Below are 72,089 nucleotides of genomic sequence, written 5' to 3'. Positions count from 1 at the left end.
AGAAGGAGCATAATGGGTAGAATATCATATCTCAACAGCAACTAACACATGGCAAAAGTAATAGAAGAAGGAGTAACTCTAGAAGGTTGTTCAGTCAAGGTCGTTCCATCTTACATGGATGGGTATCAGCTTGAAGCATATAAGAAAATAGATACTAATAATCTCGATGACAATGTGTACAGAAACTCCATATACTGCTCTTTAATGACCTTCTGGGATGGAACGTATGGTGCTGAGGCATTTACAAAGATTGTAAGAATCAAACAAGATAATAAGATAAAGTATACACTCAATGAGGAAGTTATACAGCGACTAAGAAGAGACAACTTGCACTTGTACTCTTGCAAGTACTCAAAAATGCTAGACATAATAGAAAGCAACAAAGACATGCTAGCATTTGTATTTTGTGAGGAAGTTAAAGGAACTGGATTGATCATGATGAGTTGTATATTCGAACTCTTTGGATACCAACTATACGATGGTGAAAATATAGATGAGATCGAGAAGGGTTTGCGATACACGTTGTATTCAGGAGATACAGTTGCTTGCTCCAACCCAGAAAAGAGACTAGATGGATTTAGATCCCCAAAGAACAAGTATGGAGAATATGTCAAGATATTACTTGGTAGCAGAATCAGTGGAGAGAGTGTAAGCTTGACCAATGTAAGACAAGTGCATATTGTTACTCCTCATTGGAATAAGTCAACAATAGTACGAGCGATTGGAAGAGCAGTAAGGAGTCGATCACATGACCTTTTGAAGGCTGAAGAAAGGTCAATACATGTTTAAAGATACGTAGCTCTTGCAGGTAAGAGCAACAAGTACGTACCATCTGTAAGCATAGACATGTATAAATACTTAATCTCAGAAGAGAAGTCAAAGCGTATAGAAGATGTAGAGAACGTTATAAGAAGTTGCTGCATTGATTATTATTTAAATGTTGATACTACAACAGTAAGAAGTGGATTTGGTGATGATATATCAACATATCTCTTATGGTACTGTAATGATATAGAAGCTTCTGTACGAGAGATCGTCACTAGATCAACAGAAGCTCTCTTGATAGGTGCTATAAGTACATTATTAAGCACCAAAAAAAGTGTTTTAAAGGCTTTAATTGGAAAAGGTATTAGTCTCAACAATGGAACAAGAATTAAAGAGATAAAAGGTATGGTATACATAGATTCTATTACTGCTTCGAATAGGAATACACATCTATCAAGTTTCAAACAACATGTTAATGTAAGTGTTAATTACTTTATGAAAGTAATATATGAAGACAAGAGAGATCTTATATATGTTGTGTCATCAATGACAATGTCATAGAAGGTGCATTTACTTGAGTCAGTAATACTAAGTGGTAATAGGAATGCTAGTTTGTTCTTTGAGAATTCCTTTGATTGTATCAATAACAAGTACTATCACATACTGTCGTATAGAATTGCGGAAGATAATTACTCATACTCTCTATCTTCAGAATCCTTTAAAGCATGCACGAAAACGAGGGTGTTAGATGGTACTTGGACAACAGTAAGCGCAGAAGATGAGCTTGATATAATACAGAAGATAATATCAAAGTCAAAGCGCTCTAGAGAGATAATGGAAACAAAGCATAAGATATATGCCATATTCTCTAATGGAGATAATAGGTTTAGAATACGTAACTCTTTATCTGAGAATAAAGAAAGATCGCTTAAGGATTTAAGAAGTATCAATAGAGGTAGATGCATAGACTCACATAGCGGATCTATGATGATGGACATATTACTGTACTTGCTTACATACAAGACTAAACAAGAAAGTATTATGGATATCATAGGACCTATGTTCTATAATTTCTCAGATCAAGAAAATCTTATAAGTACCAAAAAGATGCATACCACAAAAGCATTTATAGATTCAAAGTATGATAGTCTGCTATTACTTCCTTACAACGTAAAGCAGAAATTATATGGATGGATAATCATAAGAACCAAAAAGGAGCTTGCAGATATCATGATTAAAATCTTAACAGAGAATGATATGTATATAATCAACTAATAAATAATACGACCTTGTAGTGTACATTAATAACATCAACCAGTCATGGCCTCTAAAAAAAGAGTTATATATGATTTGAACCCTTTGAATATAATGTTCACACCTGTGACAGATGCATTCCAATCTTCTGGGTCAAAAGGAAAGTCCGCAATTCCATCTGCTGGAAAAAGAGTTGGTATCTCATACAAAGCAGAAAATGGAATAGAGTATCCCTTGATACTAGCACCAAAAGGGTGTATGTTCTATTCATTTGGAATACAAGATGATTCTTTTTCAGGATCTAGCAATAAAGGAAGCAAGAGTATGTGTATTAGCATAGGTGTAGAAGATGGTAAAGATACCAATGAAAATGCATTTTGTGCTAATGTGCATGCAATATACGATCGCTGTAAAGAATATATCATGAAGCATCCCAAGGATGTTGGTATCAAAGTGTCAAAGGATACAATAGATGATATGTTCAAACATCCATTAAAGGAATTTACAAAGGATGGTATCACAACAATGCAAATGTATGCAAAGCTTATTGTAAGTAACAAAGATTCAAAAGTATGGACTACCTTCTATGACACAAAACAGAACAAGGTGGATTCTAAGTCCCTAGAAGGAACTCATTGTCGAGTGTATCCTGCTTTGCTATTTGATTCGTTGTACTTCTGGTCTGGTAGTAGAGCTTCACTACAGTGTAAACTCTCAGAAGCTGTGGTGGAGTTAGTAGACAGAGCTACTCCATCGTTGGATATGAGTTTGTTGAAGATAAAGGATGAGAAAGAGAACATATAAAAAAACATTTTTTTTAAGCATTACTATAGGTGCAAATTCTTACGGTCAACAACTGTAGTGCTCATCACATAACTAGTACATACTGTTTCTTATAGTGTACAAAGCATATGACGGCTACACGATAAGAAAAAAAAAATATACGCTCCTTTTCTGATTTTTTTTAGCAATACCTTCTCACAGCTACAGAACATACTTATAAACTTATCAACTACTTGTGCATATGCGTTGAATACCACTCTGCAACAATGAAATCCAAAGGAAAAGTCATCCTCTTCGGAAAGACTGGTAGCGGTAAGTCCACTATTGCTAATGCTCTTGTAACAGGAAACGAAGGAGATCAGGTGTTTGGAGTCAGTGCAGGATTCAGAGGATGTACCTCATCATTACAGACAGCTAGCGGAAGAGGATGGGAAGTAGTTGACACCATTGGACTCGGAGAATCCACAACTGGTACTGTTTCCTCTGAAGATGTGGAAAACATGATACTTGAGTTCCTGAAAAATGTAAAGAACAACTACTCACACATCATATATGTTAAATCTGGGGCTGAAAGATTTACCATTATGGATGAGAAGATATGGGCAGCCTTTACAAGCGTATTCGAAGGCGCAGAGGAATCGTTTATCGTACTTATTACACATAAGAATCAAAGATGGCTCAACACTCAATGGGATGATGGCAGTCTGCCTAAGTGGATTCGAGACCTTGGTAAGAACAGAGTCTTTATTACGAGTCTCCCGCCAGTGGATGAGGATGAGGAGACAGAGAAGGAGTACAAGATCATCAGAGATGAGTCCCTAGCAACACTTGAAATCGAACTGGAGAGGTCGTTCGCTGAGCGAGAATATAAATACTCTAGTCCTACTATTAATCAAATGAACGAGTCACAGTTGCGATAGATGGCTCGAAGGATACTTGCGCGTATTGGAGATGCAGTGCAAGAGCTGCTAGAAGCTGCTTCTGACGTTCCAGGACTCCGGAACTATGCAAACACACTAAGGCTGTTTTTGCGTATGTTCACAAAAGTCGGATAGTAGTAACAATAAAAAAAAAAGAACACAAGCTTCTGTGACTATGTTTGTGTTCTTTTTTTTTATTGCAAAAGTAGAACGAAGTCCTCGTCCATCTTATCTCTTCCTCTTGCTTTCGATGTAACATATCTCGTAGGCCGTTCAACGTATCTCTGAAAGATATCTATCAACCATTCTGAGATCTCTGTTTGTATCCAAGCACCAACTCTTGCAGTACTTGTGTCTTTTATATAACTAAGCCTATCATGTGACAGGTTATTTATGTGACATCGCCCATCTGTGACTCTCATGTTAGCAAGCTCTTCTTCTAATCTCTCTAGTGATTTGTTTGCCTTCTTTTTGCGCAGTGCAACCAGATTCTCAGACTTATCTTGGTCATCAGAGGGTGATTCAAAATTTACATAGATGAATTTTTTGCATCCTTCAAATCCCTTGGCCAAATGGTCTATGTCTTCCTGCGCAAAGTTATTTTTCTGACCAGTAACAACAATACAGAAATTTTCTTTTGCATGCGAGAAGACACGTCTGAAAAGAGCCCAAACGGATTCATCATAGCGATCCAGTCTAGTATGTTGAAGTACGTAGATGTAATACGAGTGTATTCCACCAACCTTTGACACAAACGTTTTTAATTTTTCAACTGCTTCGTCAGTAGGTATTGTTCTACCTCGAGCTTCTCCGAAACCGGGAGTATCAGTGACAAACCAACCTCTACCTTGGCCTCGTCGAACACCTACAGTCACACCCTTTGCACTTGCTCCATGCTTGAACTCCTCCGAAGGAATATCAAGGCTTCCTTTGGTCAGCATGTGCGCAACGCTTGACTTACCAGCTCCTGTTCTCCCAAACAACATCACTCTTTCACCAGACCAAACATTGAACGGTTGCAGCACCCTTCCATTCGTATCTACGTCTATTTTTGTACTTATCAAAAACGTTCCTGCCCCATCTACTGCAGAAAGAACAGATAGTACACTATCTGATGGAGTAATTCCTCGAATCTTCCTGCCAAAGCAATTTTGTAGATCAGGGTGCGTAATTGTAGCACTTTCAATGACGACAATAATTTGTTGTCTATAATCTCCAAACACTGTATACATTGTCACTAGTTGTCTGCTTGTAACAATATTTCCACCTAGAGCCCACACGACCTTGACTTTGTATCCGTCGAGTCTTCTCAGTGAATTTGCCGACGCCCACCTCCTGAGCTCAGGCAATCCTGTTTCTAACAAGGAAAGATATTCGGTATCTACAACAGAATAATCTCTTGTAGCACCTAGGGTATCCCTCAGACGATTAGCAATAACAGACTTGTAGCCATCGTGTCCAACGATGACGATAATGCCTTTATTATCTTCCTTAGCCTTTCTGATTTGTTCGAAAGTAGAGCAGGGCTGAAGGATGCTCGTACTGGCCATGACAATAGGTCTATGTTGATAAACAAGGAAAAGATATAGGCACAATAAGTGTAGTTTGATTAGCGTGTAATCGTAGATAAAAAACGTATTTTTCTATCAATAATTTTGTATCAGGTAAAGAATGATACGTAGTAGATTTTGCTTGTCTAGGACTTGTTACTTAGCTCATGAGCTTGACTTTGACACTCACAGAGTAGTACTCTAGGTCTATCAAAAATCTCACGCATCTTAGATTGTAAGCAACTAACGGTATTGCTTACAACCCCATCAAGGAATCCTTTTGATATATCGTGTTTACCTACTAAGTATTTAAATTTGTTAGATCTTTGTTTGGTACTACCTTCTAGTCTAAAGCATTGTAAGCTTTTATAAACTCCCATATCTATGAATTCACCAAAGTGTGTAGCACTACGTACAGCATAAGCAACTGCTAGACACTGTTGCGATGAGACAAAGTACAAGTTCGAGACAACAACATGAAAAGATACTTTCGTGTTGCTACTATCAATGCTTTGGTACACAAGAACATCTATTCTTTCTCTTAATACTTTCTCTAGAATAGAAGTTATGTGTTCTATAAAGATATTTGTTTCTATGTTCCACTTATCAGCAGGACAATCTATGTCAAGTCTGAACTTTTGAGGACCTTCTCTTATGACTTCTGAGAACTTCCTCTCACTAGGAAGTAGTCTCTTGTACCATAATAAGAAGTATTCTCAGCTTTCAAAAAAAGCAAAGTACCTTCTATCATCATCATCTACTCGTTGAACTATACATCTGTCCTTGTCCGTTAAGATATTACTTAACGGAGCTGTTTTTATTGTGTTGTAGAACATCTTTCCTTTATACATCTTGCTCATCTTGACAAGTGCTTGATGTTGCAATGCATAGGCAATAATGTCTAGCAACCGCGGAAGTGATATCCTTTCAGTTGCATTCGTACATGATACTGCAGCGCCAGCATGATGGCATCAATCTTTGTAAAGCTTTTTGGGCTTTCCCAAGGTCAATTTAAAGATCCAATGTTACATTTTCTCGACGCCTACAATGGAAAGTATATTGTAGAAGACGTGCACAGAATGTGCGTAGCCTTTAAAACATCACAAGAGAGTACCTATGCGTACTTCTTCCCAACAATACCTACAGACTATAAGCTGATATCTTCGTTAACAACTATTACTTCCAATGGCTCTAGTGTCGTATTCTCAACCGACGAATCTTGTATTGTTGAGGAAGCAGTGTTCTGTTTTCCCTGTGATGATGTTGATGATGCTGTACAATATCTTGGTCTAAGCTGTAATAAGAGCAAGCACTACAGCACGATGGTAGAAGCTTGTTCTACATGGACTATAGAACTTGAAGAGAGAGGTAAGAAAGATATTTAAGTTGAGACCTTGTGTCATGAGTATAAAATTCACTCCTCAATCCAAATTACAAGATGACATCAATTAAGAATTGCTTGTAATTGGTGGTATAAAGTAGAAGTAATAAGAAGAAGAACAAAAGAAGTCCAACACAAAAACAAGTGAAACAAGTACAAAATATTCACTATAAAACTAGTTATAGTTTATTCACTGAGTTTTCACCTAGTAAATAGAAGAAATAATATTTTAGTGGAACTAAGGACCGAATAAATAATAATTCGGGTCTTTTTGATCAATAAGATCCTTATTTTTTTGATAAAACTCAAATATGCCTATGTTGTTTAGCTAGACCCTTATTCATTTATGCAAATAAAGAATATAGTATTTTTCCTTTTATAAGATGTATTGTTCATACTTTATATTCCTTACATTTATTCTTAGATGTTTTTGTTGGAAATAGTTCATTGTTTAATGTTTCTAACTGTAAAGAGTTGTTATCAATTATTTCTTTGATATAATAAGGTCCTAATCAGAGACTATCAAATTTTCCGGGAAAATCCATTCTCCTTGCATCTTGTAATAACACTAGCATCCCTAGTTGTAAGTCCTTCTTTTTGTCATTTTTTTTTTATCAAAAGTATTTTTTATTTTTTATTTTTTATTTTCTATATATTGAGCTTTGGTCCTTTGAATTTCATCAAGGTCCTTCAATTGTTCTAATCTATTCTTTAAAGATTCTTAAATTGTTAACCTATCATTTATTACTATCTTTAAAAAATTGATTTCAAATTCTATTGATAGTATAGCTTCTATTCTATACACTAAGGAAAATAGAATGACTTTGGTTGTGACCTTGTAGATTGTCTGGTAAGCTCACAAAGCTACTAATAATTTTGTATGTGAATCCCTCTTTGAATCTTATATTGGCTTTCTTAGGATATTAACTAAAATTTTGTTCACTCTTTTTGTATGACAATTAGTTTGTAGATGGTAGAGAGTAGTCATATGATTGTTGATATTAAATCTATTAATCATCTCCTCTATCACATTTTTCAAGAAGTGTATTCCTTGATTACTAATCAAAATTTTGGAACAACCAAATTGAGTAATGATTTATTCATACATAAAATTAGCCGCATGGATAGCATCATTAATTTTGATAATTCTTGCTTCAACTTACTTTGTTAAATATTTTGTAGTTACCACTATGTTTTTTATCTCTCTTGAAGAATTAGGATGAATTTCTCTTATATAATCAATCTCCTATTTTTTAAAGGGAATTAAAGATAAAGATATGTAGACAAAAAGTACTATATGAAAATCATTTTTTGCATAATATTGATAAGCATCACATCTTTTAGCATAATCATGCACATCTTGGAATATGGTAGGCCAGTAATACCTAACTTTTATTATCTTTTGAGCTATCAATCTACTCAAGAAGTAGCCTTTACATGCACTATTATGGCATGCCATTAATATGGCTAGGACTTCACCAAACACTACACATTGTTTGAGTAGACCATCTACTCTTTGATGATATAATTGTTTCTCTATAATAACAAAATGAGTGTTAATAATTATAATCTTATGTTGTTCATATTTGGCCAATCTTTTTGAAAACTGATTAAAATTTAAAAAATTTGTAATATAGTTATATCAAATAAGATGGGTGGAAATGATATAAAAGAATTTATCTATTAAGTTTTCATCAATAGGAGTAGGGCTTAATTCTCCTTTTAACATCAAAAGATAATCAGCTTGGTCATGTAATTTTCTAACTTTGTATTCAATCTTGTAGTAAAATTCTCTTAATAATAATATCCATCGAGCTATACGACCATTCAAATTTTCTTTATTGAGTAGGTATTTGATGGCCATATGGTCAACAAAAAACACCACAAAATTTAATAAAAAGTAATATTGGAATTTCTTCACAGAAAAGACCATGCTTAAGCATTCTCTTTTTGTGATACTATAATTTTGTTTTTTCGCATTTAAATTTTTGCTAGCAAATACAATAGGATAATTTTTATGTTCACATTCTATTGATTGATATAATACACTACCTATTGCCATGGATGAAGCATCATAATAGATATGAAAGAAAATATTCTAATTATGTAGTTTTAAAATATGATATGAGCTTACTGTCGTTTTTATTCAATCAAATACACCTTGATATTCTTTTTTTCTATTCAAACTTAACCAACTTACTTTTGAGGTTGATAATGGATAAAGTTTTTGTAGCATAATTGATAATTAATTTCCAATATCATCCAAGATATTATAAGATCCTTTCTACCTCCTTAACATTTATAAGAGATGTTGAAGATCAATAAGATCTTGTATAGTTGCTACTACATAGAGTTAAATCATAATAAATTACTAATAATAAAAAGATAACAAAAGATTAAAAGATATTAGTATGGTGGTGGCTAACTTAAGATGAATCTAGGATTTAATTGGATGTAAAAAAGAAAGATGAAAATAATTAAGTTCATCTACAATTGATGTAAATTCTAGCTATAAGTAAAGAATGTTGGAAATGAAGGTCATCTTATTCCATACTTCATTTTGTGTAAAACCTTACTGATGTTAAGTATTGTGGTTTCTAACTTCTCTTTCTTCAATAGGTTATAGATCCACTTATCTTTTCTTGTGAGTTTTTTTGAAGTTATATAAAGTCTTTGTTATTGTGTGGAATAGATCATATTGTTGTTGCTGATGTTAGGGTTTTAAAACTCCAAACTTTTAGATTCAGATCTAGATTTAGATCTTTGTTTGCTCTTACTTGTTATTAAGTACATTTTGGATTTAGGATTTGATTTGTTTCCTATAGTGATGTTATAAAATACTAGTATTGTATTTTTTTTATTGATTAAGATCTTTAGTGGACTAACTTTATAGTTTTATGTGTTAAAAGAATTTAAGGTGCTTAAAAGACCTCTTATAGTACTTAGAGGTGATTTATGAGCATAATAGTGGAGTTCTTCCAAGTTACTCATCTCATACTCTTTTTCTAATTTTATCTTCAACTAATTCAACTTCTTCATGGTGTTACTTAATATGATCAAATCATCAACATAGACGATGGCAATCAATATGAATTCATTTGATTGCATCACATACAAAGAATGATCAACCTTACTTCTTACAAATCCCTCATTCAAAAAGAATGTATCAATAGTTTGGTACCATATCCTTGATGATTGTTTTAATCCATATAAAGATTTTTTCAACTTACAAACAAGGTGTTGTTTGCCATCTTCAACAAATCCTTAAGGTTGATCTATATAGATGTCTTCTTTCAACTTTCCATTCAAAAAAGCCATCTTCATATCTATTTGATGCATCTCCAAGTCCATTGCTGCCCCAATTGCTACAATGATTCTAATGGTGGTGAATTTGGCCATTGGAGCAAATATCTCATTGAAATCAATACCAACAACTTGTGAGTAGCCTTTGGCAACTAATCTTTCCTTGTATCTTACAACATTATCCACTACATTTCTTTTAGTTCTAATTATCCACTTACAACCAATCAAAGATTAATTTGGAGGAAGTTGAATCAATTCTCATGTTCCATTCTTGATAAGAGATTTTTATTCATCTTCCAAGGCCTTCTCTCACTTCATTACATCTATAGACTTCATTGCATCACACAAATTCAATGGATGGATAAGAAGTGCAACATTGGCATATTCTTTATGTACTTGAGGAAAGATGTGGTTCTTCTACCATTCATCAAGTTGTTTTCTATGTCTAAAAGATATCTCCTTTCATTTGAAGAAGATTCATCTTGTTACTTTCCATGCTTGCTTCTTAGCTTCTTCTTTCTTAAACCTTGTCTTTTGTCACTCAAAGACTGATATTCTTCATCATCATCATCATGATCTTCAATATCTTGAACATCTTCATTGCTGATCCTAGAAATTATAGAGGCCTCATTCTTCATTTCTTTATCTTCATTCACACCATCTTCATTGTCATCATTTTCTTCTTTCTTTGTTGTAATTGAAGATGTATCTACAAATACACTATTATTCTCACTTGGATAAATCTCCAAGTCCTCACAAGCACTCTTATGTTCTAAAAATTCTACATCAGGACTTTTGATGATCTTCTTGATATTCAAAACCATTAGCATATATGCCTTAGTATCTTCACAATATCCAAAAAACATATATTTTATACCTTTTGCATTAAATTTGGACCTCATACAATCTCATACTTTTGCATAGGCAATGCATCTAAAAGTCTTCATATATAAAAATACAAGGTTTTCTCCCACTCCAAGCTTCTTCGAGAGTTTTTGATGTAAGTACACTTGTAGGCCACATATTCTTTGTATACACTGCTATTACTATGGCTTCCACATAATATTCAAATCCAAGATTTTGAGCATGTAGCATACTCCTTGCCATCTTTACAATGATATGATTTGTTCTTTCAGCAACTTCATTTTGTAGTAGAGTATATAGACTAGAGATTTGTCTTGCAATGCCTTGAATCTTCAAAAATTCATCAAAATGCTTTGATATGTACTCAGCTCCATTGTTTGTATGCAACACCTTGATCTTGCAATCACATTACTTTTCAATAAGTGCCTTAAACTCCTTGAATCTAGTATAGCACTCACTTTTGCATTTGATGATATAAATCTACATCTTCATTGAAAAATCATCAATGAATGTGACAAAATACTATACTCCACCTATTGATGGTGTCTTCATAGGTCCACAAACATTCAAATCTACAATCTCCAACAACTTATTGATATGTGTTGCTACTCAACTTGGAGATAAGGCCCTTTGTTGTTTGTCTTAAATATAATCTTCACAAGCAAGTGTATTGGCATTGTAGCTAAATTGACCAAGATTCATGCCACTTACCATGGATTGGAGTTCTTTCATGTTCTTGGCATTCAAATGACCAAGGCATTGATGCCAAATGCCAAACTTAACTTGATCAAGTGAAAACTTAATAAATGCAGCCACTTCAACTCAAATTACCATCTTGCACTTGATCAAATAAAAGTTGCCATTTCTAAAGCCCTTGGTAATATCATCTCCATCCAATGTCTTTATAAAGTATCCATTCTTATCAAATTATACTTTACAACCATACGAAACTAATTTACTCATCGAAAGGAGGTTTTTCTTCAACTTGGATATATACAAGACATCCTTCAATCTGATCCTCCTCGTTTTTTCTCTCAAAATAATATCTATTGCAATGGATTCTATTCTAATAGCTTGTACCATGCCATTGTCTCTCATAAAGAAATTTATTACTAAAATTTCTTTATAAGTGTCAAATGAACACTGGTATAGTATCATGTGCTTAATGGTACCTAAGTTAACAATCCACTTGGATATAGCAGCCATAGAGGTGCCTTCACTTGCCATGATTGCAAAATAATCTCCTCTAAATTATTCGTGTATATTATTGGTACTTTCTCTATGTCTCTTTTTGGTCTTACAGCAATTTCGTCCAAAATCACCTTGTTTTCTACAAATGAAGTAAGTTTTGACAATACCTCGTTTATATGAAAGGTTACTCTTACTTTGACATGAATAGAGTGTTGAATCTTCACTTTGAGGCTCTTTTTCTTTCGTCTTGGTCACTTCATGGGCAAGTCTTAGAGTCATGTAGTCCATTATAAGTTCCTTCAACTTAATGGACTCCAATGGTATAATGAAGTAATTATAGGACTCGAAAAGACTCATCAGCAAGGTTATGATAATATCTCCCTCTTCTAAAGGCTTGTCAATAATTGTTAATTGATTTTCAAGAGCCTTTATCTTATTGACATGAGCCATGAGACCTTCACCTTCTTCCATCTTACAAGTGAAGAACTTCCTCTTTGTAAAGATAATGTTGGATAAGTTCTTGTTGTCATATATGTTGCAAAGAGTCTTTTATGCTTCAACTAGTCCTTTGCAAGAGATGATGTCAAAAAAATTGGCTTCATCCAAATTAGTCATAATTATGCCAAAAGCCTTCTTTTCACGTCTTTTAAAGTCCTTCTTCTCCTTAGCATTTGCATGTATGCTTGGAGCCTCTTCACTTTCATCTATAATGTCCCAAAGGTCCAAAGACGCCAATAAAATCTCCATTTTGACCTCCCAATGGTAGAAATTTTCTCTTCTAAACTTCTCAATCACTCTCAAACCTTCATCTTATCTGGATGCCATGTCTAAGAAGGATTCTATCAAAAAATATCAAGAAAAAGAGTCACTATGAGTTTGTAATCACCAAAAAAATTTAATACTAGCAGAATCTCAGAATGCCTTCTTGTCAACAAATGAGTGCTTTCTTACTCAAAAAAATCTCAATTCAAGATTTGAAGCTTCTAACAAGTATGTGTACTCCAATTAATCTGACTATCATGAACTCTCACTCTTTAGAATCAATTATTTCACTATACTTACAAGATAAATGAAACAACATCAGCAAAACAAAAGACTCTATTAAGGTCTCTCTATAAAATCTTAAATTCTTAACCTTAGGAGATAAAAATCCACAAAACAATGTTAGAGATGTATAAGTTCAAAGTCAACACGTCTTCATGTCCAAAACACAAGTTTCAATCTTAGAAACCCTAACATCAGCAAACACCATAAGATCTATTACACACAAGTATAACTACAAGAGAATGATACTAACTTACTTAAATGGCACAACAAAGTATGAGTGGGCCCATAATCTATTGAAAAAATACAACAAGTAAGACACAAGTAAATAGAAATGAGCAAGGTTGTATATAAGAGAAGTAAGGAATGAGATACATCTCACTTCCAACATCCTTTACTTATAGATGGTGGTTGCTAACCAATGAGGTAACTTCCATCTTTTTGATATTACATCCATTTCTACTTCATCCAACTAAATCATAGGTTCTTTTCTAATCTAGCAACCACCTTAGTTATTTTCCTTCACTTTTTTGTTGCCCTTTGACTATTAACAACTTATCTAAAGTAATACTTATTTACTTCAATAAATAATTCTTAAAAATTTTATGATTCTTCTAAATTTAAATTCAAAAAAAATCTACTTTATTTTGAAAGATGGTTATATATTCTAGAAGGCAAAGTATAAATATGTATTTTCTAAATTCATCATGACTTTCTAGCAGTTGGACATTTTAGATGCAACAAGTCTTTGAACTTAATATGAAGAGATTTATAGTGGCTTCAAATGTAAAAAGAAATTAAAGACTTTATACAATCATCTGACATTTATTCAATTTCAAAAACTCCTTGTCACTTACTATATGGACTTCTTTGGCTATTACATATTCTGAAATAACCATCGTCTTCTATCTCTATAGATTTTATTATACATCTTTTAATCTCAGGATTGTATGATTCTACATTTATAATAGTAGATCATTTTACCATGATAGTATATTTTGTACCATGTAAAAAATCCATCATAAGTAAAGAAACAACTAAGTTTTTTCTTAAAAATATCTATTATTATTATGAATTGTTCAAGGATATTATATTAGATAGAAGGAATCAATTTGTATCAAGATTTTAAAGAATTCTTTTTAAAGTTCTATAAATAGACATATAAATATCTTTGATATTTTATCTTCAAATTGATGGATAGATAGAGCATATAAACGAAGTTTTGGAACAATATTTAAGATGTACTATCAAGTATCAAGAAGATGATTGCACAAATCTTTTGCAATTTGTAGAGTTTTCTTATAATAATATAATATATTCTTCTTTACAATAACTATTTGTGAGTTTTATTTGTTAATTATGGTTAACATCTATAATTTAATGTTTTTGACTTTTTAAAAGTTGATAATCTTGTGGTAGAAGATTTGACAAATTATTTATTTAAGCTATATATAACAATCAAGACATAATTAAAAGAAGTTCAAGAATGACAAAAGACCAATGTGGATGCCTATTGCAAAGAGCAATATCAATTTTAGATTGATAATAAAATATGGTTACTTCATGAAAATATCAGGACTAATCATCCTTAAGACAAGTTGGATTATCAAAGGCTTCAACCATTTCTTATTTCTAAGCATATCAATCTAGCTGCTCATTGATTACATCTATCAAAGTCTATAAAGATCTATTCCATATTCTATATATTTCTTTTTGAGCCATGTAAGATAGTGAATATCTTAGGAAAAAAATAAATGCTATCTCTTCATATAAAAGTGAATAATAATCAATAATTTAAAATAAAAAAATCTTAGATTCAGGGTAGTCCCAAAAAATTGGAATATCTTAATTATTGGCATAGATATAATATTAGAAAATATATATACGAGCCAAAAAATAATCTTATAAGCATAGCAAAATAGGTTGATGCTTTTTATGGATGAAATGTATCAAAACTAAGAGAAAGAATAGTAAGATCCATAAAAGATGATGATTGCTCTTCATAAAACTTGTCTTTAGAAGGAAAAATAATATCATAGATATATACATTTATTTAAATAAGAACTATTAAATAGAAGGTAAACATAGGTAGATTTAATATTATCTTATAGCAAAACTTCTTAGAAGCTTTTTAGATGCATATTTGATTTTATACATGTTTATAGTTATTTGATAGGTTAGAAACTTGGCTAATAAATTAACCACATATTGTACATATTAATAGCTTATAATACAAGCTAATAATATGGCACATATATAAGAAACTTATCTTGTAAGTTAAGACATGTGTCTTGCAAAGTCACCACATGTTGGAGGTCTTATAAAACATTGCCATGTTGCTCTCAATTAGATAGTATATATAGAGGCAAGAGTGAAGCCATCTTCATTCTTATCAATGCTATTCTAGTCCTTAGTCTTGTTTCAAGACTTTTTACTCTTCTTCTCTTTGATAATAGCCATTCCAGTTCAATATATTACTATCTTTAAGTGATTTTTTAATCTTTTCAAATAATACAAGAGTGTATTGAGTTTTTCTTTTTTTGAGATTCATATCCTTGTCATTGTGTAATTTTGTTCCTCACGATCTAGTTCCAACTCTTGTTTATAATTGATATTCTTTGGATATTTATTTCTAGCCTTTTAAGGTAATTTTTGCTAAAAACTATTCTTAACTTTTTCTTAAAGATTCCTATAAAATTATTATTTCTAATCTACTTTAATTTGTCTTATTTATGGTCCTACAAAGTAAGTAGAAATTTTTTTACAAAAAGACAATATTAATACAAAATATATTACCTTCCTATCATTTATCCATGATTTTATAAACTAATATTTATATTTTTTTTAATTCATCTTGTAGCCATGTTATAATACAAAAATTCTAATTTATACCATACTTTTAATAAAATAACTTTAATACTATTATTATATAAATACATATTGTATTTCTATAAATCATTAAATCATTTGAATGTATATTATATCAAAACCAACTAATCAAATGAATAAAATATTAAAATAAATAAACTTTACTACTTTAACATTATAATATATTTCTTATTTTATATAGTTTATTGATCTTTATTTTTAGAAATAATAAAAAAAAACTTTTCCATTAATTTTGAAAATCTATTAAAATTATGTCCAAAATTCAAATGTTGTAAAGAATTGAAACTCCAAAATTCTTCAATTAATTTAATTTAAAGTTAATGTTGGACTCTTTTTTTCTTGTTCTTCTTACTTTTTTTTTATATGTAAATTCTATACCATGAATTTTTTGAAAAAAAATTCTAAATATATTATTACAAGTAAAATTACATTTGCTTCAAAAGCACATATTTTAAATTTATTTTTTTATTATTTAATACTCTAAGACCTACATATCTATTATTTATAAAATGATTAAATTTATTTTTTGGAATACTTCTAACATTAATCTTAGAAGTGCGTAAATGACTTATCTTAAAAACATTATATTATAAACTATAGTTGCTGATTTCTTCTTTTTTAAAATTAATAAATATATTATCTGGCTTAAGATTCTAATGTATAATTTTTATGTCATGAAAATAATACATATACTTAGTAATTTGATACATAACATGAATGAGCAAATCCTATATCATTGATTTTTTTTCTTCAATATATTTGATAAACTCATGTTTTTTAATTATATTATTAAATATAAAATATTATTTTTATATTCTATAAGAAAAATCTCATCAAATTCTTTTATATTCACTTTTATTAAAATATATATATATATATATATATATTGAACAAGATTAAAATGGCTTAAACCTACTAAGATGCCTACTTCAATAAGAACATATTCTTCAAAGGTAGCAAGTATTATCTTTGTGGCACTTAAGATTCCAAACAACTTTGATTTGTAAACAACTCTATTAGCACTTTTTTCTATGTAATCATCAATTTATAAGCTTTTAATGTCATTTAAAAGTTCTAAAATATCCAACTTTCTATCTTCAATGTGATGCAAGTTGTTCCATCTCTATAATAGATATTTAGCTAATCCATATTTTTCAAAACTAATATCTTAGATTCTAAAAATCAATCTTTAAGAAATTCTTGTATTATCTCTTTTAATTTCATTAAATGTAGCAATATCACTCATAATAGATGCATTATAGACATTCAAGTCCAATCTTTTAATTTTTTAATTAAGACATCTAAATATTCAAAAACAATAGAATCAAGATAAGTATATATATATATATATATATATATATATATATATATATATATATATATATATATATATATATCAATGCATATTTTATATAAGTCAAAAAGTTAAATTTTTAAATATATCAAGATATATATTTAATCAATGATATTTATAATTTATTTTTTAATATATTAAAACTCATAGTTTCAAATGCTTCAAATTTTTATGAATAAATATTTTAATCTTATAAATTTAAATATAAATCATATAAATAAGATCAAACACCTATTGATATTATACTATCAAACTAAAATTATCTTCTTATACAAATATTTATAGCTATAAATATTATACAATTTATCATTTTAAATGCCAAATTGTAAATCCATATTGATATGAAATTAAAATTGGTATTCTATACTATATATATTTTTTTAATTTATTCTTCTTATATTCTTTTTTATTAAATTTTTATTAATTTTATATCCTTTCATCACCAAAGCTTCTTCTATTCTATACAAATTTTTAAACTCATGAAACATCATTAACATAAAATAATTATAGTTTTACCAATTAAAATATATATATTTTAATTTTAAATGCATCATTAAAAGTAACATGCATGATTTAGATTGCATTCAAAAATCCATATTACTTCAATTTGTGAATTTTTTCAAAAGCACCTTTATTTATAAGTTCCATAATTTTAAATTTTTCTATATTAATTGAAATTTCAAATGCATCCAATTTTCTACCTTCCATACAATGCAAGTCTTTTAATCCTTATAAAAGAAAGATTGCTAATTTGTAATTTTAAAAATATTTATCTCTTATTGTAAAGCTTAATCTTCCATACATCTTTCTTACACCTTCAACTTCATCAAAAGGTGGAACTTCAAGAATAACTAGTATATTGCTTTTGAAGTCTTTTCAACAAAAATTTAAAAGTAAATTACTTCTATTATTAACATAAAATCTCAAATTTAAGAATATTTTTTTAATTTTTTTAATTAAAATTTATTTTCTAATTAATATTATATAATATAATTATATTATTTATTATAATCTTTTAGTAGCAAATAAATTTTAGTAATTATAAGAAGTAATTTACTAAATATAATTATATACTCAAAATTATTATTATAATATTGCATCAATTATTTAAATACTTTAATAAATAATCAAGATTTTTCTATTAATTTTGGACAATGATTTTTATTAAGCATGTCTTTAGTTTTCAATAAAACACTCATTTTTCTAACACAATCTTGAAATAGTTACCAAATATCTCTATGGACATCTTGCATTTCAACTATACCAACAATATCTTAAATATAGATATCATATGTAGTAAAAAGATACATAAATTTACACATAAATTTACACATTAATAATACTATATAATCATTATTTTTAGTATTAGACACATCATATCATAATTTTACACATTGGTGCAAACATGCATCCACATTGTTTTTTGAATCACCAAAATAAACATGTGCAAAATTGATCAATTAATTTCATATTATCCTCCATATTTTTGTACAAAAGAATGTTATAACATTACTATTATTTGAAGACCAAACACCTTGATACCCAAATTCTAATCCTTATGTCTCCATGAAATAACACACAAAACAACTCAAAGGCTTAGAACTTTGTGCAATGTTCCATATCTTTTACATTCTCATGCTTGATGATTAAATAAAACCTATATCAAATCATCATTCATCAACACAAGCAAACTTGTGTAAATCACACTACTTTTGGAATCGTACAATCTACCACATCCTGTCATAGACATGAGCATGTCATGAATAATTGCCAAAGCATTGTTGTCGTAGAGAGAATTTGACTTAAAAAAGCGATGGACTTCTCACTATCACTAATTGCTCTACTAAGCCTCTAGATAAAAAAAAAAAAAAAAAAAAAAACACCAAGTCTATATATAAAATTGTTCCTATATGAGAAATTACATCAATACATAAGCCATAAGTACCAAAGGTAATCAAAAATGTGATAAAAATATTATAAAACCTTGTATATCTTTAAGGTGAATTCTTTCCAAACTTCAATAGCTCAGATCTTATGATTGAATTATCCAAATAAACCAAAATTTTACATGAAGTATTGACGTACTTTCAACAATTGCCACAACAAATTTCAACTACAAATTTATTACAAATCTTGAGATATCACCAAAACTTTACAATAACTTCAAATCCTTGCTTATATATACTCATGTGCAATTTTCTTCATATTTCACAAATTAAGTACTCAAATACCATAAAACTTTGATATATAGCTTTTTAATCTAATAACATATATTTTTAGAAATTTTGAGCCAAAAATTCACCCAAAAATTCAAGATAAGGGTCCAACCATTACTATCAACAAAATGACTCACTTATTGCCTTTGAATTACATGTGATGTCTTCAACACTCTATAATTTCTTTATAGAAACTTCAAATACAAAAATTCCTTTGCAAAAGATGTAGATCTTGAAATCACCCTTGCGGCCACAACTCCCGAACTCCAAAATCTATCACAAAACTCCTTATATACACAAAAGAGCAATAGTATGTCTTAAAAAGACACCTTCACTTCAAATTTGCACACAAATTGTAGTCCAAGCCCTAAACCTTACAACCCTTGCTTTTGATTCTAAAATGTCCCTTCTGAAGTTGCCGAAACCCTTGTTATGGTTGCGGATAGCCTACAAAATACCTATTGGGCATGGCCTTCGACCAATAGAGATGAAGTTTTTTACTTTTAGCTTTCATCCATCCATACATTATTTTCATCCCTCTAAATAAGCTTCCTAGAGGTTTGGATCTTCATCTTTGAGCTCCAATCTTCTCCTTAAGTTTTATACTAAATATCTAAATCCTATATATTTTAAACACTATAATCAACAAATATAAACTTCAAATAATTTTTTTTATATCAACTCTCTTTAAATTAACCTACTAACCACTCTAAAATACATCAAAATTTATAAATATATTATCTATTTTAGTTAATTTTTACATACTATAAACAATTATAATACAACAATGTTTATTCAAACATAGAATTGTGCATAAGCATAGAAAACAATGTACCACAATATGAATGACACTTATTTATACAACCTGCAACATGGCTAATCCAAAAGAAACAAAGAAAAAACAAGCAAAATTCAATCAAATTCTTATGGGTGGCAAATAATAACACATAACTCACTGTAAAATAAAAAATAAATAAATAAATAAATAAACCTTGTCCAAAGTGCAAGCCAAGTGAAGAAACTACTCCAGAACTCTTTAAAGGATGTAAACCTGCAAATCAAGCATACATACAAACCCTTACTGACACATGTGCTCCTTTGTAGCTATTATTTATTCCAACCTCCACAATTGAATTGTTATTCTCACAAACTATAAATTACTTTGGTCTATAGAATGCTTCTATAGAAATACTTGCACTCACGCTTCAATCCATCCTACTGCCAACATCAAACCAATCTTTGCTGCAACAAGTTCAGACGATTTGTTTTTGAAAAATATGTGGAATATATTTGTTTTAGATTAAATTTTCTACAACTAAGTAAATGAAAGAATTATACACATGTTATACACCTTTTAGTTTCAATTTTCAAATAGTTTTCAAAAATGAATTAAGATACAGATTTGATTAAGATTTAGACATAATATCTTTAAATTGCATCAGAATAATGTGATACTACTTGATTATAAAAAAATTAATTTTAAATTTAAAAAGGTTATAAAATATAATGTTACTATTGGATAATAGCCTTTATGAATTGTAATATAAAATTTATGTAAAAATTATAAAAACATGGATATCTATGGATATCAGAATTATAAAAATATTGTAGTGATTCAATTGGTCAACATTCAATTAGGATTGACTTTAAAATGACATCAGTAAAAACTAATGTGCAATTGAAGTCTTTTAATTTGTGCAACTTCCTTTAAGAAATGCACTGAGCAAATCATGAGGCCAGTTTTCTAGGTGACTGGAGCACTTTCAGTTACCGACAATGACAATCCTTTTAACATATCCGACATAATGAAAGATTATATTAGTATACAAGACATATTTATCGTGCAGTTAGTAAGCAAATACACAAGTTAGTCCGAAATTAGATGCTTGTACAGTTCATCTCAATTAGATCACATATAACAAAAACACTAGTTGCTTCCCGTGTCCCCGTCGACGATTTGACTGAAATATCATTCCTCTAATCGTTTTTTTCCTTACAAGCACGTCATCTTCAACATCTCCTACTCCTCACCCCAGTTCCCAAATAACTGTTCTCGATAAAATACAGTTCTCATTTCAGACAGTAAATTGCATTAGAAATTTGAATAGTTTCGTAATGAAAAGAATTTTGTTCGTTACTTGAGTACTACTTTTTTTTCTTGGTAGAAGACTTGACTTTCTCCTCGGATACAATCTTCGATTTTCCTCTGCCTTCAGCAACCCCATTCAGTTCACTTCCATTAGGCTGCTCTTCCTCAATAGGTCTCTTCCTTTTGGACACAATGTTCTGTTCTTTAGGCACGCCGTCAATGCCACTTTCACGAGCAGCTGCGTCACCTACTTTGTTCTCAAGCCCATCAGGTGAGGCTTTGTTATGATCCTCCTCAGACTTCTGTAATGTAATGGGGGTATGACTGAACTTCCAACCGACAAAGTCCTCGGTCATCTCAGAGAAAAGAGAGGTCGGAACAGTTTGATAAAACGCCAATGGCACAGCCTTGAGTCTTTTTGACACCTGAAATGATAAAAATGGATGGTTGATATGGTCAATATTTACATAAGGGTCACTGCAATATGATTATCTACTTAACAACAGAGGGTGACAGCAGGTACAACACGGCTACGGCTCTGGCAAAAAAAGATGAAAATAAGAAAAACTTGGGTCTTACTTCTTCTGTAAAGATTGTTGTGTAAGATCCTGAGCTGAAGTCTGAAATGCTAACTTCTGTAGTCTTAGCTCTTACAGTCAAATCTGTTTCTAATGATGCCACAAACCTGCAATACCTCACGTACATATGGCTTCAGGAATTTTCGGCACATATCATGCAATTCCCAATGTCTATTAAAGTACACTCATATCACATCCCTATCTATCTCCAAAAAATCAACAAACTCCAGTTACCTCACATGTTTTCAGAAGTACATGTCTACCAGATACTGTGGCAGCTACTGACCCGAGATATGCAAATACTCAAAGGGCTCTCGGAAACGTGAACAAACTCTTCACCGGAAAAGGATGGAACAGCAATTCACCTGGAAACCGCTGGACAATAATGGCTCCTCAATGTCTCTATCTCCCACAGGGAACTCTCTGCAAATGAGAAACTAACATATCAAATATATACTAACGAACTCTAAAAGCAAAAAAAAATAATGGCCGTAAAGATTATGGCTTCCGTAACACAAACCTATGATAGCAGTGAGGAATTTGCTCTTACCCAGGGCATTGGACTTTGCAGTGTCTGCTTCAAAAGGCAAAAACGGATCAGCACCACGCAATGCCTCTATATCTGAAGAGGTAGAGGCACTAGAAGCCTGTCAAAAACACACCATCTTAAACAAATATCGTATCCAAACAAACCTACCCAACCAGATTCTCAACAGATGAATCGAGAAAAAATCACTAAAAATCTATGGATAGACTGAAAGTATAACTCTTCCAGCCATCTGTGATTGCCAACGTTTTCACATCTTTAGAACTTGCCATGATTAAATAGAAGTGACCCCAAAAACAAGACTTCAAAAATCAAAGCCAGTAACTAATTGCGAAGACGCCTCGGTAAGAGAATACTATGAAGTAAACCTCGTTCTAATCATCCGTTTGGAGCAACTCACCCGATGAACAAGCTGATTTATGGAGGGATGTCGACGCAAAAGGTTGTGAATCATAGCTATTACTACGAGAGCACCGGATGGTGGAGCAGACAATGCCAATCGACCAAGCTTTTTGGCAAATGCAGCTGCCAAATAAGCCGGAATGTGAGTTGATTTCAAACAAGTATCTGTCAACTGCAAGACATCAGCAAAGCATCATTACATACTACACATACACAAGTTATCCACATTCTCCACGTTTTCAACTACGAAGTGAGATTCACATAGTTATTTGAATAAATGAAAACATGAAAAAATAAACCTGATATATTCGGCCGATGCATATTTACTATACTGAAGAAATATGACTGGAACCAAACCTCAAAAAAACGTGCTCGATGCTTGGCAACGAATATAGATGGCTCGAGCAGAGCATAGAGTTTATTGTAAAAATCAGGGTACTCTAAGCCATGACTTGTCATGAGAATGAAGAGGCCATTGAGAGCCATTACACTGATGAGACCCCCTACATTGTATGAGTTTGTCAAAAAGTCACTGCAGATAACAAATCAGATAAAAATTAGAATGTACAGTAGCCACAACAGAGCATAAAGGAACTTACAAAAGTCCTACAATTGATAATACATCACAAGCAGTTATTCTAAGTCAATCCAAGGCTTAAACTTGACACCACCTAAAAACATTATTAACGGCACACGCAGTTCTTTGTCAAAGAGAACTGTAAAGTGATGAGCTCCTAAGATAAAGGCTCCAAAGACGAACACACCAAACCTCCAAATTACCTAAGAAGGACTGGATTCGAAAGGAAGGGAATGACGCGTTTGTGCAGCTGAGCTAAAACCTGCAAAGGAACGTCATGGGTTGTCAAAACACAAACAATCCCCGCATATTCCGTATGCAAAGAATATTAAAAATTACAAAATTCACAAAATTCACAAATTTTAAAAAATAATCTGAAGACCATTATAACAATATATTATAAAAATTGTTGAACGAACTATCCGCTTAATACAGAATACCGAATTAATCAAAGAGAAGAGAATTAATTAAGGGAAAAAATTACTCGATGCCGCCAGAGTATCGACTGCTTGACAGAGTCTGACAAGATTAGCAGAAACAGACCGAGAAAAAACACAGATGCACACTAGTCAAGGAAAAAGTTCTCACCTTCTTGTAGATTTCATATGGAAATGGAAGCTTCAAGAAAGCAAGCCAAGCTTTACTCACTCGCGTGCGTTGCTTCTTCTGATTCGTATAGTGCTGCTCAACATCTAACGACAATTAGACACTGTGCGGCAGAAAACCATCCAGCTGCTATTGACAACTGAAAATTAAATCTGCACAAGATCACTTTCATTTTCCTAATAAACAGTGAAGTGCAAAAATCCCACCTGAGAAACTTCACCAGACACTTTCTTCCCAGAAATGGTGCCACCATCTTCAGAACCTACAAGAGAAAATTTGATCAAGACCAGACAAAATATCCTTAAGGATATTAATCATAATTCCTCAGATAAACACTCAAATCACCTTTAAGAAACATACATTCTATGAATTCGACCAAATTTTAGATAGAAGTAAATGGCAATCAGTTCACGAATATCCACCTGCAGAAAAACTCCAGACTTCAGTACAATCCTCCTGAGAAAATGTTGGTAAGTTGATTAAAATGTCGTAAACATTACTCGCCATACTATGCACGCTGAAACAAGTCCAATACAGGTGGTATTAAAAATCGGGACATCCAAAGAGATCGGTCTAGGAGACTTCTTCTGTTTCCATACCCTCCATATGTATGAGCACCATAGACTTCAAATATCTGAACAATGTTGGCGAACCTGCATTTCTTCAAAATCGACCAAAAATGTATGACCATCACAATAGAACGTAAAATATCGAGCACTACCTAGTGAAATTACGAAGGTTGTCGTCTTCATCATCACTAGAGATTGCTTCAGACCCTGCACGTATGAAAACAGCTGAACGTCATTGAATAGGAAAAAAACGCCGAGCAATTCAGAAATCTGCTCGCTGATAGCGAGAATGGTGATATTTGCACCCCGAATAGATGTTAAAAATTGGTGGTCGGGTTAGAGGAGACGTTCACGGGTACCTTTTTGGGAAAGCCTTTTCACAGTAATCTTGTCCATGTTAGAATATGTGTAGTAACTGCAAAAATTAAGCACCATTGAGAAGTTTCAAAATAATAACCCTAGTGCAGGGGCTAATACAGTGACCAACTGAAAGAAAGAAGAGAGCATCGCATCAAAAATATCCCATAACGAATGAACTTATACGTGGACTGAGGATGTTATTCAAGCAGGAAACCAAGAAATGCCATGTAATTAATGGTCTTACTAACAAACCGTAGAATGAAATTTCGGACATAACGTCTTCAATGCTTACCAGACATCTATGTACTTGAAATAATCTGATACGAAAACCGAAAGAAGCCCACTGTTGAAAGCTTTCGAAAATACCTGAAAAGCATTGATTCAGGCCCAAGTTCAAACGAAAATACCTCTTAGTGAGACTTGAGATCATGGTTTCTACCTTCTACATGCGTAGAAAAAGCAATATCGCAATATAGTTATTGTCCAAAACCTCAATTACTCTCGGACATGAAAATTTCCGATAAAGACCCGGAAACTAACTTCACATACAGCTCCAAAACTACATTGAGTACGCTAACATCATTCTGACTTCACTACAACTAAGCACGTGAGGAAGATAACCAAGAATGTCATAAATGCAATCTGATTACATCTCTCGTCAACTAATGCAAACGCAAAGAATGAAGGGCACTCACGAATGTAGAGCACAGCCTCAAATACAGATGATTGTTGAATTCTCCATACACTTCAACTCGTACTAGCTCCATTATAGTGTGCAAAGCGGCTATCTGCCAATTAGAGAAAACAAAACCTTAGTACCATAGAACGCTGTGTAGAGATCAATTCGCTAAGCTGCAAATTCAGAAAAATAGACCATCAACGCATTCTGGGCGAGATCCTCACGATTGACCCAGGACTCCTCTGCACATTAGAAGGCCCGTTAACCACCTAACCAACCTAATTTCTAGCCCAGGATGAAATTGGCTCCTGCTCATTGCTAAAAATGTGTACCTGGACCTCTGGTATTGCATTATGACGAGCCACGAAGCGAAGCAAAGTAGTAACAAACTCCCGGTACCGATCCCAAATCCACTTCTTATAAATAGCATCCGCCTTGGCCATCTCAGCCTGATTCCCTCCATCCGCCTCTGACGTTCCCGAAACCCTCTGCAACTCCTCACTCGCCCTCTTCTGGGCCGCAGGGGAGAAATCTCCCGACTTCACCAGGGGAACGAAAAAGGCTTGCAAAGAAAGAAGCGCCTCTTTCAGAACCGCAGCATTAGCTGTGGTTGAATCCTGCAGCGACGACGTCAGAGTAGCAAGCAGCAGCGGCGCATTGTTAACATGCGCACGCGACAGGAGCAACTCTTTCCCCAGCTTCTTCGTGACCGCCAGCTGCTTATTCGCCACCATGGCTGCCACTTCTTGCAATCCAATACAATCAATCAAGCAAGCAGCAATCAAATGCGTGGTTTGAATCCCCAAAGTTCGACCACTGGCGCACACGGCGACACCAATTGACACAGGGTCTCCCTTAAACCCTAAACCCTAACATGGCCATGCTGAAGACTTCAGCACCTAGAAGAAGTAGAAAAAGAAGAAGAAGGGTTGAAAACTGAAAGACGAAGGCGAAAAGTATTTGAAAACGTAAAAGGAAAAACTGGACAAGCTTTCTCGGTTTGAACTTGGGCAGGGGACCTGTTCACACCTGTGCCAAAGGTCCTATCTCAACATTTTTATGGAAGACACATTGATGGCTTCCACGTAGAAAGCCTAAAAGACCTAGTGCGTGTAATTTAACTACTTTTATAAATTCTGCCATACTTTTTATGAGAAAAAAAATTGTACAGTTAATTCTGAATGTATTTTTTTGAAAAATTTATAATTATTGTGAACAAAAATTTATTTAACGAATTGGTGCCTCATTCACACAATATGCTTGATATTTTGAAAAGATAAATAATTATGCCTATTTTCTTAAATTAGTCCAACTATTATTTGATTAATCACTTCCATGTAATTATTCTCTCATACATACCTCATACATACATATATACATATATACATATATACATACATATATATATATATATATATATATAAAGTATGAATTATTTTTATTTAAACATCAACTGCATCAAAAGAATTTCACTCTTGCTATTGATGTTAATTTATTCCCATAATTGTGAAAATAAATTGGAATAAAAATAAATGTGTTCTTTTCTCTTATAAATTAAATAATTTTTGCTACGTGTTTTATTCATGTAAATCTATTAAAAAATAATATGTGGATTTTAAAGTTTGTTTTAAGCAAAATTAAGCATCTTATCAGAATATCTTTGGTAGTTAGACCTATTGTTATCAAAATTGGCATTTTTTTATTTTTCTAGAAATCTGAATTCAGAAAATTATAATCTATAATTTAAATTTTTGAAACTTGAAAGTTCTGCATGTATGTATGTATGTATGTATGTATATAATTATTGTTATTGTTATTATCTTTGGTGAGACGTTTTTTGTAAATTTTTATTGTGTGCTGTTTAATTTTAAATTTTAAAATTAGATATGATATATTGACCCACTGTTCAGTATTTTTATTTATTCAACTGATGGAAAATCTTTGAATTTCATTTTTTTCTTTTTTCTTTTTTCTTTTTCTTTTTATTTTTATTTTTTCCTTCTTCATCTTAGTTAAATAAATTTTTGTTCACAATAATTATAAATTTTTGTTCACAATAATTATAAATTTTTGTTCACAATAATTATAAATTATTGTTCACAATAATTATAAATTTTTGTTCACAATAATTATAAATTATTGTTCACAATAATTATAAATTATTGTTCACAATAATTATAAATTTTTGTTCACAATAATTATAAATTATTGTTCACAATAATTATAAATTATTGTTCACAATAATTATAATTATAAATTTTTCAACCTCGTTAAATAAATTTTTGTTCACAATAATTATAAATTTTTCAACCTCGGTACTTATTATTTTTCATTGGCACTTATTATTTTTCATTAATTTTATATTAGCATGGATGTAGAAAAAATTGTAGAGTGTATATATATATACATAGATAGATAGATAGATAGATAGATAGAGCTTTTGAAAATCTGGAAAAGCTTCAAAGTTGTGATTATATTAGATATTTTCTTTAAGAGTTATTGTGAGCAGATTATCAATATTTCTAAAATGATATTGTATTTAGAAATTACTATTGTAATTAGCTTTTACATAGACATAAGAATCTATACAAAATCAAATCAAAAAAATAGATTTTGTAATGCATGTCAAGAATAAATATATAAATAAAATATTTTCTATTTTTTATTTTAAGATATAATACTTTCAAATATTGAAGCTTACTTAATATGTTATTGTTGCATTCATTGATAATTTTTAAAATTAGATTCAAAATTTTAAAAAATTATTAGAGGCAAAAATGTTACAAAATAAATATATATATATATATATAAATATGTTCTTATGATTTTAAAAATATTATATTTTTATTTTAAAAATAAATTATAATTTTATGAAAAACATTCAAAGTATATATATATATATATATATATATATATATGTATAAATGCATCATTATCAAATCTTTATAACATATTAAAATTGTAATATAAGCTATATTAATAGAATATGTTAAACATAAAAAAATTATTATGTAAAAAAAAAGGAAGAAGAAGAAGAAAAAGAAGAAGAAGAAGAAATAATAAAATAATAAAAAATAATAGGATAAAAAATAATATTTTCCATTAGTTCTATTGAAGATTATATTTTTAGGTCAATTATGTGTACAAAGTTATTTAAATTGTATACAAATATGCAAAAGAATTAAAAATAAATAAAACTAATAACTCTAAAAATTAAGTAATAAAAATATGATATAATATTTTTATATAATTTGGATTATTTTTATATAATTTGGATTATTTTTATATTTTATTTTAATAAAACTATATATAAATATTTTTAAAATATTATAATTTCAATTTATTTTATGGTTCATATATATTAAGTTTGTATTCAAATAAATTCAACAATAAATTATTAAGTTACAATAATATAAAAATATTAGCCAATTAGGTACAAAATTGGCTAAAAGGTATAAACTTGTATGATTTGTTAATGAAAATAATCATAAAAAAATCTAAAAATGACAATACATTCTTTTATCATCAAAGAGATAAAGTAAACAAGTAAAAAATAGATATAGAATTGAAACTAAAATAATTATTGCCAAATTCAAAATAACTAAGAAATCATGAACTAATATAGAATACACAAAAGGTGTTATCAAGACTAAGGAAGGCCTCACTCTTGCCTCTATATATACTATCTACTAAAGAATTACATGACAATGTCATATAAGCTATATGATACATGTCTAATTTGCAAGACATGTGTATAATTTTTAGGATAAGTTTCCAATATAAGCACTACATGGCCAACTTGTAGTACAAATTACTAAATAAGTGACATGTGGCCAACTTATTAGCCAAATTATCAACCTACCAATCACTTGCAAATACATATAAAGTCTACATAGCTTGTGAGAAGCTTCTCAATAAAATATCAAGAATTAAATCCATATTTATTTACTCCTATTTAGTTCTACTTATTCAAATAAATATGCTAGTATATATGACTATTTGTTATATTACTCCCTTTTCTAAGCAATAGTTTTTACAAAAAGCTATGTCATTGCTTCATATATTAATAAAGTATAAGATCCATCAAATAATATTAGTAACAAATTTTGATGTCTTTACTGCTAGAGGTGATTGATAGGTTATTTTAACTATTATTAATATCTTATTTCAAAACTAAAAAAAACCTCCTAATTATTTTATAATTATTGAGGCCTTCAAAGTTACTTTCAAATAATCCATCTTAGATTCTATCAAGGGTAGTAGATCCTTCTAACAATATTACTATGCATTAAGAGTCTCTTCAAAAATTATGGTAATAAATACATTGTATCTTTTCATCTATTCAGAATAGAATATGTTTTTCTTGATGATCTTTATTACAATTGCAACATCAACTGAGTTAAAACAATCTAAGTGTTTTATCTGATAATTTTGCAAATAAAAACTCTTGAAATAAATTTTCTAACCATTCATTTTTAATGTTTATAAAGGAGTTCTACAAATTGATTCTTAAATATTTTTTTCCTTGATTTATACCATCTTGTTTTTAGTGTTAGTTCCTTGTTTTGATCAATATTATTGATAAAAAATAAAGATAAGTTTTGATGCATTTGCTAGATTATTATATGGTTTTTATATGCATTCACTAATATCATATTGACATTAATATATGAGACATTTTAATTTATGTTAATGCCACCTTGAATCTAAGACTTCTTCTATTTTAAAATCTTAATTGTTATCTATTTCAATAGGAAGTCGTAGTGATTGTTTTTTTCATGATATGCTAATTTTTGTGTAAGATTAAATAAAAAAAACTCATGGAATATATGATAAATTTTTATTGGTAGTAGTAATTGCAATTAATATGTTACTAAATTAACTTAATTATTAATAATAAATAGACCAAGCCTTCAATATTTGAACTTGTTATAAGGTTGATTAGTCTTAATATTGCAACAAAGTAACCATACCTTATCACCAAAGTATCACATTATAGATGGTAATCAAAATTGGAAAAAAATAGAATTATTGAGTAGACAAATGTATTATATTATTATTAAAAAAAACTCCGCTAATGGCAAGTTAATTGTTTAATTGTTTTGATGGTAATTGATGGAATATGACAAATACTCTTTCAATAGTTGATTTACATATTTCATTTGTCTATTAATTGGAAGATGAAAAACTTAACATAACTTGATATTAATCTATAATATATTAAAGAGTGTTCTCCAAAAGCTTGATATGAGTTGAAATTTGCCATCAAATATAATGTTACTTAGAAGTCTATGATATTAATAAATATTATCTATAAAGAATTTAGTATTTTTTTTTACTAAAAATTGTTCTTGAGCATGGTAAAAAATATTAAATTTTGCTAAAAAAATCTAAAATTATAAAAATAGAGTTATAAGAATTTAAAAGTAGAAGAACTATGATGAAATTCATTGAATAAAATTATTAGGAGATGACATAGATTTTATGCTTTCGAACAAGTTTCACATAATTGAACAAATATTTTTACTTCTATTCACATTTGAAGCCATCAAAAATCTCTTTAAATAAGTTTTAATATTTTATTATATTTAAATTTTTCTATTACTAAAAAAGTCATGTTGTGCTTGTAATGCACCTAATTGTGTTATATCTTTAAGAATATATAAATACCTTTTATAATAAAATATATTGATTTTAAGCTCAATTTTTTTTAGTTGTTATAAAGATTATTTTTAACATAAATAATAAGAAGATTTATTAATATACTTAAAGTAAAATTTATTAAAAAAATAATTTCAATTAATTTTTTTGATTTAATGGCCTAAAGGTGTAATTGGTCCAACTTCAATATATATATATATATATATATATATATATATATATATATATATATATATATTATTTATTATATAATGCATCTTTTTTTCTTGGTACAAGATAAGAATATTTAGATAAAAACATCTCACAAGTCCAAATATTTAGAATTTAATTGAATAAGCAAAACAACAAATTGAAAGAAATTCTTAATAAAAATTTAATAATAATTTGAAAATCCTAAAAATTATTGTACATCACATGTGATTCTTGGGATTTTAAATTCTATAAGAATTTTTATTTTTTTAGAATCTATTTACAAACTATTGTTCTTCTATTCTTCTCCTTCTTTAAAATATATCAAGTTATAGATTCTTTATAAATTTATTTTAGTATAAAACTTAGCTTTACTTAATTGATCAAGGAATTTTAACATTAAAAATAAAGAGTAAAGTTTTTTGAAGGTCTTTTTGTTAAGTTTACAATAATCTATTTACATTTGTAAGAATGAAAAAATTTTCTTCACAAAGAGGATTAATACACGTTTTAGAGATTTTGAACATTGGATATTATTTCTTGCAAGACTTTCATCAATACATTCTTTTAAAGCAATAAATTTATCCTATAATAAGTTGTAAATTGGTCTAAATGGTGGTTGACCTCCTTCTTGAAGATCAATTGCATAATCATTAAATTGGTATTTTTTATAATACATTAGCATTTTTTTTCAAAGATATCTATGTATTTTTTATATACTTAAAAAAATCTTATCAAATTTTCTACTTTATTCTATTTTTCAATCAACAAAGAACCTCATATTTGTTGTAGATCCAAGGTTTTGTGTCTTGAAATTAGATTCCAAGGATAACTCACATCACTGTCAACTTATGTAAAAATCAATTTGAAAATACATTGAATATTTGGTTATAGAAGGTTTTGATCTTACCTTGAATTTAAATTTACAGTCTAAAAATAATACATAAGGTGTTTGAAAACACCTTCTTTATAAACTTAAACAAATAATATAAGTTTTTAATTATGCTAAGTATCCCTTATTAGTCTTCAAAAAATCTTTAATAAATCCTATTATATTCTAATTAATTTCAAATAAATCTTAAATAATCTATAAAAATCCTAAAGAAATCTTAAAGAAAGTTTAAAGAAATATTAATAAAATGTTAGCTAATTCAAAATATATTCTAATAAAATATTAAATAAATCCTAAAAAAACTTAATCAAATCTTGACAAAACCTTAAGAAAACTCTTACAAATTCTTATAAAGTTTTAAATAAAGTCTGAATTAGACTTAAAACCTCAATTTTTTTTAATTTAAATAATTTATACTTTAAATTTATTAAATAATAATATGCATACATAATTTAAAGCAAATCAAATTTGAAAATTAGGAAAAAAATTCTCTTTTTCCTTTTATGTATAAGCTATCTTTTTTTCTTTCTCCTTGATGTTGAGCTTTTAATATCAATAGCTTTTTTTTATCATAGTTTATTTTTTTCCTTAAATTTTTAAAAATATTAAAATTTAAGTTATATGTCTATATAAATAATATATTATCTAATTGGATATTTTTTCAAAATTATAGGATCTCCAACTAACCTTTAAAATTTTATTTCTAAGATCCTAGTTCTTTTGAAATTCAATTATCTATAAATTAATTTTTCTATTAAACTTAAATTTATTAAATATATCTAAAACGATTTATTTTACAAATCTACAAAATTTTATCTAGGATTTTACTAAAACAATTACACAATTTACCAAAATTTGATTTTTTTAATTTTACAAAAATAAATTATCTAAAAAATCTTTACTTTGAAAGCTCTTTTTAAACCATTTTTTACTTAAATCACTGAAAAGTATTTCTTAAAAAAAATTGTATTAAGTTCTTTCTTTAACTATGCTTTCAAATCAACAATAAATTTCTACATTTGTTGTGGGCATAAGTTTTTTTGTCTCAAGGTTTGGTATTCATAGTGATTCAAAATTAATTTGCTTTAGATATTAATCTAAGGTTTTTTTATTTAGGTATTTTTTAAAAAGAATTAATATTTAAATTTATTTTAATAGTTTAATAATATTATTTTTGTTAACCTAATTTCTTTTGTTTTTATTATGGCTCAAAAAATTTAATAAATTTGCTTTTATAAAAATAGAAAATAAATATTATTTTTATTTTTATTTTTTTTACTACCTTCTAACTTTTGTATTTATTTTTTAAATTAATTTTCTACTTTACTTTCAATTAATTCCTTTTATAATATTATATATATTTATTTTATCCAAAATCCGTATTACAACACAATAATGTCTTCACATGCAAGTTATTCTCTATCAGTAATTTATGTTGGAATTGGTTGAATTTTCTTTAAAAATATCAATTTTTATTGTAATGCAAAGTCTTTATGTACAAAACATGTTGAGACTCCATCACTTAAAAGTGCTTAAGTCGGAAATTTATGATTTGAAGTTGTAATAACTATAAAAAGTTTGTAACAAGGTGTAAGATCTAGTCGTAGTATGAAACATATATTTGATGGTCTAGAATTATTTAATAGTAAGATTTCTACTACAAATAATCTTCTTTGTTTACCAATTTTTTTGTGTTCAAATTTAGGTTTTTTCTATTAAATCTAATTGTTTTGATGGAATAGTCTTGTATCTTATGGCTTGCTGTCCTATAGTATAAATAGAAGTTTTTATAAATATATATATATTTTTTTATTTGCAAAACAATTGCTTAAATTAAAACATATAAATTTGCTTAAGTTTTAACCATGATAAATAAGTTTTTAAAAACTTAGAAGTTATTTTCATGACTTAATTTGTTTCTTTCTAATCAAATCTATATTCTTAGTATCTTTTATAGAACGAAATTGTTTTATGTAATGAATTAAACAATAGATTGTTTTAATGTATTTTCTTTTTATATTATTCAAAATAAAACTTTGATATCTTCTTTTAATAGATATAAAAATTTATTGATAAAGATTTTATCATTTTAATTTATATTGCAAGGAAGGTTTTAGAATTCAATAATATAAATTTTAATTGATCATATAAGAATCATATTAGTTTAGATTAAATAATAATAAAAAAAATTATATCAAAAGTACAAACAAAGAAAGAACATTCATAAATAGGATTACTTTAATAAATCGAACTTGAGTGTATTAGTAAAGACATTGAAAAAAATATAACCTTTAATAGAGCTTGACTTGATATAGAAATCTTGAAATTTTTGAACTTGTTCTATCAAACTTATTTTGCATATTAATCTTTTTTTTCTTTTATATTGGTAGTAGAAACATTTTTTGGATTCATTTGTAAGATTGGTTTTTTTTTTTTTTTTTTTTTTTTTTGTGAATTGTACAACTTATATATATATATATATATATATATATATATTGAACCTCATTGTTAACTTCTTTTATAGATATAGAAATAAAATTCATGTAATTGACATTGATAATATGTAATATTTGTGCTTTAAGAGTATTAAAAAACTTTTAAAGATCTACAATAGTTGCAAATCTATTCTCATATTTTATCAAGTGCAGCATCAATAATTTGATTTTTTTACTATCTTTATAATAGATAATTTTAGCAAATCTACAAGTCAAATCAGATAAGATTAATTTTCAGCTGGTAATATCAAATAAAAATTTCTACAAAGAGAGAAAGTCTATTATTTTCAAAAACAATATTATTATAAGAAAACAAAAAAAATATAAGTTTAAAGGGAGATAATATGCAATCTTTAAAATACAAAAAAAAAAGTAGAATAATCTTTTCACTTTTAAATTAAAAAATATATAAAAAATTATGATTCTTATCAAATTGTTAAAAACTTAAACCATAATAAAATTTTAAAAATAACTATACATTCTTATACTACCAAAAGAGAGAAAATAGATAATTAAAACTAAAATGATTGTTGCAAAATAATAAAAGAAAAAGAAGTCTTGAACCAAGATGGAATACAAAAAGACATTGATAAGACTAAAAAAGGCATAACTCTTGTCTTTATATATATTATTTATTAAAGATTTATGTGGCAATGTCTTATAGATTATATGACACATATTAAACTTGCAAGACATATATCTAATTTGTAAAGTGAGTTTTTAATATGTACACCACATAAATAATTCATAATGTAAGAGGCCAAATGTGTGACATGTAGCCAACTTATTTGCCAAGTTGTTAATTTATTAATTACTTAAAAATATGTGTAAAGACTACCAAACTTCTAGAAAGCTATTCAATGAATAATAAATAATTTATTCTAATTATATTTAATTCTACTTAATTCTACTTAGCTTAGTAAATATAATAATTAATATACCTATCTATTATATAATGTAAGTAAGGATTATAGTCTTTATCTTAACTATTTACAGAGTTGAAAAAAGTATTACTTTGGTATTTTTAGTTTTTAGTTTTAATAGATGTCTATATTAATAAATATAAAATAAAATATTTAAAAATATATAATTTTTTATATTTTAATTAGAATAAAATTATTTATTATTATATTTTTTAATTATAATATTTTAAAATAAAATAGATCTTTTATTTTCCATTAAGTTAGATGTTTATTTGAGGTTTTTTTCTAATTAAAAAAATAACTATTAAAGGAAAAAAAAAAACTAAGGCTCTTGAATCTATTGAAAAGTGATATAAATAAATATATTTTAAGAAAAAAATATATATTTTGAATCTTGTATCTTCGTAAGACTTTTATTAAAAAAAATTTGATATAGATTAGTTAAAAGAATCTTCTTAAAGGATTTAGAACTATAAATAAAAATTTATTAAGTAGCTTTATAATAATATTTTTAGAAGATAATCAAAATTAAAGCAAAAAATAACTTTGGTTTTACATTGTACTTAATTTGAAAAATTAGTAAAAAAAATAAATTAAAATTTTAACCTAATAAAAATAAATTAATAATTTTATAAATGTTTTACCAAACTATTTTCAATATCAATAAGAAACAAATAATTGAATAAAGGCTTGCCCAAATTTTATATGAGTCCAACATATTCAAGAATAAAACCAATTATTATATATACTTAATCTCAAAAAGAATATCTTGGAAAAATTATCTTAGAAAAATTAACATGGTTGAATTTTGATGGCTTCAATAAGATCTCTAGCCAAACTTAACAACAAAATGAAAATAACAACACACATACACAAATAAAATAAAATTATTATATATAATTTACAAGAAAAAAAGAAGTGATTATTCTTAATAACCTTATCTTTCTAACGTAATATTTATAGAACCAATCAAGTATACATAAAGTAAAGAAGGTTCAATAGTCTAAAAATCTTGGATAAAATACATTAATTTAGAGTAACTTTTAAAGAATCTTATTTTTTCTATTTTAAAAAAAACCAAAGATAAAATCACTATATTTTAAATAAATTTCAACCAAAAACACTTCTTGTGCAACAATAATCAATTTCTTGCTTTCCAAATGTTACAACTATTATGAATCTATTAATTAATTTTAAAATTATTTAAACAACAATTAACTCAATCTTTCTTGTGTTTTTATAAAAGATACAAGTTACATAAAAAATAATAATAAAGATATAAAAATAAAATAATATGAAACTTGCATATAGAAAAGCCAACTAAAAAAAATTATAAAAAAAAGACTTGATAATTCAATATCATGCCATTGACATTAGCTACACTTCTTTTCAAAATAATAATAACAAACATCTAACAAACCATATTTAGTTATTGTCCTTTAAGCAATGAAAATTCATTGCAAAAATTTCTACTAACCAATAATAAAGATATGTAGATTCTACACACAATAGAATATCTTGTACACATTATTCTTGAGCCAATGGTTAATGAATAAAGTACCTATCTTGTTCAATCATTTTCTTAGAAGCATTGTCAAACAATATGTTGTAAACTCTTATACTTACTAAAACCACATAAGATCTTATGAAATGACAAGTCAATTCTATTCTAAGATTCAATATTGTACACATCCAATGTAGTATATTAAAGATCCTTTATATAATGATTAGTAAAAATAAATTTATCAATAATATTTGATTACTAAAAAACCTATTTTTTAAGAATAATTTGGATTTATTTAAAGAAGGGCCAAATTTCTTTTGATTCTTCTTAGATTTTTCTTATAATAAATTAACTTACATATATATATATAGTATATATATTATATTAGCTATATATATTAAATTAACTTACATATATATATATATATATATATATAGCCAAGGATTAAATAACTTAGAAATAATTTATTAACTATGTAAGTATATTTGATCTCTCCAACTATTATGTAAAATTTAATGTTTTAAAAAACATAAATCTAATAGTATAATAATACAAGAGTTAAGACATATTTAATGATTAGAAAGAAAATGCTACATTTTAGATGCAACACTATGATATAATCGCTTAGAAGATGGTGCAAGAAAAAAGAAATGCACTCTTCTTAAATATTTAATTAAACATTTAATTCCATCTATAGTATATCTCTTGATTTACATAGTATTTTAAATAATATTTAATGATGGTTCTATAAGTTTTTTTGGAGCAGCAAATGTTTATACACCAAACAAGGTTTATAATAGTATATATCTATTTATAAAGGTTATGATAATATATATAATATTAATCATTTTAAACTTCATTTTTTATTACAATAAAGCTAGTTGGTATAAAATCCTAAAAAAAAATGTGAAAAGTTTCTTTAAAAAATATAATTATTTTTCAGAAGCTTGAAATAATATTAATTAAATATACATAATATTAATATTGGTTGTAGGTAGAATTATTAGATGAAAAAAATTCCACCTTCTAAGCTTACGAATACTTATTTTTGTTTTAAAAAATTAAAATCATAATATAATAAAATGAAGTGTTGGATAAAAATTTTATGATTCCTTGTAAATTTTAATAATAAGGGGATCCACCCCCTTATGCTTTTGATCTTTTGATCTTTTTTTTTTTTTGGTTTATATATATATATATATCAAGTAATTCTATTGCTACTACAATATGGTGTCTTTATAATATTATCATATAGTTTGTTTTAAGCTTAAAATACAAGTCTACCTATATATTAATTGATAATATAAAAATTTATTTATTTAAATTAATATAGAAATTTATCAAAAATAAATTTACCCATTCTACACTTCAACTTAATGCTTAAAAAAAATTGGTCTTTAAAATTTTTAATTTATTATTATTATTATTATGTTTATAAATAATATATTTTCTCTCTCCAAGAATGTTAGTAAAAGAGTATGAAGTTTAAAACATATATTCAAAAAATGTTGCATATAGGATGAACATGAATTCTAGAAAATGTTTGAAAATTTCAACCTCTTTTTAAGAAAGGAAACAATTAATTATCTAGATAATTCATGGATTTTATTTATTGTTATTATTATTATTATTATTATTATTATCATTTGTCAAATCCATAGATTGACCACTTCTAAGTATACTATTCAAAAAACAATTAATAATTAAAAATCGGTGTCAATAAAAGATGCATGGAGGTGAAAGAATAAGTTGAAGACATGTTCTTAGAGAATCCAATAAACCAATGAGAGGGCACCATACATTGTCTCCATACAGGGGTAGAACATCTTCAAGGAATATGTATATATACATTTAGATTTATTTTTTAGGATAGTTTTAATGAAAGGAGGCTTGTGGGGGCAGCATGATCCTCTCCAGTATCCATTAAAATAGTTCTAATAATCCTCTATCCCTAATGATGGTTTCATTCTTCAAGAACATTAAACCAACCCAACTTCACAATAAGTGAACTAAGCTGAATCATTCCTATTCCCCCCACATAAGTGTCTTGATAATTGAGACCCAATTGACAGAAGAGTTGATGACGTCCCCCCCCCCCCCCCCCGTAATGCATTATAGTACCAGTGCAAGAGCATCTAGTCTGACGACGGGCCGGGTCCCATGCGACTACCCAGCATCTTGCGACCCTGACCTTTTCTGATGCCATGTGCGCCTTGCAGTGGAGATTCCCACCCAGACGGGTCGTTGGGAGCCGGTCCGATCCACCGGGTCGGATCGGGTCTGGTCTGTGTCTTGGATGCCGCGTCAGGGTTTCGCGAACCGAGGCGGCGGTGTTGGTCAACATCCAACACTACCAGGTCCGACGTCACAGATTTTTTTTTGGAATGGCCGATTCTGTGGTAGGATTCCCATATGTCTTCCATCTTCGTAGCAAGGATTATAAAGCAAATCGTGCTGTTCAGAAGCCTGAGCTGAATTTCCTGTTTCAGTGGTCGCTCTTGGATGCGTGCCGAACGGAGACCTATTCTGGGATTTCATGGTGAGAGAATTGGAGTGGAATTGGATTGGGAGACGAGTCTACAGATCACCTCTAGTATGGATGGCCAAAGAACTGAGCTGAAATTGAAGGTTGACGACGATTCGTAATTAGGTTGACCAGCAGCCTCGGTAATTGAAGAGATGTCACCTGTTTGAATCACAGTTTTTAAGGATTTGTGCATGGTTTGGGTGGTAGGTCTTCCAGATGTTGATTAGGAGCTTTCCTTACATCAGGACATGAAGACCTCCAACGCACTGTTGAATGTTGAAGTAGCTAGGAAACAGATGATTCTGTCAAGTTTGTGATAACCATGATAACCATAACTTCATTGCTTGGACACAAGTGTACAATTTTTGACGATTCATTTGCTCCAACTTCTCTAGTCTCTACCTCGTTTGCTCTTAAGGTTTGTCGCGTTACTCGAGCAACCTGTAAGAAGGCAGAATCAAGTAGATGAAAGTTGCAACAAGGTTAGGGCCAAGACTTGCACACCCTTGGCCATATCTTCCACGGAGGAGAACTCATCAGGGCGGTGGCTGTAGCCCTTGTAGCATGGGATGAAGATCATGCCCATGGGTGAGATTCTCGCCATGAACAGAGAGTCGTGATAAGCTCTACTAATCATCAACTTGTATTCAAGCCCTAGTGAATCCGCAGCTTGTTCTGCAGCTTCCACAATTTGCCCTCCACTCAGCGCAGGAGGGTCCTGGTTAACAATATCAAAATTTGTGAGGATAACGTTCCGTTTCTTCGCGATTGCTTCTGCTGATGCTCGAATTCCCTCCACCACTTTGTCTCGTCGGGCTTCATCGATGTCTCGAATGTCAATCTCCAGGCGCGCCTCTCGTGGGACGCTGTTAACTGCTCCTGGATGAATCTCCAGAACTCCTGTAGTGCCTACTGTGTCCACTGATCCGGACGCCAGAACGTGCTCCTCAACTGCGAGGGCCAGCTCCGCTCCTGCAAGCCCAGCATCGTTCCTGTGCATCGCAGAAGATTGCTCAAAAACCTCAGGCTTGAGGAACATCATTTTATATACCGAATTCGGTAGTATCAATGCTCGTGCAAAATCAACAGGTAAGAATGGGAGGACTACCTGTACCGCATAAGCAGAGCCCCGGCGTGGCCTCCATCGCCCTTGAATCCTACCTTCAAGCTCGCTGGCGCAGCGATTGCGGTCACCACACCAATAGGAATCCCTGAATGCAGAGAAATACACAGTCAGTTTTGAAACTGCAATTCTCTTGTGAATTTGTTGATACGTATCTCAAAAGCATCATCAGCAGCTGGCGATAACGGAAATCCATGCTCTTGCCTTCCTTTTCAAGCATTGGGCCTTGTTCGATGTGAAGCTCCACAAAAGCTGAGTAGGCTCCTTTCTCCAGTCCAGACGACTTAAGCTTCTCCTCCACGTCGGTATATCCTGCTTCTTTCGCGGCGTCCGCGAATGTGACGTTGTTCGAATCCTTGGCTTCTCTAAGAATGTCGAAGATCTTGCCACTTTTGGCCATGGCTCTGCTTCCAAGGCACCCGAAGCCAAACCGGGTGGGCTCCTCGGAAGTGAACATGATGACATCAATGGATCTCTTGGGCTGAAACTTTACCCTCTGCAGAGCTTGCACTGCATGAATGGCACCCAGCACTCCCAACACTCCATCGTACTTTCCAGCGTAAGGTATTGCGTCCGTATGAGAGCCGGATCCCACTGCAGGTAAGGTTGGGTCGGTTCCTTCCCAACGACCGAAGATGTTGCCGATGGCATCCTCTCGCACTGATAGGCCTGCTTCGCTCATCAATTTCTTCACAAACCTGCAGATAATAACCAATTATCAAATGTGTTCAAAGCTTTGACAGTTAACATGCAGAGTTTCTAACATCTGCTCTCGTGTGGAAGATCCGCCCCAGGATTTCCAATTGCACAGTCTAGCCTATGTTACAGAATTGCAACTGCCACAGGTTAGTTAATTGAAGCTCAGCACTGGAGTTTCAAGTCACCGTCAAGAAGCCTCAGATACATTGGACCTCAAATCTTGATGATGGCTTACACAATAACACCAGATAATAGAAAAAAACTTAAGGAAGTGGAATCTAATAAAAACATGAAGAATTGCCCAGTGTGGTGAATTTCTGTGAGAATTTGGCTACATGCACAAACCTGCGGGCTGCGACATCGTTCGGGGTGTACAGGATGCGTGTCACCGTGGGTGCCGGAGTGTCGGAGTACGCAGAAAGCTCGTCAATTTGTTCTTGCAACGTGGCTGCATCCACAAACAAATTCTCTCCAGCGCCCCCCTTGCAAACCCCATAACTGTCAGTGCTCTCGCACAACCCAGAGTCCGCATCAACCCCCGATAAAATCCCCGAGAGCGCGAAGATGAGTAAGACTCCCGAAATGGCCCACCATATCTTCATTCTTCTTGCTAGCAAAACACGGAGGCAAATACCAGTGCTGGAGCTCGGTTCTAGCTTTATCTCAGTCTCTCGTCCCTGCAAGCTTATAATTCTCTGCTAACACAAGATTGGAACCTGAGTAACCTGACAATTATCTTTGACGTAATCTTTGACCGAGTGTAAATCGGCTGGTCCAAAATCAACGAGGACGAGGTGAAGGAATCAAAGTGCATATAATCTCTGACTATCTCAGCACAGTTGAGTCATTACCGAGGAGCAGATGTTAATTGCTGAAGGACTTAAAAATTACCAATAATGAGATTGACAGCATGATCACCTAATCTATTCCAGCTCTACCACGACAGAATTCTAGAGTCCAGAAACAAAAATATTATGTTTCATTCACGAGAAAAGGCAAACCACAACTGATTAGATTGGAGTTGTTTTTGAATCAGTATACCCCCGAAACACGTGTTGTTAGGGCCCGCGACAGTCTAAGCCGTTTTCATCCACACAATGAAGAAGTAGGCGGTATGAGATCATCGTGTGCTTATCCCAGATTCTTGGAACAAGGGTCGACAGTGTGGTAGGGTAGCATCCGAAGCATTGGGTGTGGTTCTAACGTTCAATCCTTCTGCAATAGGTCATCCATAGCCTGACCGAGTGAAACCCGTCCTGCCATCTTGGGTCTTTTAAGTTGGGACAACGACTCGCTGTGCCTATCTGAGGAGCTTGCGGCAATGACGATAGCTCTGGCGAAGCATCTTCCGCTCCAGTGTCTTGTCCTTTGTGCCATCCTGCGTGTGGTTTCCTCATCTTCTTCCATCTGCGAAGATGGTGCGTTGCATTTTGGTTCGTGTTTTGTTCGAATTGGTCATTTGTTAGAATTTTTTCACTCACCAGAGTTGTGTAGTCGAATTCTTCGTTGTTGCCTTGGTTTTGTGTTCTTTTCCATTCGGTGTTTCTGACACTATGTGTCTCTTGCCGTTGTATGCTTTAGAGCAGAAGTCGTCGTCACGAGCTACTCACAATTGTGTATTATCACATTCAAGCTTGCAACACTGCAAGCTAAAGATGCTTGTGTCTAGCATACTGTTTTTTAGATATTTTTTGTTATTTGACCCTGTGGGTAGGGTTCTAGACGCACCACATTACTGTTTTAGTAACTGCTGCACAAGTACTTTGACTCTGAAGCCAATACAATCAATGATGCATTAAATTGGAAGTGTTTAATGTAACGTCCTTTACGCACCCTGCTTATCTTAATTGTGATTATGAAGAGAAACGCAAAGTGATTTAGTGCACTTTCTGCTCTTTGAATAATTTCTTTAGGTCTTCTTGTCGATTACTTTCTATGCCGGATTCGCACTCGTTGATGGAATTCCATCATTTGTGGATTGCAATGCTCTTGACATTTTACTCTGGCGACAGTATCGGCATCTTCTATGTGTGGGACTGCGGCTACTGACACGTCCAACATGTACTCTAAAGTGACGGATCCTACACTGTCTGCGTCTCATCTTCAAGGTACGCATTGCTCTGTTTTGGCTTAACTGCAGCATGCAGAACACTTTACTAATTTTCTCTATGTCGACACCATTCACGAAAAACATCATCACTTGCTGCTGAGAAGCTGATTTACAGATGCAACTTTTGATGATTAGTTTAAAATCTGGGATTTGAAGGTCATACTAATTGGTCATATTTTATGTCAACAGACCTGCCAGGATTTACCAGGAGTGTCTATGAGCGGGATCATGCTCTCATTACACCTGAAAGTCAAGTCTTCAGTCCCCTTCCCGGATGGTAGGTCTTCTCTTTTCGAGGTCTTCATCTTTGAAGATATGGTGTTATATTTAGGAGGAAATGAAGAACAAGTACTAATATGAATATTTCCTTTTGCAATCTGATTCACAACGTGGTTGTATGTTTGAAAGTCTGTTTTAGATAAACTAATGTGAGGACGCATAGATTTTTCGTTTGTATACAATGCTGACAGTCTTAAGTGCTTTTTTAGGGTTAAGACGCTGGCAGCCTACTTGATCACCCCTGCAATGGGTGCTCATTTTACGATGTATCTTGCTTCTATGGCAGGTATCTCGGAAGCTTTACGCGTATTGGCTGCATCTCATTTTAGATCTGAAACCCTGACTGATTCTAGAATGAAATTATTTGACATTTTGAGTTTGTTCTAGGACGAGTTTGACCATATAGCAATGTGTGTGCAGGTAATTCGTCCTCTGCCGAACCACCAGCAGGTGTTGAGAGGTTTGTGTTCGTTGTGAAAGGAGAAGTCAGTATGACTGCAGACTTGCTTCTCGACACCGCTATATTAATGGTTATTCCTGTTCTGAATTTCATTAAATGAAGTTGGACTCTTTCCTCTTACCTTAATGGCGGATATAGTCATCATACACGAATTGAATTAAAATTGAAGGTGCAATTTAGGAGTTCCCTTAGTGCTTTGTTTTCTGCCTAACTAGCATCTGTTTCTTAGAATAGGTGGATGAATTTGCGTACATCCCCGCCGGTGCAAAACACACTCTTTCTTCAACTTTCTCTGCAACACTGGTAGTATTTGAGCGCAGGTACCTGATAATACTCGAGACCACGTCCCCACTTTGACGAGTATTGATCTTCTCTTCATGAATTACGGATGTGACAAGTTTTAGATCAATTTCTTTGATTGAGTCTTCTTTGTGGTATGCCTTCAGATACGCAGTAGGAGGGGATGCTGCACCTCAGCTGTTCACCGGTCGGACCAACCAGCTACCCAACTTGGAAACACCTGGCGAGGCAAGCCCTTCCAGTTCTTAATATAAAAAATTCGTTCGGTGTAAATGCTAATAGCATTTTACTAAGAGATGCCCTTTCGTCGACTATCCTTAGGCCTTTCGTTGTCTCTGACTTTCTATTTTCCTGTGAGGGTTGCTTGAGTTGATTGGAAAACAAAAATTGCATGTTCAGGTCTTCGAACTACGGAAGCTGCTACCAGCAACTCCCACCTACGACTTCAACATACATGTACGATTGTGGTCGCCACCTCATGTTCTCCAGCTTGTTAATTTACACAAATTTGAAGAAAGTTGTGGGTGATTGAGTAGTAGTTCAGCGCTCAAGTGCTAACAAAATCCAGTTGCTTGTGAAAGTTCTTTGAATTATACTCAGTAGACTGCTGAGAAGAAACTTTGCATTAACTTTAAATACGTTACTTCATTGTGCAGGTCATGGATTTCCAACCTGGAGAATACTTGAATGTTAAGGTATTTCCGACCTAACTTTTGATGTCTTATCAGTACCGGCTCCTTGTAGATCACGCTGATTTTTGTACTTGGGTCTATTCCAATTCCCATCATTTTCGCGAGAAGTTCTGAACAAGAGAGTAATCTCTATGTGAGGTTTAAAAATCGAGAATGGTAAGCGTCTACCGTTGCTCAGATGTCATATGCAATTATGACATTGTGAATGTCTCTCTGCTTTAGGAGGTCCATTACAACCAACACGGCCTGCTACTCTTGGAGGGCCGCGGAATCTACCGACTGGGCGATAAATGGTTCTTTTCTTAAGACTTTGAATGCTGTATTCCAACTATATGAGCCTCAAAGTGTTGAAGTTCGGTGATAGTGATTCTTCTTAAATGTCTTGAACTCAATGAATTTGCGGTCCTTAATGTGGTGGCACATGCAGGTACCCTGTCCAAGCTGGTGACGTCATTTGGATGGCTCCGTTCGTTCCTCAGTGGCAAGTTTCTTCTCCACACTTTATTTGTCTGCGGTCATTCAGTTCCTTCACCAGTCTTAACATATGCTTCACGACCAGTCAGACTCGGCAGAACCAAATAAAAAAATGAAAATTTTAATCTAATAATTTTTTTGTTATGTTATGTTTTGTTTTTTACAATCTTTGTCGAGTGCGTTAATCCCAAGAAGGAAGTAATTTGCTGATTCATGGAATGGTTGACATCGTATGCAGGTATGCGGCTTTAGGAACAACTAGATCTCGTTACATTCTTTACAAAGACACCGCCCGAGATCCATTGCTGCATCCCTATTGATACAAATTGGTGTCGCTTGGAAGCCCTGCAATACCAAGGTGCTTGTGGTCGGTGAATTCGATCCCATCTATCCGACTACCCTCTGGTTAACATGAGATAGACATGATTCATGCATGATCCCGATACTCATGCTCATCATCAAAAGTATGGTATCAGCAAATGTAGCGCTGCGTATTCAGTAACCTTGTGTTGATGTTCGCAATGTGCTCCTCACGAGACGTTTTGAGATTACGCAATTTAAAGAGTTTCAAATTTGTCCTTAAATGGTTACACTTGTGCAGTGCACTGGCTCCATAAATGTGCAGCATAACTGTTATTTAAAACGAAATATCAATTTCAATCGCGCCGCAGGGAAGATAAACCCCCGCTATCCCCAATAATTCCTTCAAATAATCAAAGCTCTCAAACTTTTGGGTGAAACGTCAATATTATATGATTCCTTAGACAGCACTGACAAAGCACATGCTTAGAATCCGTATGATTCCTTTTTATGGCCCAAGGTCTCCATCTCCTCTGCAACAATTACAATCGTCCAATGCACTGTTGGCTTCAGACACTTTCAGCTGTACCCGAACCTTTCCTATACTTCTTTGCAGTACAAATATATGCAACTGTTACATCACCAGTGGAGATGGATAGAGACTCTCTCCGAAGCAACACATCTATGCAGTTCAGTCATCAGTTATGTTGCATTACACATCCTTGGATCCGCGTTTTTGTAAATCACTATGAAATCTGATCAGTCAGTCAATCACTATCCACGAGGTTAGTCTTCTCTACTGTCGCTTTTGACTGCCACAAGCCCAAAACAAATCTAGAGTCTGGGTCGGTCATCATATGATTCAATCCTTGAATACGATGCACCATGGGCCTAGAATGATTCTGGAAAAGTCATAAAGCTGAATCCTATCTATGAAATAGTTTTGTGCAGTGGCTGAAGTGATGAAACTTGTTCTTACGGAACTACTGAAATTATAGTATATAAACAGACACTTTGCCAACATGGGTAATAGTTAATACCAGAGCAGCGATAGAATCACTGTTTCATTATCACAACAACTGCATTTGTTACCTCGAAACACTTCAGAATAATGGAGGAACCATGACAATTCGAAGAGGCCGAGACACCCAAACTGTAGCTATCCTCTGGTGGGCCTCTTGACCTAATCCGGAGAACTGTTTGTGGGTAATTGACATGATCTCTTTTTTCCCACAATTGTGATGGAAATTGATCCCATGTCTTATTATGTGAGAGGGGTTAACAATCCTCAAGAGCTACAGCAATTGAGAAGTTATTTTTGATATGTTCAATTAGCAAGTGGTGTTTGTTTGTTTTTATTTATTTATTTTGTTCTCTGAAGTACAATAAATTCGGTGGATTAAATGTAAGAGAATTGAGACATAGTATACTATTTGGTCCCACTCTTAAATATTTGGTTTATCTAATATTTTTTTGTTTTTAGATAATAGATTCTCTAGATAATCTTTAATAATACTTAAATAGGCTCTCTTGGTATTACTCATATTTATGTGAAAATTAATATAAAAAGAGAAAAAGAGAAATATTAGAATATAATCGAATACTCTACTAGAAATAATATTTGATAGGTTTTGTGCACTAAAATAGATTATGGTTGAAAGGCCTAAAAGAAGGTTTATGATTATAATAAAAATAATTTATGTAGAAAAAAATATAATTAAAATGATATTATAAATATTTCATTATCAACTTTTAATTAATTTTTCAATATTAAAAAAATAAAAACACAACACTTGCTATTGTGATAGACCTAATTTTCTATATATATATATATAGGAAAACTAATCATATTTTAGATTATGAAACTAAAACAACAATGTTTTTTCAGAATTATTTTGTAACATATTTGACTATCCAAATTTTTGTTCATAAACTTTCAAGTATTAATAGAGTTAAATGGGAGAAAATTCTTTAAAATGAATTTATGAAAATTATACAATTTTATTAAGAGCATAGCAAAGATAAGTTAGTATTTTTAAGTAGGGGACAAAAATAGATAAATCTATTGCAAATGACTTATTTCAAGCTTTAAAATGATTCTTCTGATGTGATATTGCAATAAAAATTATAAAGTCAACAAGAAGTTTTATTTAACTTTCACTACAAAAATAATGTAGAACAAAGAATTACAGTATCTGTAAAATGAACTTTGAACCATCTTGCTCTAAAGAGTCATCTTAAGCAATGAAAGAAAAAAAAAAAAAAAAAAAAAGAAAAAAAAAGGAAAAAAAAGGAAAAAAAAGAAAAAAAGCTCACTAATAAATTTTTGCATTAATACCAAATTGATCAAATATTTTAAGTAAATATTATAACTAAAATAAGATAATTTTTTTTATCTTCTAAACTTTACCAATATATCATTTTACTTATTTATTTATTATTTATAAATTAATGTATTTGAGTTAACTTATTTGACACATCTCAAAACATTTAATAATTACATTAGATTCTAACTTGAAGTTTTGTCTAGTATGAAAATAATAATTTAAGAGTCCAAAAAAACTATATTTAATAACAAAGCTTCAAACTTTAATGGAATGGATTAAGTAAACAATATAGGAATTTAATTTAATTTAGTTTTAGATTATTTAATTTTTTACTAGCATTAAGTAATTTTAGATATCTTAAAAATAAATAATTATTTAATTATAAAATAAGAATACTTGTTATCTCATATGTTGATTCACATATCATAAATATAAAAATAAAAATAAAAACTTGAAGGATTGTAGACCAATTACAATGCTTAATACAACATACAACATCTTTGCTAAAATTTTACAACTAAGAATTCAATTTTGTTTTTAAAAGCAATAAACCAAGATCAATTGATTATTTATTTATTTATTTATTTTTATTTCTTAGATATGTTTTTGACAACATTTTATTATTAAAGAAGACTATCTATTAAGCAAAATCTTCTAAAAAAATTATTTAAATACTTATGTTAGATTTTATTAAAGTTAATAATATTATCTAATAAGAAATTATCAATAATCAGATTGAAGAATTTAATTGAGATCCTTAGATTATTAAAATAGAAAAAAATTGTTGTTTGCTAAAATAGGAATAATAATTAATATACATAAGATATATGATATATAATATTTAAGATTCTATGATATATGATCTATTATTATAACTTATATATAAATAATATAAACATAAAGAAATAAAATAAATTTTAATCAAAATCTTTGCCCTATAGTAAAATAGAAGGGTTTATGTAAAACGACGTCACAAAGTATGACTTGTTGGCTCAAATTTCTTAAATTATATAGAAAAAGAGGACAAAAAGAGTTCGAACACATTATAAAGTTTTCTAAAGCTTAGATCCTGTTGATATGTTGGATACTTTAACAAAAGATGAATCTACAAAATAAAATTCATCTATTTTCCTAGGGTTTGGATCTCCTATATAAAGAGATATATCATATTTTAAGATTCTCTCTTAATGAATTATATCTCTAAAATCTATCGAAGGAGATGAATTTTACAAAAGGCTATAATCCTAAAATACTTGGAGAATCCAACTTGGTTGAAGAAGTTTCATTAGTGTGAAAATCCAATTCTTGTAGAACTTTTCTAAAAAACCATGCAAGCATAAACACGATTGGGCGATTTTGATGTATTTGTTTATTGAAATAACTGGGAATTAATTTTTTCAGAGAATCAAAAACAGGTGCAATCATTGACAAATTCATTCGATGTCTTCGTATTTTCAAAGAAAAGAAACCTCGTAAAATAAAATAAAACACATACCAAAAGGTAATAAAAATTTAAGTAAAAACAATGTGGTGTGCTTTTTGTGTATTTAGCTGATAATTTTCCTGACAAGTGGATGCACCTGAGAAAATTAGCCTCCACTATTCCCTCCCGATGAAGCTCCCCTCAACACCTGCCACAGTTTCCATTAAAAATCTTAAGAATCACACAATTTTCTCTGAAGTATCAGAATCTCACAGCAGCTTCACAACACGTCTTTATGAATTGAGGATATCTAACAATAACCCAGTTTGTTCATACCTTCCATGGCTTCGCAAAGCGTCGAGTCTACCACAAAACCTGCATGAGCACAAGATCAAATTCCCATTTTGGATTGCAGGGTTGCAAGTTTGAGGCCATCATCTCAGCTGAAAAGAGAGCTTTTAGGTACCATGTGAGTCATGTGTATGTATAATCACGAAGCATTGATACATTCTTCGAGTTCTGCACCTCGTAGAATCGATCTTCAGTCAGAAATCGGAAGGAGATTCTTCTATAGTCACTGCCAGCATTCATTCGCGGCGGTGATGGACCGTCACTCAAGTCACGTCTGAACCGTGTTTACCCCCGCCACACACATGTTGAGGTGTAAGAGGGGGCCGTGATTTTTCTAGTGTGACAGAATTTTTCTGGTTATCCTAACGATTGAAACCCTTGTTGGTTGCTGAGCATTGCTGATGAAGCTCAGTACGAAAAGTAGATTGAGAAAGATCCCATTTTGATTGATGGAGTGTTAACGCTGGAAGCCCCGAACACAACAATCCTGGATGCGATCATTATCGCCGTCCATGCTAAGTGGACCCATGTCAACCAAAAACAAAAAAAAATAAAAAAAATAATCAATGCATGCTCTATTGTGCAGAGCAATGAGTGTCGGTGGAGGTATTGCTGTGCACTTTTGTGTGCAAAAAGCAAGAGATGGTGAGTTCTTTTTTTTTTTTTTTTTTTTTTTTTAACAGTTTCTGTTCCAGGCTGGGATGAAACTTTAGATAGAACTCTGCTAAGATCCTGAGCTTTCTCTACGATCAACCGACACCCGGTTGTTTTGCCTCGGATATTGTCCACCATTTTGACTCAATTGCCATTGTTAAAAAAATAAAAATAAAATTAACTGTCTGGTTTAGTTCGAATGGTTCAGGTTTGAATAGTAGAGCTGGACATTTAGCTGATTTCACAATATCTGGCGGTTCTTCCCCAGCTCAATAACCAAGATGTCGCTCTTTCAACAGCGTTTTGAATTATAGGTCGAAGCCAAGACGAGTTGAAAGGAGCACCTTCTGCAGTGAATAAGATAGTAGAGTTTTACATCAGGTAGATCACAAGTCTCACTGCGTCCTTTCGTAGTTGTCGTTGGTGGGTTCCAGAAGAATGTCGACTATTTATTGATCTCAACCCGGGGACTCGGGGGAGATGATTTGTCTCACATATGGCGGTTGTTTGCATGACTGTTCGGCGAAAAGGGACGAGAATAGGATAAAGACACTTCTTACGCGTTCTTTCATGGAAAATGTGAATTTCCTGTGAGCTGCTGCTGCTGCGATTGGATCTAGCTGTCTACTTGAGCTGTCCTCAAGCTTGTGGCGTCGGTGCCAGGTGTTTGCGTGGAGTTAGAACACACTCATTGCAATGGATCCATGTTTCATAGTAAACTCGAGAAGCTAATGGATTACACTCATGAGTAGCAGTTGATGATTGCGTAAGTTTCCACCGACATACCGTGTTGATCGGAGTAATCAACAACTCAGCCAGACGATAAGGCAGATTAGCAGCTGTTAATCGTTCGGATTTGACCTTGCCGTGTGGATATGCAATTAGGTGGGCTCATTGGTGTGAATGAGTTGCTGGAGTTGGAGCGAGGTCGAAGTTCGGAGAAGCTGCGGTAGAAGCGGTTTGACGAGATCCATGCACACATGGACGATGCTTCCGACAACACTTTGACACTGCTCCGCGGTAGTTGCGGGCATCATTCTTCGGTACAGCCTGGGTTGAATCTCACTCGTCTAGCAACCAGTGGAGATACGGTCGTTGGAGCTTACGCGGGCAAAAGCACTTTGCGGTGACGCCTAGCGCAGAGATATTCTAGAGATAAACCCCATGGGAATCTCTTAGACGTCGTTATCGCAGGACAGCGTTTGGGAATTTGTAGCAACGGCGACGCGTGACCTGCGGCTGAATTCTAATTGGCGTTAGGTAGTGCGAGCGTAGTCGAATCCAAGGGAAGGAATAATATCCAGGGAGATAAATAGAAAACATTCCTGTGCAAAATTCATGACTTCGACTAAAACTGAGAAGAAAATAGCTTAGCAGCAACACAATTGGCGTTTAGAAGTCTTTCTGAGTTACGAACTCAGCGAGGATTTGATGCGAGACAGAGGTGAAACAGGATTGAGCACCGGTGTCCGATTCGCAAGTGATCATGCTCAGATCCAGTGAAGTAGCACAGGAACATTAATTCTGCGCAATCGATTGCACAACGACGCAATTTAGTATTCCTTTTCGTGTAGCAATCACAAAAGTAGTCGTGGGATACGAGAGGCAAAGATTGTAGAAACTTGCAGAGGTTTTTGAAACGCGTGTCTCCGAAATCAATCACAACAAGACGAGCTTGGGATTTAGACGGGTAGGGGAGAAAAAGACGCTCTTCGGAAGGGCCCGCGCTGGCTCTGCTGAGATAGCTAATTCGGAATTTAGGGGGGTGAGTGAAGATTTTTGTTGAAATTTTGTTGCAATCTGAATGTGCAAGAGCTGGCCTCAGTCGTGACTCTAGATTTCTTGTTCATCAGCATGCTCGCACTGGTTCCAGACATAGTTCTTTCCCATGTAACCCCTCAGTTCCCCCTCGTGACTGCATTCGAAGTTGATACTCTAGGAATTCTGTGGCATACAAGCTCAAGAATCATTGGAGAAGTCCTCGCGGGATGAGCGCCTCTAAGGTCCTCCGTGTGTACTGGTGCTGTGTCGTTGCGTTGATCTTTCTGCTCAGTCCCGTTTCTACTCAAGGACAAACTGCTCTCCAGATTGAATTCATAGAAACTCCTGTTAATATTACGGCGACGGAAAATGCTGTGTTCGCGTTCAACGTCGTGGACAGCAATGGATCCTATCCTTGCGCCGCACAGCAATGCTCTTTCAGATGTCAGGTGGGTTTGCTTGATTGTCTGGTTAAGCTGCTGGAAGAACTTTGCTACTGAATTTTGATTTTAGTTTGGTTTTTGATTTCGCGCTCTGCATCAACTAGTTTCAGCTCTTGTTGCAACTGGGTTATCAGTTTTTTGTGGCGCCGGCCATTGTGCAGCTAGATCAGTTTCCTTCACAAGACTGTGTCGATTTGCGTGCTTCTTTCAGTAACCTCACCGACGGTGTCCACAATTTCTCTGTATTCGTAAATACTTCGAGTGGAGCCTCCGCAGCATCACAATTCCGTTGGGCAATTGGTAAGGATTGAAATTAGATTTTATTCCAACCTACACACCAGAAGGAATTATGGTTATCGGCGCTTCTATCCAACAGCAAGAGCCATCAATCGTCTTCTTCCGCTGGCTACGGACTAGATTTGTGCAGATAGTCACACAAATTTGATAGATGGTACTGGTCCCTGTTTGCAGACACTGTTGCTCCAACGGCTGCCGTCACTGGAGTGCAAGCTTTCACCAACGCACTGAACGTGACGGTGAGCATTATCTTCAGCGAAGCCTGTGGATTCGTCTGTTCAAATGAGAGCTTCTGCGATGTAAGTTGCACAACAAGATCCCACCTCCCGCGCAGAGCTTCAACTCTTTTAAGCCACTGTAAACAGTCTCATTGATCTCACATTGTGTTTGTTGAATTGCTCAGCTATGGATTCATGGAGGGGGGGCCGTCATCCCCTCCACTCTGAAGGAAATTGAGAAGGGGCGAAAGTATTCCGTTGTAGTTGCTCTTCCCACAACTATTCGGAGCGGCAAAATTCAGGCCGTGATTGGCAGAAACTCCTGCACCGATGCGGCGGGGAATGTACTCCGACGAACGAACGTGTCTTCTTCAATAATTCGCTTCGGTAACGATCTTCCCGTTTTCCGCAGTTGCAAATTGCGAAAAGCTCTAGGATTAATACTCGGCGCTGTATGCATCATGCGAAGCTAATACCTGAGGTGGTGCGAATTGTAGATCGAAGGGTACCCAGTGTGCACTTGTGGACCTCGGTTCCGAGCTCTAAAGTAATTATCAGTAATCAGGCAAGGACGGTTGAAGCAACCAACAACGCCTCGGATTTAAGAGTTTACTTGGACTTTGACGAGCCCATCACAAGCTCAGCTGTGGAGCTGCGGCGTGCTTTGAGTGTCAGCAACGGGATCCTCACGCCGATAGCGCGGAAGAGCAACGGGAATCGTCACTTCGGCTACGCAGTAAGCTTCACCAGTTGATGCATCATTAGAATCCATGCTCCCTTGCTTTGTTTTATCCTCCATGAGGTTTTTCGTCGGGATTTGAAGGAGAACAATGCTCTTGACTAATGAATTTCTGGGTTCTTGTCTGCAGCTCAGGAATGTTACCAATGATTCCTTGGTCTCAATCGCTTTGGCAGGAAACACAGTTACCAACCGATATGGCACGCCTTTGCCAACAAACATCAGTACAACATTTTTCTATGGTGAGTATTCCTTTCAGGATTGAGTCGTTTCAGAAACTAACGTGGATTGTATGTTCAGACCTTAGCTCCTCGACAGATTCACTTGTTGCGTCTATGTGGAACCTATCGAATCCCGAAGTGCGGTTTCGATGACATGTTAAATCCTAAGCACACAGGCAAAAGCCTGTTTCAGGTCTGGTTCGGAACAGAACCCTCGAGGCTGATGTGTTTTTTTTTTTGTTTTTGTTTGTGGTGTCCATGACAGATACTGGGAGACCACAAGTTCAGATCAGTACCACTTTTCGTACGAAGACAAAGGATACTGTTCTCCCCTTTGTTGTTCAATTTACAGAGCCTGTTTTCAGATTCAATTCTTCCGATGTGGCGATATCAGGAGGAAATCTAAGGAGCTTCAAGGAGATCGATAAGAGCACCTACATCTTGGAAGTAACTGCGATAGACAACGAGCTTGTGACGGTCTCTGTCCCTGAGAATCAGACTGTGGACGTTGCTGGAAACTACAATCTGGCTTCGCCCAACTCACAAGTTCGACATTGTACACCTATCTTCCTTTGAACCCATTTGGATTTTTGCCTGTTTGACAGCAATCACTGCAAAATGGTGTATTGAGCAAAATGAAAGGACAGGATTTCTTACTAAGCTAGGATCATGGCTCTGTAACGTGCAGATACAACACCTTTAGTCTCGGTATTGATCTCCTCCTTGATAACGGTGGGACTGTCGTCGACGGCCATGGTGTCCGTGGCGATCTCCATCTCATCCGCAACTCTAGAAGCTGTAGGTGCTGTCTCGGCTCAAAAGATTGATGACCCGCGCAGAAATCTGCTGGTACGTGTGCGACACAAAACACCAACATAACGTGGATTTTCGAGGTTGGTTTTGCCGAACCAGGTTTCTTAGGTTTTCACATCGATCTTTTCTTCTTCGTCGTCTGCAGGGATTACTAGGCCATCTTCAAATCCTTGCTCTGTCAGGGTGGCTGGCAGTGAGCCTGCCAGCCGAATACCTAGAGGTGACAGTTGGTCTTCGATGGTTGATTCCTCACATGGACACTCCTTGGCAAAGAAGAGATGTGCTCAACACAGGAACCAGTAACCAGACCACCACTTCCACCATCCTGCAAAATGTGATCAGTGGTCGTCGAAGATTACTAGAAATTAATGAAAGACTGGGCAATCTACAGCACAATATGCACAGAGGTCGTGAATTGGGAGCTAACAGTACCTTGGATGGCCCAGCAATGGAGGCTAGTGATTACGAGCTCTACTTCCTGGTAAATCTTTTACACCTGCCTTTTTTTTTAATCTCTGGCTGAATGTAGACGACCATATTTCTGCATATTTCTCAAATTGTTCTAGTACTCGAAAAAAATGAATTCGCAAAGTATCCTGAGCCCACTCTGATTTTTTGTTCGTCTTTTCTCTAGCAGCGCCACACTCCCAACAAAGGAGCTCTGGAGAGTGTGCTCATCAGCAACAAGTACAACGGGTACAGTTCAGTCTCAACTCATGAATGCAATTTTTTCATTGGGTGATTTTGTTTGGAAATGTCCTCTGGCTCAATGTGGCGATGCAGCATCGAGTAATTGTGCTATTGGTTTTTGCAGATGGCAAGAGTTTCAGAGAAATATGTTTTGGATAGGTGTTGTGGGAGGAGGCGCGATCCTGTTACATATCTTGATCGTCCTCTTTCTTCGGTGGCGGACAAGGGCGCTAATCAAAGGAGCCCTTATCATTCCTCGCTTCGAACTTTACCTCTTAATTCTTGCCATACCAGGATTAAGCCAAGCGTCTGCCTTCATTATCAGACATGGCTCACGTGTTAGCATTGCAGTCGGAGGATTACTGCTCTCAGTCCCAGTAGCCTTCCTCATTGCTGTCTTAGTTTTTCTCATCTACGGCATCTTCATGGGGAGGCTGGTCCAGTACGAAGAGTTTCGCTACGAGGTTCAAAGCCACGGATACGTTCAACCGCAGAAGCCTCATGGGCTTGTCAACCTTGTCGCTGGTGCAGGCTTCCCAGGGAAGTGGGTCAGAAACAATCATCTTGCATCCACTTTCCGCTCTCGCTATGGCTTGATTTTTGAGGATTTCAAAGGTCCTCCGACAATTCTGGTACACAAAAGGGCTCAAAACCTGAGACTAACCATCAAACGAGCCGGCAGTACGATGAAGAGTCCAGACTCCAACGATGGGTCTAACGATACTGTGGAGGTTTCTGACGCTCCCCGTGTACTCGGAGATGCACGAGCAGCCTACATTCTAGTGGATCTGTCCAGAAGAATCACTCTGGGTCTGTTGTTCGGATTGTATCCTCTGTCAGATCACTCATGGAGTCAAGTAGGTGTAATCGTGGGCATAACTGCCTTTCAGTTTGTATACCTCGTGGTGATCAAGCCGTTCAGGAGACGAGGGGTGCAAATGGTGGAGACGATTGCTCTTCTGTGCGAACTGGGGGTTTTTGTAGCGGGCATGGTTCTGCTCGCGAGGAAACAACCCACAGATTTGAATTTTAGTATGGGAGTTTTTATGCTCGTGTTGCTCGTCTTCAGCTTCGTGACGCAGCTAGTCAACGAATGGTATGCGCTTGTGGAGCACCTAATGCGCCTCTCAACTTCTCAAGAACCTTCTCTCAAGGACGGACTAAAAGTTTTTGCAAGTGAGCCTCTCGATTATTGCAGCTCTCATTAGTTGAATCATCGTTGTCACATCCATTTTCGTTTGGGTTAGATTTCCAAGTGACAAGGATATGCATTAACGTGGAAGATACACTTGTTGCAGGGGGATTGATTCTCCCGTTCACTCCACACCGCATGCGGGGAAAGTTTCCAGGTAATCAAGCGCCATTACCAGTAACTGCGGTGGCAGAGTCTCAAAATTGCCGGATATCCGCAGGGAGTTCTCATGTAGAATCACCGCAATCTGTGTCTTCCAAAAGCAGACCACACCCACTTGCTACACCGCTTCCTCTTCCAACTCCAGAATCTGTTTCTTCTAATCCAGGATCCGTTGCACAAATCATGGCTATAAACGCGGACAGCGGCCCACAGAACGAATCGGAGGAGATTCAAGCTGAAGCGTCGCAGAGATCCGAGAGGCAGACAAGCAGGAGTCACTGGATGAACATCTTACAAGGAAGACAATCACAAGGAAGATCACAGAGGGGAATCGAGAGTGAAGAATTGAGGACTTTGAGAGAACTAGCGAAGGCAAGTTTTCCTCGGCATCCCAACGCCGGTCACTCCGAATTAGAGCAAGCATTTGCTACTACCAATCCGGTTCAGGGTTCTCCTCCAATTGCAAAGTCTCGTGAGGTCGACGAAAGGCGGTACGTTCGGAAGCGGAGACAGTTTCTCGATGAGCCAGATCTTCTCTCCAGGGGATCGAGTCCTATCATAATCTCAGACTTCATCGCAGTGGTCCCTTCAGACAGCAACATCATCTTCCCGCGTGAGGATCCTCTGCCTCAGCCCGAACCTGCACACCTTGTCCATCCTCCCACCATGCTCACCTCTTCGCCCAGACGCAACAACAAAGGGTTGGGATTTATGTCAAGTCATTCTGAGAGTCTGCGTGATGACAGCGGCGCCATCCGACCACTGGAAGAACGATGACCTCCGAACTGTGACATTACCTTCGGCGTCAAACCACTACCACTTCGATGTACTTCAACAACACGGTAACACAGAGAAACGGCAACGCCAATGCATAACAATGTACTATAGCTTTATACAGCAGCTCGGTAGGTCAATCAAGTGAGAGTTTCGCAAGTGGGATCATCATAAGCATCGACATGGAGAACCACATTTGCGAGTGATTAAGCGACGAGAAGCAAACAGTAGAGAACCAGCTGAGCACGCATCCACCGCAAGTTGTCCATAAAACTCAAGACACCATGCTCCATTGTCCAGACTCTCACCATTCCTGCAACGTCTCTCCTCGCCACACCAACTCATTTCGAGCTCGCGCAGTTTGTGTACACCACTGTCCTGGAGACAAATCCACGCTCGCGTTGAGCACTGATTCATCAGGTAGATCCTGAGCATTCTTGCCACAACAACAGCAATTGCTGCCACAATTTTGCAGCCGAACTCTACTCTGAAGATGGCACTTTTAGTGTGTAGTTCGTGAAGAGACTCGCTTGTGCATAAGATTGCCGTCCTTCAATGAGTCAACAGAATGGTGCAAATTTTTGTGTAGATTTTAGACAGAGTGATTTTAGACAGAAAATGATTACAGATAGGAAATGATTTTGCATTTCACTAGCCGCCGCCGCCGCCGCCGACTGTTGGTAGTTTAGTCAACGATTCAGCATGTTAATGTCCCACACAGGGTTGGATTTGTACCATACAAAAGTCATGTGTTAAGTTAAAATTTTTATCGAAATTTTGACAATTAGTTCCATCGCTATTGATACACTAGTGTACAATGATATTCGATTGTTCACAACTGCAAGTCATTTGAACTGCAAGACGTACCGTGTTCTTTGCAAACATTAAATAAAATATCATTTCATTATATTAAACAAATTTCTCTTTTACACTCAATAATAGATTGTTTAATACTAGTGACGTGTTGTTGGCTGATAATTGAGTTTTGAAAACATTGTCGATGAACTTGTCTTCTTGTAGATGTGTTAATTACATTTAGTTTAATATTCCCTTTGAGCTTGTTGATATCATAATTTTATTCACAAATTTAATATTTTAAATTTCTGTTATTTTAATCCTAAATCCAAATTCTTCTTTAAATCTTGAACTCTTTTTTATACTTGATTCTAATTTAGAATTTAACAACTGATTTTTATAACATAATCTTATTAAATTTCTAAAGTTTCATTAGATAACTAAAATATTATATTTTTATATTCTTATTATTATTTATTTATTTTAGACATATATTGTATTCTTAATTTTATGATTAAGAATAATTTTATATTTTAATGATAGTAACAAAACTTATATTTTCAAATTGTGTTAATTCTTAGAATGTTGCATGTAAATAGGTTTATTTAGAAATAATACAAGAAAATTATTTAAATTTTATAATTTTTTAAAAATAAAAAATAAACAAGTTCTATTGACATGAGTTAATGCCAAACAAGTTAGGTCATATGGTAATATATTAATATTATGGTATTTATAAAGAGCACATAACATTATATGAAGATATATCACTTATCAAAATATTCAATGTAATTAGATGACCATATAAACAACATCTAACTAGATTTCTTATTAAAACTAGACAATGAATTTATACAAAACTAGATAAGCATTTTATTACACATAAATCTAGAGGATATGAAGGTAGACAAGGAAATAGTGCATATTGAGATAATTTTTTTAATAAGCTATGTTAGCATTATTATATTTTATTTAAATTAAACCACTCTAATTTAACTTAATTAATATTTGATATAACTTATTAAGATAACAAAAGAAATCATATTACAAAAATAAATATATTAAGAATATATAATATGGCATTTTTTTATGTGAAAAAATTTCTTAAAAGCAAAAAAGATTAGAAATTAAAAATTTGTATCCAAATTAGTTCAAAATAGTTTTTTTTTTTCAAATATTAGCATTATGTGAGAAGAAATGCACTAATGTTTATAAAAAGAAGAATAGAAATAGAAGAATAATAATAGATTTTTTAAAGATTGTATTACATATTATCAACAAATGGTTATTTTAAAGATTGTCTAAGAATTACATAACTTTTTTTTCAAAAGAATTCAAAATTTTTATTAGATTTTAATAATAAAATCATTTTAGTTTAAAAATAATAATATCATATAATTTAAAAAAGAATATAGTGTTACAACATGGATTACTTTTAGATTCAACAAAAGAATCTATATATATTTTAAGTTACTTTAATTATCTAGATATATTGATATTTGTATAAAATTAGTTAAATTAAATATCATTGTTATCAAGGACAAGCATCCAAAGAAGGCAAATAAATAAGAGAGACTTTTTTTACAGAAAGATAACAAAATAGAAATAAGAAAGTATGTATATTAAAAAAGAAACTATAAACCCTTGATAAGAATGAAGAATTCTTTGTTCTTGCCTCAATATATACTATTTAAGTAAGAACTACATTGCAATGTTCTATAGGATCTCTGATACGTGTTTTAACTTATAAAGCAAGTTTCTTATATGAATACTACATGGCTAGCTTATATTACAAGCTATCAATATATGTGACACGTGGCTAACTTGTTGGCTAACTATTTATCATATCAATCACTTTTAGACGTGTATAAAGATGAAATCACATCTATGAAGCTTTTCAAATGATATTATTAAAATGATTTATTTTTAACTATTTCTACTTATATATATTATTCAGATAATTATAAGAATAAATATGTATGTTCATGATATTATCTTCTATTCTAAGGACAAGTTCTAGAAGGAATTGCAATCACATATTGATGAAATCTAAGATATGTCAAATTATATTTGCTACATACTTTGACCTTTATTCCCTTAGAAGGTGGTTGATAGGTTCTCTTAGCCATCAATAATATCCTATTCAAGGATAGAAAGATCACCCTATTATTTTATCATTATTGATGCCTTTGTAACATCTTTCAAATAAAATATTTGTAATACCATTAGGAATTGTTCCTACCTCTAATAAAATCATCATTGGGAGTCTCTTCTAAAGTTGTGTTATCAAATACATTGTATCTTACCATTTATTTCAAGAAAAACATGTCATTCTTAAAGATCTTTATCTTTATTACATTTAAAAAATATAAGATAATTTAAAAAAATCACAATGAAAGATATAAGATAGAATGTAATGTTCATTAAAAATTATTTTTTTTATAACAAAGATTTGTTTGATTCTTCATCTTAATTTTGATGGTTGTTGTTGATGAAATACTTTGATCTTCTTTGTTATATTTGCAAGATTCTTTGATGGATCTGATGTTCATTTTTTAATATCTTATTTGTGCTAATAAACAAGATATTCCAATCTATTTCAATGTTTCCTTTAGTCTAAGACTTCTTCAATATTAAATTCTTAATTATTATCTACTTCTATAAGAGGAGGTAGCATTTATCTTTGTCTTAAAATATTCATTGTCTTATATGGCTCAAGAAGAGACATATGAAATATAAGATGGATCTTCATAAACTTAGGTAGATATAATCAATAAGTAATTCAATTAATTAATTCACATATAAATATCAAGGATATGAATTTAAAAAAAAAAAATCATAATATATTTTTTTGTTATTCAAAAAGACTGGAAAATCATTCAAAGATGGTAATATATTGAATCAAAATGGCTATTGTCAAAGATAAGAAGATTAAAAAGTCTTGAAATAAGTCTAAAGACTAAAAAGGTATTATTGTATTACATGTGTTTTTACTTAAGAATGCATTAGGCACCTAGCTGTACAAGATAAGTAGAATTGCAAGAACAATTCTATCAAGTTTAATAGAATCTTAAATAACCTCAAATAGACCTTAATAATCCTGATCAAACTTTGATCAATCAAAAATAAATTCAAAAGAAGTTATAAAAGAAACACAAAAAAGTTCCAAACTAATCTCCCAAAAAAAACTTAATGAAATATAAAAATAAAACTTTAAAGAAATAACTATAATCTTAAAAAATATTAGAAATAAAAACTTTTAAAGAAACAACAAAGAATCCTAAAGAAATACTAAAAATAAAAATCATAATATAATCTTAATTAAAATCTTAATTTAATCTTAATTAAATCTTAGATCAAATTCTAATTAAAATCCTAATTAAATCTTAACCAAATCATATGTTAAATCCTAGTGAATTCTTAGTAAAATCCTTAATCTTTGACAAATCTTAATAAAAACCTAATAAATTTTTAGTCAAGTTTTAAATCAAATTTCAAGAAAATTTTAATCCTAACCAAACTTTAGATCAAATCCTAAGCCCTAACTAAATTATAGATAAATCCTAAATCAAATCCTATAGCAAATTAGAACTTCAACAACTAATAGTTGAATCATTGATATCAATTCAAAATTTGCATACTTCTTAATATCTTAGTTAAAAATAAGTATAAAAAAGATGAAACTGATTTCAGTAACTAATTGAAAGAAATGTAAGATAATCTAATCCGGTGTTAGGTGGCTTCTTACTCCAACTTAAATTCTAAAATTCCAACACCAATATCTCTTTCTTGAAATAATTGAATTACTCTCAAATTTCACCTAAATATTAGAAATTAAGTCTAATATCTATAAATGTTTTTACTTCAATCTAATTGATAAATTGCTAAAGATCTTTGAAACACTCATTGACCTTCAAACTCTAATTTTTGAGACCTCAACTCATAAAAACCTTCACATACTTTGATCTAATTATTTGATTGACTTCAAAATTTGCATACACATTTATAACTAACACACCAACAAATTTCCAAAAATTCATCCATATACATATGAAAAAACTCAAGAAACCTTCAAATTTATAAATATATTTTTATTTTTCAAAATCTAAACCAATTGAGAACATCTCTAACTTTGGAAATCCTTCAAAAGCTTATTATTGTTTCAATTAATATAAAACATATGTCCAAAAATCTCTCTTCAAGTCTACTCTCATATTTCTTTCTTTGATCTACCAAAAAATTCCAAAGTCACCATGTGAGCATGGTTTTATGCCTTAAGGTTTGATTTCAACCCAAGTTAATTATTAATCTTCTTAAGGTATCAATTTTTGATAATTTGAGGTAATTTTTACTTTAACTTATTTTCAACTCTTTTTTTAATATGCCCATGTCAATTTCTTACCACTTTTACATTGATTTGGCCCATATATAACCTTATAAAGTAAATAGAGATTCTTCCTATAAAGAAGCAACATTAAGATTAAATCTTTTATTGTCTTTCTATCTTTTATTCTTATTTCTACTACATCTTTTTGCTAAGCTCTTCTATAATAACATCCACATTTTTACTTTTTACTATATAGTTATATTATCACAAAAAAACATTGAAAAGAGTGAAGAAGGCTTTACTCTTGTCTCCACATATACTTTCTTACTAGGAGTTATGTGGCAATATTCTATAGGACCTCCAACACGTGTTGACTTTGCTAGATACATGTCTTAACTTGCAAGTTAAGTTATCTACATGTATATCACAAAGTTAGCTTATTCCACAAGCTACTAACACGTGTATTACATGGCTAACTTGTTGATCAAGTTTCTAGCCTATTAATAAATTATAAATACTTATAAAGTCAAAATAGCATCTATAAAGCTTTTTTAGAAGATACTATAAAATCAATCTATTTTTATCTACCTCTATTTAATTATATACATAATTATTAATATATATATATATATATATTTATGGAATTATATTCCTTTTTAGAGATAAATTCCATGAAAAATAATTATTAGTTTTCAAAAAAATCCAAGATGTGAAAAATTATATTTGCTACATATCTTGATCTTTGTTCTCTTTGAATATGGTTAATAGGTCCTTTGAGTCATCAATAGTGTCTTATATCATGGCAAAAAGACCATCCTACTATTTGATCATTGTTGAAGCATTCATACCTCTTTTCAAATAAAACATTTGAAACACCATCAAGAGTCATTCCTACCCTTAATAAAATCACTAAACATTGAAAATCTCTTCCAAAATTGTGATATCAAATACGTTGTTTTTCACCAACTATTCAAAGAAGGATATGCTATTTATGACGATCTTCATCTTGATTATGTCATCTTATAGGATATAATAATAATAATAATGTCTTGTCTAGTATTGTATTGTAATACAACTATATGGTAAAAATATAATCAAAAATAAAATTTTAAGTAATATCTAATCAACTTGACTCAATAATAATTTAAAATATTGAAATATGACTTTTATAAAAGCCGTTTATTTTATTTATTTATTTATTCATTTTTTAATAGCTAAAAGATTAAAGGTTAGTAATTTTATTTTTTAGGTTGTAAAAACTCTTTTATTGCCTTAAAAAGGCCATAAATTGATAAAAATATGATAGAAGAGATAAATAATTAGTATGGTTGATACTAGGATTAAAATAAAGATAAGATCAGGTTAAAAAATTCCTAGGATAGGTTGGATTGATACCTAAGGATTGATTGTTGTCGTATTATGTATATTCTTGCTTGAAAATGTATCAAGCATCTAGTTGTGGAAGGTAAGTAGAAATACACAAATAATCCTACCAAGTCTGATAGAATCTTAAATAATCTTAAGTAGACCTTAATAATCTTGATTGAACTTTGATGAATCAAAAATAAATTTTAAAAATATTTAAAAAGAAACACAAAAAAGTGCCAAATTAATCCCAAAAAAAATTATGAAGAAATATCAAAGAAATATAAAAATAAATCTTTAAAGAAATAAAAATAATCTCAAAAAAATATTAAAAATATTTTTTTTTAAAAAAACAATAAAGAATCCTAAAGAAATATTAAAAATAAAATTTTAATATAATCTTCATTGAAATCCTAATTGAATCCTAATCAAACCTTAGGTCAAATTTTAGGTCAAATCTTAATTGAAATTTTAATTAGATTTTAAGCAAACTCTAGATTAAATCCTATTTAAAATCTTAATGAAATCTTAAATCCTAGACAAATCCTATACTAGTTCTAAACCAAATCTTAAGAAAATTCTAAACCAAATCTGAAACTAATTCTAATAAAATCTTAGATTTTAAACAAACTCTTAACAAACTCTATAGCAAATAGAACCTCAATAATTAATAATTGAACCATTGATGTCAACTCAAATTTTGCTCACTTCTTACTGTCTTAGTTAGAAATAAGCACAAGAAAGATGAAATCAATTGCATTTATTAATTGAGATAAAAACAAGATAATCCAATCAAGTATTAGGTAGCCTCCTACTCCAATCTAAATGCTTAATTTTGATTGCCAATATTTCCTTCTTAAACTATAAAATTACTTCTAAATTTTATCTAAAATATTAAAAATCAAGTTTAATATCTATAAAAAAAAAATCATTTTAATTCAATTGATAGATTACTAAAAATCTTAAAAATAGTCATTGATTCTCAAATTCTAATTTTTGAGATGTCAACCAATAAAAACCTTCACATACTTTGATCTAATGGTTTAATTCATCTCAAAATTTACACACATATTAATAACTAGAATATCAATACATTGTCCAAAATTCATTTGTATATACTCTACAAAACTTAAGAAATTGTCAAATTTGCAAACATATTTTTATTCCTCAAAAATCAAAACCAATCTAGAACATCATTAAATTTCAAAATCCCTAAAAAAATCAATATTGAATCGATTAATATAAAATCAATATCTAAAAATTTCTTCTCAAGTTTGCTCTCAATTCTACTTTTTGATCTACCAAGGAACTCTAAAGTCACCATATGTGCATGATTTTGTGCCTCAAGATTTGATTTTGACCTAAGTTAATAATCAATTCTCTTTGGGTATCAATTCTTAGCTTCTTGAGATAAATTTTACTAAAATCTACTTTCAACTTCCTTCTATATATGCATATATCATTTCTTATCTCAGTTACTTTGATTTGGCTCATTTATGCCTCTATAAAGTAACTAGAAGTTTCTTCTATAAAAAAGCAACATTAAGACTAAATCTTTTACTACCTTTCTATCATTATCTTTATTTTTCTTATACATATTTTTGCTAGGTTCTTTTATAATAACATCCATATATATATATATATATTTTTTTACTATATAGTCATGTTATCACATGACATTATTTATAGAACAAGGTTGAAATCACACCTCTAGCCACTAAATTGGCCTCTTAGGACAAAGTATAGAGACATTTAGAGATTGAAAACTAGGATTGAAGAAATATCTTTATGATTTTTTCAAAAGTCTAAGGATTTTTTTCATAGGATTTGGAATGACTTTGCAATTCCTGTTCTAAGTTAGGATTTGTATAGGTGACTTTAAATTTATGCAATATAATTAAAGCTAGTACTTTTAGCTAGTTCATGAAATTGGTATCACATCTATAGTTCAAAATTTGAAAATAATTGGTAGATTGGATGTGCTAAGTGTATAAAAAAATTTGTATTAATCTAATGGTGCAGTTGAGGGATATCTAGTTTTTGATATAAGATGGTATTAGAAGTTGGCAGTTTTGAGTTAGGTAGGATTTCTATCATATTTGAAGATCTACTAATTGGAATAAAGTAAAATTTGGCATGGTATTAGAAGACTTGAAGATCAAGGTACTTACTAATTTTGAGCTAAAATTAATAATTAAAAAATAAAAAAGTGCTACAAAATATTTGCATTAACTTTTGAGTTGGCGGTCAAGTGACATCAATGCAATTTGTTAGACATTTTTTCAAAATTGATGAGTTGGATTGTACCAATTTTTTTTAAATATATAGAGGATTAATAATAGTATTTGGGTAAAAAATATTATACCAAGTAGATAATTAGATCAGGACTTAGAGCTTATTGAAGCTCATGGACTAGGGATGGAGCTTCTAAAGAGAAAATTAAAATTACCTAATCATGAAAGTAATAAGGCAATTGGAGTTTGTGTATGATTGAAGTTACTAAAAAGAATATTTTTGGATACTTTGCATTGATTTTAAGCTTTTTTTAATTGAAATTTGAATTGAATTCTTTTTAAATGGATGAAATTTATTAGAATTTTTTGGATACTTGTAAAACACAACTTCATCTTCTACAGCCAGATGCCTTGTGCATTTTCAAACATAACAATATGTAACATGACATAACTAGTAAACCCAACATGAAAATTTGGAGTAGAAGGTATTGGATTGTATTTGTGGTTAATTAGAATTGATGGCCCAAGAAAGAAAGAAGATTGAATTTGGAATTTTTGATGGAATTTTGAATGAAGCTTCAAGTGAATTTTCTAGTGATGGACAAGATATTTACTTTGATTCAAATACTAAAATATATGTTTCAAGCATATACATTATTTATGCAATAGTAATATGGCAATGATTGCAAAGAAGCTTTGGCAACTAAAGCATTACAAGCAATAGTTAGCAAGATTGACTAATTTGATAGGAAAGATATTTTTAAATATTTGACATGTTATGTATGGAAAATAGAATTGAATTTGATTTTTTGATTTAAAAAAATGATTGATTTATTTGGAATTTTTATAATATCAAAGATAAGAAAACATATTAGATTAATTATAGAGCATTTTAGAGATTTATGGGAGACATTTTTACATGCATTAAAAGATAAATATTTTTTAAAAGATATTGATTAGATTATCTAGAAATTATTTTTGAAATGGTTTGAGTGGCCTAACAAGAATTTACAAGCTACGAAGCTTTTGAGGAAGTATGAGAGGTAATATTCTTAATTATCAAAGATGGAAAAGTTAACATTGGAGCCAAATATGGTTGAATTATTTTTTCAAGCTGTTAATGGAAAATAATAAGAAAAATTGGAGTTGCTTCTTAAAAATAAAAAAAAAAGATGAATGATTGACAACAAAGTAAAAAAATAGTAAAGATGTTATGGATTTTCTTGCAAAATAAGAAAGGATGAAGAATAGGACTAATATTCTAAGAATAATATATACATCTAAAATTCAAGTGCATATAATACAATTGACAATGACAATTGTACAATTTCTAGCATCTACATCAAAGAAAGAAGATATGAAAATTGAAGAGATTATATGTCACATTCAAGACCTTTAAATCAAATTGACAAGACTAAAAGAAAAGACTTTTATAAATAATTTGAAGGCTATTTTAAAACAAGGATATGTCAAGGAAAAAGACTCGATGAAGGAAAATATACACAAAAAGGCTATCTCGATATAATAAGTCAAAATATAAACAAGTAGGTATATTAAAAGGAAACTGCAATGGCTATTGCCACAAGACAAGAAACTAAAGACTCTTGAACCTGGACTAGAAGCAAGAAAGGAGTTGACAAGAGTGAAGAAGCCTTCACTCTTGTCTCTATATATACTATCTAACTAGGGGCTACGTGGCGACGTTCTATAAGACCTCCAATATGTGTTGACTTTGTAGGACACATGCCTTCACTTACAAGGCAAGTTTTACTATGTGTGGGCCACATAGTTAGCTTAATCTTCAAGCTAACAACATGTGTGGCACATGGCCAACTTGTTGACCACGTTTTTAATCCAAAAAGTCAATTAAAGACACCTATGAAGTCAAAGCAGCATCTAGGAAGTTTCTAGGAAGCTTCTATATTAAATATTATAGAATTAACTTACTTTTATCTACTTTTACTTACTTCTACCCATTTTTATATGTAATTATTAGCTTACATGATTATGGCCGTGACAGGATATGTACAAAGATACATTTGGTAAGAGAATACTTTTCATATTAGGAAGGATTTCAATGAATTTAATGAAATAATGTAATAAAGAGTTATTTTTTAGAAAGATAGAAAGGTGGCATTAAAAGATACGAGGAACCTCTTTCACATAGATTCAAGACTTTTTAATAGCACATGGAGTAGCAACACAAGAAAATACAAGTTGTAGTTTTAGGATAGATGATGATTTTAATAGAAGTATAGCAACAAGTAGATTTTAAATTTCAATTATTTCTACAATACAGAAAGAAAAAAATACCTAGAGATGTATTATTGAGAACTGCATCTATAATACGTAGTACAATAGATTGAGAAGATTGTATTAAGGTTCTTTCATTTAATGCATATATTGCTAAGAATCAACATCAAGCCTTGATGGAGGAAAAAAGATAAGAAAATTTTGATGATATGAAAGAAAGAAATTCTTTTAAGAGGCAAATTAGAAGAGATAAGGCTTGTGAGGTGGCTTCTCAAGAATTACCTATGAAAGATATGTCAACAAAATTAGAAGAAAAAATAAAAGAGATAAAAAAATAAAAATAAATTGATAGTTTATAAATTATTCTTTGATATTAAAACAACAATAGATATAAGCAGGGTGTTGGAAGAAGGTGTAATAAATGCTAAAGTAGAATTGATATTAAAAGAGATTTCAAAAATTGCCAAGATGTCAAAGACATGAACTAAAAGATGATGCATAAACCAATGAAATTTGTGTCAAAGAAAGAGTAATAAAATAAAAATAAAGAAGTATATATATTAAAAAAAAAATAGAATCGCTTATTGCCAAAAGACAAGAAAACTTGATATTCTTAAAACTAGAATAGAAGCAAGAAAGGAATTGACAAGAATGAAGAAGACTTCATTCTTGTCTCTATATATACTATCTAACTAAGGGCTATGTGGCAATGTTCTATAGGACCTCCAATATGTGTTGACTTTGTAGGACACATGCCTTGACTTACAAGGCAAGTTTTTCTATATATCAGCTACATAGTTAACTTGGTCTTCAAACTAACAACATGTGTGGCACATGGCTAATTTATTGACTACTTTTTTAACTCAAAAAATCAATTATAGATGCCTATAAAGTCAAAGCAGTGTCTATGAAGCTTCTAGGAAGCTTTTACAAAAGATATTATAGAATTAACTTATTGTTACTTACTTCTACTTATTTTTTTTTTATTTATATAGGTAATTCTTGACTTATATGTGTATGTCCGTGATATTACTCCCTCCTTTTAGGAACAAGTTCTATAAGGAGCGGTCATCATATATTGAAAAAATCTATGATGCAACAAATTATATTCGTGACATATTCAAATCTTTGTTCTCTTTGAAGATGGTTGATAGGACCTTTCAACCATCAATAGTGTCTCACATCAGGGCAGGAAGACCATCTTATTATTTGATCATTGTTGAGGCTTTCATTACTTCTATAAAATATTTAGAATGCCATTGTCATGTTGTAATTACTTATAGTATGTAAAAATTAGTTAGGACATATAATATGTTCATAAGTCTTCGTGCATGTTAGAATGATTAATAGATTAATTTAAAGAGAGTGGATACAAGAAACTTTATTTTGAGTTTTATCTATTTTGATTATAGCATTTAAAAAAATTATAAGACCTAAATATTTAGTATGAAGCCTTGAGAGGAGATTAGAGCTTAAAGAAGAAAATCTTAACTAGAAGAAGGCTTATTGGGAGGAATGAAAGCAAGGCATGGTTGGATGAAGGCAAGGAAAGAAGATCTTCATTTCCATTGGTCAAAGGCCATGTCCAATGGGCTTCAAGGAGGATGCCCGAGGCCTAATTAGAGATTAGGGTTTCTCTTTTGAGGTCATTCGAGCTTTGGAGGCTAGGATCATTATGTTTAGATTTTTATATATGGATTGGATAAAATTTTTGTGTGATTTAGAGTTTTTATGAAGGAGTTATTGGCACTCAAAGTTAAGATGTCAATTTCATATCTATTATCATTCTTTGGGACATAACATATGTTTACAGAAAGCAACAAAAGATCAGCGACTAGAGTTAGAGAAAGTACTACTTCGACTACACTTTTCATATACTATTTGATGAATTTGAAGTTTGGATAAAGAAGTTATAAAGGATTGAAGTCAGCTCATCTAAATCAAAGGCAATAAGTAAGTGATTTTGTTCATTATAATGGTTGGAGCCATATCTTGAGTTTTTAGGCGAATTTTTGGCTCAAATCTTTTGAAAAAGGTAGATTATTGTGTTAAGAAGCTATATATATAAATTTTGTGGTAATTGAGCACTTAATTCATGAGATATGAAGAAATTTGCATGTGGGTGTATAAAAACTAAGGTTTGAAGCTACTATTAGGATTTTGGTGATATCTTAAGATTCGCAATGAATTTGGAATTGAAATTTGTTGTAGTAGTTTTTAAAAGTATATCAGTACTTCATGTAAAATTTAATTTTTTTTGAATAGTCCAATTGGAAGATATGAGTTTTGAAGTTTGGAAATAATACTCCATAAGAATATATAAAGATTTAGAGTTTTTTTTTTTATATTATATTTTAGATGTTTTTGGGAACTTAAGACTTATATATTGGGTATAATTGATCTTAAAAGTGTTATATATATATATATATAAACCAACTTGGTCTTTTTTTATCTCAAGACTTGATTGAGCAATTAGTGGCAACCAAGAGCCCAGTGCTTTT

At 31.7% G+C, this 72,089-nt stretch overlaps 4 protein-coding genes and 1 long non-coding RNA gene across 8 annotated transcripts; 2 read left to right on the top strand and 3 right to left on the bottom strand.

Annotated features, from left to right (window-relative positions):
- Positions 1-2,659: 2,659 nt before the first annotated feature.
- LOC149988359 (uncharacterized) lies at positions 2,660-3,517 on the bottom strand. Its single transcript, XR_016504905.1, has 2 exons — positions 3,383-3,517; positions 2,660-3,285 (listed from the first exon to the last, which is right to left on the bottom strand). It is a non-coding gene; the product is annotated as an uncharacterized LOC149988359 (long non-coding RNA).
- Positions 3,518-21,381: 17,864 nt separating this feature from the next.
- Positions 21,382-26,827, bottom strand: LOC112286266 (protein NUCLEOLAR COMPLEX ASSOCIATED 4). Its single transcript, XM_024527998.2, has 15 exons — positions 26,254-26,827; positions 25,938-26,030; positions 25,535-25,608; positions 25,242-25,297; positions 25,035-25,089; positions 24,736-24,830; positions 24,520-24,575; positions 24,296-24,388; positions 23,911-23,969; positions 23,488-23,662; positions 23,129-23,302; positions 22,732-22,828; positions 22,547-22,604; positions 22,183-22,288; positions 21,382-22,028 (listed from the first exon to the last, which is right to left on the bottom strand). Exons 1-15 carry the CDS (start codon positions 26,653-26,655, stop codon positions 21,660-21,662), a joined length of 1,962 nt encoding a protein of 653 aa, XP_024383766.1. The 5' UTR covers positions 26,656-26,827; the 3' UTR covers positions 21,382-21,659.
- Positions 26,828-40,422: 13,595 nt separating this feature from the next.
- LOC112286677 (ureidoglycolate hydrolase) lies at positions 40,423-42,554 on the bottom strand. The gene is made up of 4 exons (XM_024528800.3): positions 42,280-42,554; positions 41,440-41,933; positions 41,221-41,323; positions 40,423-41,104 (listed from the first exon to the last, which is right to left on the bottom strand). Exons 1-4 carry the CDS (start codon positions 42,534-42,536, stop codon positions 40,570-40,572), a joined length of 1,389 nt encoding a protein of 462 aa, XP_024384568.1. The 5' UTR covers positions 42,537-42,554; the 3' UTR covers positions 40,423-40,569.
- A 694-nt stretch (positions 42,555-43,248) lies between these two features.
- Positions 43,249-46,833, top strand: LOC112286678 (putative (S)-ureidoglycine aminohydrolase). 3 transcript variants are annotated; one of them, XM_024528803.3, is made up of 12 exons: positions 43,249-43,352; positions 43,947-44,042; positions 44,234-44,321; positions 44,533-44,609; positions 44,744-44,853; positions 45,018-45,103; positions 45,230-45,311; positions 45,483-45,539; positions 45,740-45,778; positions 45,998-46,068; positions 46,203-46,256; positions 46,488-46,833. In XM_024528803.3, the coding sequence occupies exons 1-12, from the start codon at positions 43,256-43,258 to the stop codon at positions 46,567-46,569; spliced, it is 939 nt and encodes a 312-aa protein (XP_024384571.1). In that variant the 5' UTR covers positions 43,249-43,255; the 3' UTR covers positions 46,570-46,833. The 3 variants fall into 3 exon arrangements, with proteins under 3 accessions (XP_024384571.1, XP_024384570.1, XP_090109203.1); XM_024528802.3 differs by having other exon boundaries at positions 43,249-43,367; XM_090253077.1 differs by having other exon boundaries at positions 43,249-43,749.
- Positions 46,834-52,506: 5,673 nt separating this feature from the next.
- On the top strand, positions 52,507-59,398 carry LOC112286265 (uncharacterized). 2 transcript variants are annotated; one of them, XM_024527996.3, is made up of 13 exons: positions 52,988-53,069; positions 53,244-53,514; positions 53,670-53,808; positions 53,980-54,104; positions 54,209-54,410; positions 54,521-54,759; positions 54,893-55,004; positions 55,249-55,539; positions 55,672-55,832; positions 55,942-56,277; positions 56,431-56,492; positions 56,611-57,662; positions 57,785-59,398. In XM_024527996.3, exons 2-13 carry the CDS (start codon positions 53,293-53,295, stop codon positions 58,615-58,617), a joined length of 3,774 nt encoding a protein of 1,257 aa, XP_024383764.1. In that variant the 5' UTR covers positions 52,988-53,069; positions 53,244-53,292; the 3' UTR covers positions 58,618-59,398. The 2 variants fall into 2 exon arrangements, with proteins under 2 accessions (XP_024383765.1, XP_024383764.1); XM_024527997.3 differs by having other exon boundaries at positions 52,507-53,514; positions 56,434-56,492.
- Positions 59,399-72,089: the final 12,691 nt, after the last annotated feature.

This window comes from Physcomitrium patens, chromosome 9, assembly GCF_059467195.1.
Source record: "Physcomitrium patens ecotype Gransden chromosome 9, ASM5946719v1, whole genome shotgun sequence".
In the NCBI taxonomy this organism is placed as follows: domain Eukaryota; kingdom Viridiplantae; phylum Streptophyta; class Bryopsida; order Funariales; family Funariaceae; genus Physcomitrium; species Physcomitrium patens.
Note: the sequence above shows the minus strand (reverse complement) of the source record. Positions and strands in the feature narration are given on the sequence as shown.

Excerpts from the sequence above, each read along its gene's own strand:
- LOC112286266 (XM_024527998.2), bottom strand. The coding sequence starts at position 26,655 with ATGGTGGCGAATAAGCAGCTGGCGGTCACGAAGAAGCTGGGGAAAGAG. Across the intron at positions 25,090-25,241 it reads GAAAAGGCTTTCCCAAAAAG|GGTCTGAAGCAATCTCTAGT; the intron begins GTACCCGTGAAC and ends TCATACGTGCAG. Across the intron at positions 22,829-23,128 it reads TAAATCAGCTTGTTCATCGG|GCTTCTAGTGCCTCTACCTC; the intron begins GTGAGTTGCTCC and ends TGTTTTTGACAG.
- LOC112286677 (XM_024528800.3), bottom strand. The coding sequence starts at position 42,536 with ATGAAGATATGGTGGGCCATTTCGGGAGTCTTACTCATCTTCGCGCTC. Across the intron at positions 41,934-42,279 it reads AACGATGTCGCAGCCCGCAG|GTTTGTGAAGAAATTGATGA; the intron begins GTTTGTGCATGT and ends TATTATCTGCAG. Across the intron at positions 41,324-41,439 it reads CCCAATGCTTGAAAAGGAAG|GGATTCCTATTGGTGTGGTG; the intron begins GCAAGAGCATGG and ends CTCTGCATTCAG.
- LOC112286265 (XM_024527996.3), top strand. The coding sequence starts at position 53,293 with ATGAGCGCCTCTAAGGTCCTCCGTGTGTACTGGTGCTGTGTCGTTGCG. Across the intron at positions 54,411-54,520 it reads TTCTTCAATAATTCGCTTCG|ATCGAAGGGTACCCAGTGTG; the intron begins GTAACGATCTTC and ends TGCGAATTGTAG. Across the intron at positions 55,540-55,671 it reads CAACTCACAAGTTCGACATT|ATACAACACCTTTAGTCTCG; the intron begins GTACACCTATCT and ends TGTAACGTGCAG.
- LOC112286678 (XM_024528802.3), top strand. The coding sequence starts at position 43,256 with ATGACGATAGCTCTGGCGAAGCATCTTCCGCTCCAGTGTCTTGTCCTT. Across the intron at positions 44,854-45,017 it reads TCGACACCGCTATATTAATG|GTGGATGAATTTGCGTACAT; the intron begins GTTATTCCTGTT and ends TTCTTAGAATAG. Across the intron at positions 46,257-46,487 it reads GCTCCGTTCGTTCCTCAGTG|GTATGCGGCTTTAGGAACAA; the intron begins GCAAGTTTCTTC and ends CATCGTATGCAG.